Source organism: Nyctereutes procyonoides, unplaced genomic scaffold (assembly GCF_905146905.1).
Source record: "Nyctereutes procyonoides isolate TBG_1078 unplaced genomic scaffold, NYPRO_anot_genome, whole genome shotgun sequence".
NCBI classification, from domain to species: Eukaryota; Metazoa; Chordata; class Mammalia; order Carnivora; family Canidae; genus Nyctereutes; species Nyctereutes procyonoides.
In genome coordinates, this window is record NW_026575110.1 from 249,671 (window position 1) to 321,759 (window position 72,089).

General features: G+C 39.9%; 1 protein-coding gene and 1 pseudogene across 3 annotated transcripts; one reads left to right on the plus strand and one right to left on the minus strand.

Annotated features, from left to right (window-relative positions):
* Positions 1 to 5,609: 5,609 nt before the first annotated feature.
* Positions 5,610 to 54,410, minus strand: BMS1 (BMS1 ribosome biogenesis factor). 3 transcript variants are annotated; one of them, XM_055333537.1, is made up of 23 exons: positions 54,316 to 54,410; positions 52,312 to 52,521; positions 51,154 to 51,344; positions 48,953 to 49,032; positions 46,274 to 46,462; positions 45,502 to 45,644; positions 44,653 to 44,774; positions 44,151 to 44,344; positions 41,983 to 42,122; positions 39,861 to 40,627; positions 39,552 to 39,653; positions 38,674 to 38,831; positions 32,810 to 32,891; positions 16,530 to 16,600; positions 15,702 to 15,878; positions 12,860 to 13,048; positions 12,591 to 12,771; positions 12,329 to 12,387; positions 11,062 to 11,184; positions 9,972 to 10,119; positions 9,448 to 9,623; positions 6,986 to 7,147; positions 5,610 to 6,448 (listed from the first exon to the last, which is right to left on the minus strand). In XM_055333537.1, the coding sequence occupies exons 2-23, from the start codon at positions 52,485 to 52,487 to the stop codon at positions 6,218 to 6,220; spliced, it is 3,861 nt and encodes a 1,286-aa protein (XP_055189512.1). In that variant the 5' UTR covers positions 52,488 to 52,521; positions 54,316 to 54,410; the 3' UTR covers positions 5,610 to 6,217. The 3 variants fall into 3 exon arrangements, with proteins under 3 accessions (XP_055189512.1, XP_055189510.1, XP_055189511.1); XM_055333535.1 differs by having other exon boundaries at positions 16,530 to 16,603; positions 54,316 to 54,409; XM_055333536.1 differs by lacking the exon at positions 54,316 to 54,410 and adding an exon at positions 54,149 to 54,296 and having other exon boundaries at positions 16,530 to 16,603.
* Positions 54,411 to 69,066: 14,656 nt separating this feature from the next.
* On the plus strand, positions 69,067 to 70,135 carry LOC129514828 (striatin-3-like; annotated as a pseudogene).
* The last annotated feature ends 1,954 nt before the right edge of the window (positions 70,136 to 72,089 follow it).

Consider the following 72,089-nt stretch of genomic DNA (forward strand, 5'->3'; position numbering starts at 1 on the left):
TCAATAAAACATCAGTGCATCAAATATAACAAAATTCTTTCCACATATGAAAGAATACTATGCCATATCCAAGTGAGGTTTATCCCAAGAATGCAATGTTGGTTCACATTATTTGATAAATAAATCCATGTAATCCTCCACATTAACAATCTAAAGATGAAAACCACATGATTATACAAGTTGGCACAGAAAAGGCACATGGCAAAATTCAACACCTATTTGTGATTTAAAAAAAAAATTCCCAGGTAACTAGACACAGAAAGGAATTTCCTTAAACTAAGAAAGAGAGAACATCTACTAAAAAACTGGAAAGAAGGCAAAGATGTCCACACTCATCACTCCAGTTCCACATATGAAACGTCCTACCTAGTCCAATATATCAAGAAAAAAAGGCATACAGTTGGGAAGGAATAACAACTGTCCCTATTTGCAGACAACATGATAGTCTATGTATAGAATCCTACGGAATCAACTAAAAACAACAATAACAAAAGATCTAGGACTGATAAATGTTTCTAGTAAAGTTGCAGGATAGAAGTTCAACACACAAGAATCAATCATTTCTATAAAAACGAGCAGTGAACAATATGAACACAATTTTAAGTAATTGGTATTATTTGCAATGGCTCCAAATTATTAAATTATTAAAAACCTAGACATAAATCTAATAAAACATGCATAGATCTGTACGCTGAAGACTATTAAATGATGAACAAAACCAAAGAAGTTTTAAGTAAATGGAGAGATATGGCAAGCTCACAGACTGGAACACCCAACAGAGCAAAGTTGCCAACTCTCTCCAAATTGATTCACAGATTTAATGCAGTCAAAATCACAGAAGGATTTTTTTTTTTGTAAATGTAGGCAAGTTTATTAAAATTTATATCAAAAGGGAAGGGCCCTTGATGAGCTCCAACAATTTTGAAAAAGAGTAATAAATTTAAAGGAATCTCACTACCCCATTTTGAGACTTAATATAAAGCTACAGGGATCCCTGGGTGGCGCAGTGGTTTAGCGCCTGCCTTTGGCCCACGGCGTGATCCTGGAGACCCAGGATCGAGTCCCACATCGGGCTCCCTGCATGGAGCCTGCTTCTCCCTCTGCCTGTGTCTCTGCCTTCCTTTCTCTCCCTCTCTCTTTCCCTGTGTCTCATGAATAAATAAAAAAATAAAAAATCTTAAAAAAATAAAGCTACAATAATAAATTGTGTGCCAAGGAGTTAGACACCTCAATCGGTGGAACAGAAAAGAGAGCCCAGAAATACACCTTCACAAATGTGCCCAACTGATTTTTTACAAGGATACAAAGGTATTTCAATGGATACTATTTCAACAAATGGCATCAGAAAAACTGGTTATAAGTTAAAAAAAACCCATCCCAATTCAAATCTTATACCTCATACAAAAGCTAACTCAAAATGAAAATCATAAAGCTCTAAAACTTTAAGAAAGAGAACAGGAGGGATCCCTGGGTGGCGCAGTGGTTTGGCGCCTGCCTTTGGCCCAGGGCGTGATCCTGGAGACCCGGGATCGAATCCCACGTCGGGCTCCCGGTGCATGGAGCCTGCTTCTCCCTCTGCCTATGTCTCTGCCTCTCTCTGTGACTATCATAAATAAATAAAAAAAAAATTTAAAAAAAAAAAGAAAGAGAACAGGAGAAAATCTTTTTGATCTAGGACTAAAAAGAGTTCTTAATCATGACAGCAAATACACAACCCATAAAAGAAAAAAATTAACAAATTAGACTTGATAAATGTTAAAACACTTTGCAAGAGGCACTGCTAAGAGAATGAAAAGACAGCTGTGGACCAGGAGAAAATGTTTGCAAATCATGTATCTGACAAAGGACTTTGGAATAAAATGTACAAAGAACTCTTTAAATCCACATTAAGAAAACAATACAAATAAAAAGAAGGCAAAGGCTTGAACCTAAACTTCACCAAAGAGGTCACTGTATATGAAAGTCAAGTAAGCAGATGACTATTATTCACTATTATTGGTCATTAAGGAAATGTGAATTAAAACCACAAGTACCACTACGTACCCACTAGATGGCTAAAATGAAAAGTACTGGTAGTTCCAAGTGACAGGGAAGAGGGAGAGTACCGGAACTCTCTCTCACTGGTGGTGGGGAAGCAAAAATGGTACAGCCACTCTGGAAGAGTCCGACCTACTCTGACACCTAGGTATTTACCCTGTAGTAATGAAAACGTATGTTCACACAAAAACCTCCACACAAATGTGTACAGCAGCTCTATTTATAAATTGTTCCAAACTGAAAAATTCAGTGTTCTTCCATTAGTGAATGGAAACCAACCGTAGTACATACAGTTGGATACTCTTTAGTAATCAAAAGGAAAGCATCACTGATACACAGAACAATTGGGATGAATCTCAAAGGCATGATGCTTATCGAATGTAGCCAATTACAAGAGATTACATGCCTCATGATTCTACTTACATGGCATTCTCAGAACAAAGCTGTGGTGGGGAATAATATTTTAAAACATATATTCATGTAACCTCTACTGCAATCAAGATACCAAATGATCCTGTCTCTCTCAAGTACTAACTTATGCAAGGTAGCCCTCCCAACCATCCCTCACACCACCCTAACTACTGGCATGTTATTGGACACCACAGCTCTGTTTTGAGAATGTCATGTAATCTCCTTCTAAGATCTACCTCAGAGATACTCAGGAACTTGCCCAGTCACATCACACTGAGTGGCAGAGCCCAGAGTCCACTACCCAGACCCTAACTACACTCCAGCACTTGGGATGGTCAAGTCTGCCTACAGTAGTGTAAGGACTCTGGGAAAGACAGGCTGTCCTATTTGTTGATGTCACTTACACGTCTAGCTTCTGTGCACAGCCTTGCTTAACTAAACCTGCTCAGCTCTAGTCAAGTGAACTGCAGGATAATCACTGGGCTTCTTGGGCAGCACTGCTCTGCTTATATGGGTTGGACTTGCTGATTTTGAGGTGTTTAAATATTGAACTAATAGGAAGAATATTAGACTAAGATCCACCTGTGTTCAATTTTGACCCCTCGCTAGTAAGAGTCCACTTCCAGGAAGGTGTTGATGTCTCTTTGGAATGTATCTTAAACCCAGTGTGTCAACGTAAGCTTCAGACAGTATTCCTAACTACCTCCTTCCAGGATTTACCTCTGGATTCCCTCCATGCTATTCTCTACCCAGCAGTAAAGAGACATTTTCAAAAATACAAATCTGACCATGTTTTCCAAGCTAAGCATCCTCCAAAGGGCTTTCCAGTATCTTGGGATAAAAGACAGTATCTTAATGCAACCTCATCACCTGCCTCTCCATTTCCTTCTCTACCTTCCTCTGCACCTTGCTGAAACCCTCTGCCCATCCTGGCTCCAAACACACTGGCTTACAGGTATTGTGCTGCCTTGTGCCACAGAGCCTCTGTACATACATTCCTGCTAGCTGATACACTCTTCCCCTTCCCACTCCTACCTTTTGCCAAGTTAACCTGCTTCTTCAGATCATGCATCAAAGGTTACTTGCTTCCTTTAAGGGAGCCTTCCCAGACCTCTTACACTATAGAGCCATACTGTACTCAACATAGCCACTGGGCTATGCAAACTATCAAGCAAATGAAATGTGTGACTGCTGCTGAAGAAATGGACGGTTAGTTTTGTTTAATTGTAATTAATTTCAACTTAAAAATGATAGTAAGTTCAATTATATTTGAAACAACTAGGGTATGTGAATCTTAGTTTTTAAACTATAAATTTAATGAAATCTAACTATAAATCAAGTATTTTCCACAAAATTAAACATCTGAGTTGAGTTGCTGTAAGAGTAAAGGACACAAATTTTAAAGAAGGCAAAAAATAGAAGGTCAAATATCTCATTAATGATTTTTCTACTGATTGTATGTTGAGATAACATTTTAGATATATTGGCTTAAAAATAAAGGTACTAAATTTGTTTCACAAACAATCCAGTCAAGAAATGGGCAGAAGACATGAACAGACATTTCTCCAACGAAGATCTACAGATGACCAACAAGCAAATGAAAACATGTTCACATCACTTGTCATCAAATACAAGTGATGTATTTGATAATACAAATCAAAACCACAATATCACTTTACACAGTGAGAATGGCTAAAATTAACAAGATGGAAACAACAAATGTTGGCAGGGTGTGGACAAAGGGGAGTCCTTTTATACTGTTGGTGGGAACGTAAGCTGGTACAGCCACTCTGGAAAACAGTATGGATATTCCCCAAGAAGTTAAAAATAGAGCTATCTACAACCCAGCAACTGCACTGCTGGGTATTTACCCCAAAGATACAGAGGTAGTGAAACGACAGGACACCTGCACCGCAATGTTCATAGCAGCAATGTCCACAATAGTCAAGCTGTGGAAGAAGCTACGATGTCCATTGACGGATGAATGAATGGATAAAGAAGATGTGTATGTATATATACACATACATACATACACACAATGGAATATTACTTAACCATCAAAAAAAATTAAGACAATCATCATATGGTTTCACTCATATGTGGAATATAAGAAATAGTGAAAGGGATCATATGGGAAGGGGGGGAATCTGAGTAGTGAAAAATTAGAGAGGAAGACAAACCATGAGAGACTCCTAACTCTGGGAAACAAAGGGTTGCTGGAGGAGAGGTGACTGGGGAGATGGGGTAACTTGGTGAGGGGCATTAAGGAAGGCACATGATGTAATGAGCACTAGATATCATACTATACGTTGAAAAAATCAATTTAAATAAAATTTTAAAAATTAAAAATAAAGTCCGCTTCACCTGTTTCTTCTTCCTTTGCATTAATGTGGTAGTATCATATTTCTATCAGATTCAGAAGGCACTGTCCAGAGGGGAAAGCCTGCCCATGCTGGCCCCCCAGGCTGCGGTTCTTGCTGCCTACCCTCAGTGGAGAGCAGAAAGTTGTGTGGGGCGGGATCTGTCTCCTTGAGCTGAGCCAGCCCTGTGTACCAGGTCAGTCTTCAGTTCTGTCTCTTCAGTCAGGAGTCCATGCGAGGGAAAAGAAATTTTAAGATGATGGTAAAATAACTCCACTTAAATAACAACTTCCCTATGAGGATCTCATTACACAGTTAACTTTGCCAGAACTTACAGTTTGTAAAGCACACTATCACATTTAAGTCCCCCGAACCCTGAGATGGCAGGCCACCTACTGCCTGGTCTTGGGCAGGTGAAGTGTGTTTAGAAAGGTACAGGGAAGAGGCAGAAAGCTCAGCAGCAGCTCTTTTTCTGTCTTCCTATACTCTAGCTGCCAGGCCATAGCATCTTAGCAGCTAAGGAAAAAATCGAAGTACATTCAGTGATAGAGCAGGAATTTAATTAATTCATCCCTGCATTTACTGTACTCCTGTAAGGTGCCTAACTCCTAGCATTAAGTTCTGGGTACAGAGCTGGTGAGCAGCACAGGGGGCCACCTCAGGAGGGAGTAGTTCAGGGTAGCACTTTCCAGGTATTTGGATCTCAAGATCTTTATACTCTTAAAAATGAGGACTTCAAAGACTTTTTCTTCAAGTAGGTTGTATCCATCAATTTTCACTATATAAGAAATGAAAGCTAAGAAAATTTTAAAGTATTTTTTATTTGTTTTAAAAAAACAAAAATTTGCCCATTACATGGTAACATAAATTAATAGAAGCAGCTGAATTCTCTCATTTATAGTCAGCCTACTGTGCTATTGCACATCACATGGCCTCTGGAAAACTCAGCTATGCAATGGACCATATACTCTCTTCTAAAATTTTAAAGCTAAATTTTCAAGTTAATACTTTCCCCCCTCTGGAAGGGGAAATCATCATGAAGGTGGCAGAATGAGCAATTGTCCACAATCCTCAAGCATTCATCCCTAATGAAAACTATTAAGCCAAAATTAACAGGAAAGTATTTTAATGGTATTTTTGTGAGCACAAAAATTAGACAGGTAAGAGGAATGTGAAGGAATCTATAAAAGCATAAATAATATTCCTTTAAATCTTGACATAACCTAGAGGCTGAGAATGAATAGGTGTTCTATGAGTAGAGTTTCCATTTATCTTCTCCAAGGCACAGTCTAGGCAACAAATCCAACAAAGGTCTTTCTTGGGCTCTAGTGCCCTGCTGTCAGTTTACAAATAGTAATATTTGAAACCATCCTTCTCTGCAGATCCAAATGACAGTGTCTGTCTGAAGCTCATTTTGATAGCTCCTCAGACCCCTTCAGGCTGGACTTTTGATTTTTCCTTTCTTTCTGACCCTGAATTCGGAAGAGCTTCTTCCTGAGGTCCTTCTGTCGCTTCAGTTTCTCTTCTTCCTCCTTCTGCTTCACTTTGTAGTGTTCTTTATTGTGCAAATGTCGCTGCTCCTTGGCCTTCTTCATCTTCTGACTGTGCACTGTACTCAGAGCATCCAACAGTGCAAGGATCTGACAAGGACAAAACCCAGTGAGTGTCAGAATACTCAGACATCATGCATTCCTTCCAAGTTTCAGGGAACCTAAACACCTCAGCTGATGTATCAAAGCTAGAATCAATCCATGATCCAAATGAGTATTAACTCATTAACTCAACTAGAATCAATCCATGATCCAAATGAGTATTAACTCAGGGAAAATTTATACGGAACCAGGAAATCATATTGCATGGAGGCGTAAGTAGGAGTGTATTTACTGAGCAAAATACTGAAAGTCACCTTTGGACACTGTACAACTAAGACACAGTGATTTGCTAGCTGGGTACCTATTTCTCCCCATTAAAATGCATAAGACACAGCATGATTAAACAAAAGAAGGGAAATGGACTCTGGTCTTTCCTCTAACTTCTGGTTCTGGTGCCTCGAATAAGTCTGGCTCTTCTCCTTTCCTGATGAAAAATGAGAATGCAATAGAAAAACCAAGTGTGCTTCTGAAAGCATTATTTTCACATCTAAATGCAACATGCAGGAAGCCATCCATCGACAGTACCTTCCTCTCATGAGGTTCCCGTATGACAGCTGGTCTCCGCCTGTCCTTCGGTATCTTGCCTGCCTTTGCTTGCGTCTTAGGCTTGTTCTTAAATGGCAGGGCCTTCTGCAAGGCTTTTGGAATGTGCAGTGAATTAAAATGTTTCTTTTGCCTCACGATTGGCTAAAAAGAAAAAGAAACACTGCAATGTTATTTTAATTATGATCTATATGCATTTAAAACGTGCCAAAAATCTTCTCAATGGATTGACTTTTCCACATCATCAGTAATATCAGAGTCTACTAATCATCAGAAATGAGGATTCAATCATCCATCAAATGTGATTGTCTCAATGGATGTACACTGTTGTAGGCAAACAGAGAAATACACAGAATATACTTAAATTCTCCCAAAAAATCAACTGTGTCCACATTTATGGTATGAACTATGGGGAGCTCAAGAGAGCAGATAAACAGATCCAAAGTTTCTTTTAATGGAAAACCCATTAAAACCCCTTTTTTGGGGGGGGGCACTGAGGTGGTTTCTTCTAGCCTAATAACCTAGGTGTTCATCTTCACTATCCACTTCTGTGGATTTAAGGACATAGTTCCTCCTCCAATCAGCAGCAGCTCAAGTGTCCCCCTACCTGATCCTCATTGAAGTTTAACTTTATTCTGTTTCCAATGGAAGGCCAGCTGAGAACAAGGAGATTTAAATGACAGATAAAGGCCAAACATTCTCTACATTCAATTTTTAAGGTTATCTAATTCCTAAGCTTAAATTGAGAAGACCAAAATTTTTACCTGCCTCAAAAATAATAAGTGGAAAGTCTTGCCCTAGATTTTTACCAAGGTCAACGTCTACTATATTGAGAATATTTCTGCTATGTCTTTAAATTTATTATTAAAGACATCATCCACAAGAATATTCAATATTCTCTGTTTAGGAAGAACATAAAATGCTTAGAATGAAGGAACTCAGAGAAATCACATTCTGAAAAAGAGTAAGCACCACACAATAGATACCATGTCCTGTAGCATGCTTTATTAGAAATTCATGTAACATGATTCAAAATTTTATTACTGTTTTATTTAAAAAGCAATGCATGGGAAACTTCAGTTTCTAGCAGAATGGCAGACTGGTATCCTGTACCCCCTCTTATTATAGAATAATTTATATTTATCCTGCATTAAAACAAACTGTTTCAAATTCATTGTTAACCTGTGAAGAAAATAATGAAAGTACTCAACTACCAAAATCCAAATGAAATGGGATTTTGAAAGGCACTGAGAACTTAGTATTTAAAAAATACTGAATGATAACAACTACTAGCAACTACTGTTGGTGGGAGTTTAACCTGGTATACTACACCACAATACTACAGGCATACTACAGTGAAGCTGAACACATGCATACCCTGTATCTGCCAATCCCAACCTGGTTGGGGTGGGGGGGCTGGAAATCTATGCAAAGGAAATGTGTGCACATATACACCAAACAAGTCACACCTAGTGTTCAGGGTAACATTTATTTGTTTATTTATTTATTTAATTTATTTTATTTTTTAAAAATATTTTTAGTTATTTATTCATGAGAGAGAGAGAGAGAGAGAGAGAGAGAGAGAGGCAGAAACACAGGCAGAGGGAGAAGCAGGCTTCCTGCAAAGAGCCTGATGCAGGACTCAATCCCAGATCCAGAGATCACACCCCAAGCTGAAGGCAGATGCTCAATCACTGAGCCACCCAGGTGTCCCCAGGGCAACATTTATAACGGCCAAAAACTGGAAATTATGTTCATTAATGAATAAATGGACACTGTAACACAACAGAATTCTACTCGATAATAACAAATGAATACTTGCTATCTTCAAGAACATGAATGAATCTCATAAAACTGAATGAATTGAAACCAGGCAAAACAGTATATGCTATATTTATAAAACTAGAAAACAAGCAGAACTAATTTACATGTCAAGAGTCCAGAGAATGGCTATCTTTGAGGTGGAGGTGGGGTAGTGACTAGAAGAAATCATAAGGGGGGGCTTTTGTTGTGCTGGTAATTCTATTACTTGATCCAGGTGATAGCAATTTGGGTGTGTTAATAAGTTCATGAGCTTACGATCTGTGTATTTTTCTATATTTATGTTAATATTTCACTACAAGGTTTATTATAACTTTCCACAAAAAACCACTCATACTGCTTCAATAAAAATTAGCATATTGATGTTTTTAAAAGTAATACATGTATATGGTGAAGAGAAAAACAGTTCAAAAGAGTATACAATGAAAAGTTTGTCTCCTTTCCAACCTATTAAAACCACTATTACAACTTTCCTGCATTCTTTCCAAAATACTCTATGAATATATGTGTTCATTCAAATTTAATGGTAGATTTCCTACTTGAAAATTCAAAACATAGAAAACATTATGTACAGAGCATCTGGATGACCTCCATCTATGGAGCACATGTGTGAGTGACTGTACCTTATACAAAGAATCCTTGTTGGGCTTTAGTTTGACACCATGGGCGAGCCGGAGTTGACCAGTTGTCCGCATTCCTGACCAGGTGTCTTTCTCACCAACTGGTTTCAGCAAAGATGTTACTGGGTTATAGAAGGCTGGAATGGAGACAGGATACCAAGTTCTCATGAAGACAATATCTGGAAAGAAAGATAACTTACTTTAACATTTTCAAAAGAAGATTCATAACCATCTCAACAAACAAAAGAACAAAACATTCACCCCAAATCCTAATTGGCTGCACAGTTTTTGAAAAGAAACTTCACCAAGTAAACTACTCTTAAATATCACAAAACTTTTACTGGGTGTGAACCACATGGTTCCATACACAGCATGACTTGGCATACTGCATAAGATGCTTCAACTGGGGAGAGCTAGAGCTGATTCCAATTTTCTAAAACCTGAACTACCTCTAATCCACACTGGCTAGAAATCAATAATGAATGGTAACACACTGTTAAGATTACGCCACAGAAAGTTATATTTACCACTCATCAGCAACTTATCCTCAAAGCTGGCCCGGAAAGCTCCTTCTGGAGCCCGGAGTGCTTTCTTGATCTGTCCCCTTATGCCACTGACAGTTCGAATCACAGCACCTTCAAATTTGGCCACTTCCAAGGCAGAATTAAACATTCCCTATAGGTATATGAAAAAAAATCATACATACAAAATCAGATATTTTACTTCTTAGTTCACAAATAGTTGGTAAAAAACAAACAAAAACTTCTTTAATGGTGATAAAATAATCAAAATGCTTTTTCCCCACTATGAGTGGAATTACTAGGTCAAAAAGAATACAATTCTATTTCATCTTCCCAAAAATAACATTAGTCAAGATTCTACTGTAGGTTCATTAGCATGCTCATCACTGATGCCTTTGTAGAAGAAAAGATCAAAAAGATATTTATTGGACTGAACTGGCTTAGATAGCCTTTGCTGTCACCAACCAGAGCTGCGCTGCAGCTCATATCCTATGACTCAGGTGCACGTGCTCAGAAGATAAGAGAGCTGGATAAATGCTGGTGATATTATTACCTGATATTACAAGAATATTTTATGATCATCTTAACTCTGTACTTTTATGGAAACTCTACTAATAATAAAATTCTCAATAAATGTCACTCAAACTACCCTCCCACATTAAACTGCACAACAGAGTATCCATTTCTCCATACCCCTGCCAATAAGTATTTTACAAAATACCTTTGTCTATTTTTCTACTGAGCTGTTTAACAAACCTATGATTCTCTCCCTTTCTTAATACAAACCAGAAAGGCAGGAAATAAAACCCAGTGAACGAGATAATGTATTTTCAATATTAGCTCTGTCACAGTCTCACACAGAATAAGGACTAGCCCCTCGATTAGTATCACTATTAACTTCACCTTAAAATTTTGAGCATATTTAAGTAACATAGACAAGACTAATACAAATAAGTAAACCAAAAATATCAAAGACCAAGTTTATACAAGATTGTAAATACTCTTTTGAAAACATCAGACTGTATTTTAGAAATATTTCATTCCTCCTTCAATAAAATACACATTTATAAATATGTGAGTATACAGATATACGAACCTTAATAAATGATGTATTCTTGAAAATTTTATATGGAAAACCAGTTAGCTTTAATTTCTTCACAATTTTTATGGATTTATCCAGATCAAGGATAACTCCTGTGGCAGCTATCCGGAAATCAGGCTAGGAAGAACCCCCAAAACTTGAATATAGGAATAATAACAGCAAGAGAAAAACTATAATTCTATGATGCAATACATTACCAAAATGCATTTCACTTACAACCACCTAAGAAAGAAAGTAGTATTTTAACAAAAGCAATCTGAAGCTATAATATATATATAAGCCAAACTAATGGTGATATCGAGTATTCTTGGGAGGGTGATTTCACAATAACACCATTTCAAAACCAATGGCCAATTTGGAATGGAAAGGAATATGAAAATTTGGTTACAATGTTTAAGAAAATAAATTGCAGACCCTCAGGGCAGTTTTCATCTGCTCATTATTCTGTTTTCTGTCAAATAGAGTCAATAAAACCTACTGATTGATCAAATGAAGACTGTATGAACATACTTTTTGCTAAACCAGAATTACTAGGGGAGTAGTCTTATGTCTAGCTCATATCCAACGTATCCTTAAAACCTAGTACAATGCTTAGCACATGGTGAGCACTACTTAAATTTTTAGAAAAATAAGGGTGCCTGGGTAGCTAAGCAAATTAAGCATCTGACTCTTGATTTCAGCTGGCGTCATGATCTCAGGGTTATGGGATTTGAGGCCCACATTCAGCTCCAAGCTCAGCAGGGAGTCTGCTTGAAGATTTTTCTCTCTCTCTGGCTCTACTCTTTGCTCATGCGTGCACACTCTCCCTCTCTAAAATAAATAAATCTTTTAAAAAATTTTTAAAAGTCCAAAAAATGCGTAAGAATATAAAATGTCATCAGTATCCTAATAATTCTACCTCTCCCTTCTTCACTCACACATCCTACTTAAAAAGATGTAGGAAGGGATCCCTGGGTGGCTCAGCGGTTAAGCGCCTGCCTTTGTCCCAGGATCGAGTCCCGCACCAGACTCCCTGCGTGGAGCCTGCTTCTCCCTCTGCCTGTGTCTCTGCTTCTCTCTCTCTGTGTGTGTGTCTCTCATGAATGAATAAATAAAAATCTTAAAAAAAAAAAAAGATGTAGGAAAATTAAAAGCAAAGAGAAGTTTTGCTATAAATATTAAAATGAGTCATTTTCAACTTAAAGAGTTTCATGTACATATTCCATATCCAAGACATACTTCTCAGGCACAATGTGGAAAATAAAACATTCAAGATATTTACCATTATGCCACTGACAGACTGTACTGCCAAGAACCCAGTTCCTTGTGGAGTGATCGGACCTTACAGAAAATAGAAAAAAATAAGAAAGAAATACAGTGAATCACAAACTTTGGATTCTGTTTTACATATATATGTACTTCAATCCAAAAAAAAAGAGAAAATTCTTATGAATTGGGATTTAATGGAGAAAAGCAAAACTATAATGATGAAGCCTAAAAGGCTTAAATTAACCTACAAGCAAGTTATTCTAATCACATATTACCCCAAAAGGTTGCTCCACAATGCATATGCTGTGGGGTATATTTTAGAAGTCTTTGTCTTCCATTGTGGTCTTCAATATAATAGAGTGGAATAGTCTGAAACCTCCTCCACCCTACAGAAAAAATGATTGGATCTCGGGACTTAAGGATTTTCTTATACCAGCGATGTTTTTTCAGACGCATCTGAGGGGAGAAGAGATTTCAGTTAGATTACTGGTGGAAGCATGGCCGAAGAACCCGAATTGTCAAGCATGCAGCAAAGGATACCTACCTGTACATATCCAACATTGCCTTCACTATTGCCCAAACCACCCAAAATAATTGGGTAATGGGGGTCAAAGTTAAGCACAAATTCACAGGGGACATTTTCTATCTCAATTCGAACATACATCCCAGGTCGAAAACCCTCATATTGAACTCTGGCTTCATCATCTTGATCTTCAAATTCTGCTCGGTTAAGCTATATATGAGAGCGGAAAAAAACAATAAAAAACCCATAATGCTGTGATCTTCAATAAATATACAATTTACATTTAAAAAAATGAGCACTTTCTCATAAAGGAACATGGACATATCACTTATGCTTTATCCTAATTAAAAATAACATACATTCTTATCTTTACAGTTTGTTCAGTATATGTCCCAACTGTTTTCTTCTTTCTTGCTCCAAGGTACAGCAAATGCACTCTGAAAGCAACACTTAATGCTGGTCAGCCAATACTCTCAACCTCCCAGTCCGCACTTTCTATTCTTACTCTCCAAAAAGTTATTTCATATTTCTCCTTTCTTCAAATATCCAGTATCTCCTCCCTCATCCTCACTCTCAGCTGTTGACTGTTTCTTAATTCACTGAAAAACTAAACTAAGCAGTCTTTTTTTTTTTTAATTTTATTTATTCATTTGAGAAAGAGGGATAGAGAGAGATAGAGAGTGAGCAAGCAGGGAGAGAGGAAGAGGGAGAAGCAGACTCCCCACTGAGCTGGGAGCCTGACATGGGGCTTGATCACAAGACCCTCAAGCCCCAGAAATCACAACCTGAGCTGAAGGCAGACACTTAACTAGCTGAGCCACCATGGTGCCCCCAAAGCTAAGCAGTCTAAGAAAATTTCCACAGCCACCCGTACCAGGGTTTACACCCACATCCAGACTTTTATTATATCTTGTTATTGTTATAATATTTATTACTTATATTAATGAAAATAATTAAAATTAAGTAAAAATTTTAAATTCAGTTCCCTGGTCACAGCAGTCACATTTCAAGTGATTAGTATCAACACATGGCTAGTGGCTATCATATAAGCCAGCACAGATGGACATTTCCATTATTATAGAAAGTTCTACTAGGCAGTTGCTACAGATTATTTTATGCCAAACTTCATTTATGTACTAGATAATATCCACTCTTACTGAACTTCATTCCAACAGGTCTTGCCTATTATTTCTCTTCTTAACATCTTCTTTTGACTCTACTTCCTCCAACTATTGCCCAATTTCTCTGCTTCTCTCTGAAGTAAAATGGCTCATAAGTTTTCTGTGCTCATAGTCTCCAGTTCCTCTGCTCCCATTCTCTTAAATTCCCCCAACTTGGACTTTAACCCACATTCCATAAAAATGCTTGCCAAAATCACATAGGGCTTCTAATCCAGTTGTCAATTTTATCTTCATTGTAGTTAACACATCAGCAGGATTTAAATACTTCATCCCTCTTTCTCCAGGGGCTTCCAGCATACTCTGTGTTCTCTTAGCTTTCTCTCTCTTGAACACTGCTCAGTCTCCACTGCTGCTTTATCCTCTCCACCCAGCCTCTGACAATGGAGTACCCACTATCAGTCCTCTCCTGACTCCACGCTCACTTCCCAGGGCATTCCATCTATTCCATGGCTTTAAGCAGCATCAAGATGCTGAGAACTGTCCATCTAAGTCCATGGCCCCAACCTCTCTCAAGGGCTCCTCCTTGACTAGTTGATGCTCCACTTGTCTGAGAGAGACCTCCGACCTGACAGCTCTACACTTCATCTTCCTAGACAAACCTACGCTAACTAGAGTCTTTCCTACCTTACTGACAACTCAATCCTTCCAGCAAGTCATCCTTGTTTCCTCTCACATGCCCCACAGTCAAACTACCTTTGATATACCTTTCAAAAGTATATCCAGAATTTGACTCTTTCTCTTTCACTTCCACATACCTCCTTACCCCCCAGGGTGAATCACCTTAATCTTACTGAACTCTTGCCACAGCAATCCTTTCAAAGGTATGCAGGTCATACATGTCTTTCCTCTGCTCAAAACCCCCCATGGGGGATCCCTGGGTGGCTCAGCGGTTTAGCACCTGCCTTTGGCCCAGGGTGCAATCTTGGAGTCCCGGGATCGAATCCCACGTCAGGCTCCTGGCATGGAGCCTCCCTCCTCCTGTGTCTCTGCCTCTCTCTCTCTCTCTGTCTATCATAAATAAATAAATAAATAAATAAATAAATAAATAAATAAATAAATAAGTAAGTAAGTAAGTAAGTAAGTAAGTAAGTAAATAAATCAATCTTTAAAAAAGAAAAACTCCCATGGGTCGCCATTTCACTCAGAATAAAAAATTCAAAGCCATCTTCTTTTCAGTATTCCACATGTTCCCTTTATCTCCTCATCTAACCTGGCACTTGAAATATCCTCTGAACTCTGACCAGGGTAAGTTTTTAGAAAAGCTTCCCTGGAGAGCACAGGTGTGTGCACAGCACTGGTAGGTGCAAGAATCACCCAGCCATTCAAATTAATTATGGTTCCAGGGAGCAGTAATGAGAATGCTTCGGCAATGCCTGCACTAATGAAACACACTGTCTCAAGTCACTAACAGCATGAAATCCTCAACACTTGCTGCCTGTCTCAGTCATTTTTGCTTCCTCAATGCTTGGTACAAAATAGACACCGATATCTTTGCCAGTGATCATAATCAGATGACTGCATGAATAAACAGACTCATCTGCATCTTGACCTAAGAGTCCAAACCAGAGGCACAGAAGCAGGTCAGAAAGCAGAGACCTAAACAAAATTATGTATTCACAACACAATTATAGCCTTGAAATAAAGGCTTGAAATAAAACTTGATAGGAACCAAGTTTTCTTACCTGTGCTTGTTTATGCATTTCTCCTTTAAGATCATCAAAATATGTGCTTTCTCCTTCATCATATTCTGCATCAAACATCTCCTTCAATTTTCTCTTCTTATCCAAATGCTTTTTCCTGGCACTTTCCTCTGTACTGGGGTCAATTTCTTCCTTATTAACTTCTTCTACATCTTCAATCTTAAATTTAGAGAAGAGAAAATTTTGTAAAAGTCTGTGGAAATCTTTTCTTTAAACATTAAGGCATATTTTTAAAGTTCTATCTGAGCTGCAAAAATCTTGGTTATGATCATCATGAAAACAAAACAAAAAACAAAACAAACCAAAACACAGCCTTTGGTTCTAAATAACATGTACTACTGTAAGAGACATTTAAACATCTACATTACAATAAACTGTGTGGCTTCTTAATCTTGCTGGGAATGCCAAATATGAATAAAAATAACAGCATGTGTCCCCACTCAGATACTCCCCAGACACGGTTTTAAAGAAATATTAGGGAGAATAGGTACTTAATTCTTTTAAATGGTACTTAAATTTAAGAAGAGGAGAATGATGGCAAAAGGAATGGTAGAAAGAAAGATGGTGACTCAGGAGCTAAACTTTCAATGACTGAAGAATCATAATGACAACAAGAAGTAAGTAGGTGTCACCCAAAAGTTCACAAACAACAAACCAACAACTTTGATTTGTTCCCAATCTCCATATTTTTAGGAAGGAATCTATCCACTCTATAATCTACACAGATAAGTAAGATCTGCATTTCTTAATATGGGCCTCTCTCAGAACATAGTGACCAGTGACTGACTGCCAGCCATGGCAAAATCATACCTGAGTATCTGGGTCTGATTTTCCCTTGTGCACGTCCCCTGTTTCCAGGTCTTCAAAGTCACCATAGAGCTCTTCTGGGAAAAGAACACCCAAATGTCTTCTATGAATAGGGCTTGCATATGATACTGCAGCACCACCAGGTTCACTGTGTACTCTGAAGCCCAAATTTCGTTTTTATCCCTCTTATTACTACACACCCTAGGAGAATCCTGTACTTACACTGGCTTCTTTTTCTTGTTAAACTGTCAGTATTTCATCACCTTTTTGGATGAAGCACATGGACTCAACCCATATTTCCTTACTTTTCTTTGATATCCCACTTAGCCAAGAGCTATTTTTCTAATACAGGTAGTAAACACTTCATAGCAGAGATGCAGAGATACATGCATGGCCCTAGAGGGGAGTCCCCGAGATCAACAGTAACATGAAAAAAACAAAAACAAAAACAAAACCACACACACACACACACACACAAAACAAAACATGAAAAAACCATGGCTTGATTGACAGCACATAGGGCAAAGAGTCTCAGTAGTAGGAGCAACACTAAACGATGTATGGCATACCTAGGAAAAATCTTAGATTAAATAAATTACAGTAATTAGAGTAAGAATCATACCCAAAACAATGCTGAACCACATGAATAACTCATTAATTCCATGTTTTTAAAGCTCTAAGTTTAGCTATGGGTTCTATCCTTAAAAGAAAAAGACACTAAAACTCCTTTGGGAAGCAATGTTTAGATAAAACATTTTCATATAAGAAAGAGCCAAAGAACCAAAGAAGATAAAATAGATGGGAAGATTCTGGTTGTAAAAAAAAAAAAAAAAAAAAAAAAAAAAAAAAAAAGGATAAAATACTTAGGAATAAACCTAACAAGAAATGTGCTGGAGCTTTATTTTAAAAACTTAAAAAATTTTAATAAGCTACCAAACACATGGAATAGACATGAGCTCACACTGTCAAGTGCTTTACAGACAAGGCACTGCTCTAAATATTTTAATTGCCATTAACTACATTCTTCAACATGACCCAATGAAATAGGTATTGTTAACATTATCTACTGAACAAATAAAGATTTGCATATATTGGAAAAAGAAGACTCAATATCAGAAAGATGTCAGTTCTCCCTTTGTCACAGTTCTAATAAAAAATACCATCAAGAAAAGACAACCTACTGAATGGGAGAAGATATTTGCAAATGACATATTCAATAAAGGGTAAGAATCATATATATACACATATGATTCTATATAGCTATATATATATATACATATACATATATATATATATATAACTCAACACCAAAAAAAAAAAAAAACAAGTAATTCAATTAAAAATGGGCAGAAGACATAGACATTTCTCCACTGGCCAAGAGACACATGAAAAGATGTTCAACATCACTCATCATCAGGGAAATGCAAATCAAACCCACAGTGAGCTCTAACTCACACCTGTCAGAATGGCTAAAATAAAAAACACAGAAAACAAGTGTTGGCAAGGACATGGAAAAAAAGGAACTCTGTGCACTGTTGGTAGGAATGCAAACTGGTGCAGGGAGACAGTATAGAGGTTCCTCAAAAAGTTAAAAATAGAACTACCATATGATCCAGTAACTGCACTACTGGGTATTTATCCAAAAAATATGCAAATACTAATTTGAAAGGATATATGCATCCCTATGTTTATTGTAGCATTATTTACAATAGTCAATTTATGGAAGTAGGCCAAGCATCCATCGATAGATGAATGTATAAAGAAGATGTGGTGTATACACACACACACACACACACACAATAATGGATTTTATTCAGCCATCCAAAAGAATGAAATCTTGCCATTTGCAACAACAATATGAATGGATCTAGAGAGTACAATGCTAAGCAAAATTCGTTAGAGAAAGACAAACACCATATGATTTCATTCATATGTAGAATATAAGTAACAAACAAGCAAGGGGGAAAAAAGAGACAAACCAAAAATCTCTTAACTATAGAGAACAAATCAATGGTTACCAGAGGAGAGGTGGTCGGGAGATGAATGAAATAGGGGGATTAAGAGTACACTTGTCATGATGAGCACTGAGTAATATACATAACTGTTGAATCATTATATTGTACACCTGAAACTAATATAACAATGTATGTTAACCACACTAAAACTAAAATTAAAAAAAAAAATACCACCACGGATTTCTGTCTGGAAAAGATAGTATAGACTTATTTCCTCCGTTCCTCCCATCTAAGTATAACAACTCCAAAAATAACCCAAGAGTCCAAGGAAAACCAAAGAACTCTGAAAGGTGTAAAGAAAAAAGGGTCGGTGAGGGGCCCCAGGACAGGAGGAATGACATAATGGCCAGTGGCTCACTATACCACAACCCACAGAAAGGCAATTCAGAGCCACTATTTCCCATCTCCAAGCTAGCAACAGAAGGTAGACCAGGTAGACTCAATCTTCTCCCAAATCAAACTCCAATCTTAGCAGCAACACCAGGTAAACCAGGCAACACTGGCAAGGGGGATTCTTTCAAAGCCCCACTGACAATAAGTGATGAGGGGAAGTTTGCCTTCAAAGATCCTGAATCTCCTTTCCTCCACCAAGATATACCAGGTGGTGAAAGGTTATTGGCAAAGGGTGATTGTGCCAGGCATGAGGCTCTCCTCCTCATGTGTGCCCAGGCAGGACCAGCAAAGATCCCCCCACAACAAGCAAACTAGCCCCACAGGCCAAGACAACCTTCTCCTACCTAGCCACAACAGGGGGCCCAGATTACGGAAGCTCCTCTGTCTCCTCAGGTGGCATCTGCAGACTAGTGGCATCAGATAAACTAAGCAGATCAAAAGAGTACCATAAAGGCTCTAAAATTAAATTATCATTGGAACCATAGCCCATAAAGTAGACTAGGACCTGTACACTAAACCTAAACAAGATGACGGCATGCTAAAATAAAAAGATTACATAGGATCCACTGTCTCCTAACTTATTCAAAATGTGTAGGATACAATAGAAAACCACCTGTCATACCCCAAATTGATAAAATTTTAACTGAAATGTGAAAAGACAACTGACACCAACAATAAAATGAATCAAATTTTGAAACTAACTGACTTATATCTTACGGCAGCTATTACAAAAATGCTTCATCAAGTAACTACAAATCCTTTGGCAATAACCAAAAAAACTGAAAATCGCAGCAAAGAAACTGAAGAACCAAAATAAAAATTACAGAACTTAAAAATAACAATAGATTTTAAAAGCTTGCTAGATGGGCTCAATAGTAAGAGTGGAGATGACAGAGGACAGAATCAGAGAATTTGAGGCCACATCAAGAAAATTCGTCCAGTATGAACAACACAGAGAAAAATAGCCAAAAATCAAATGAGCAGAGCCTCGTGCACCTGGGGCACGAGAAACAAGAGATCCACAATTTACATGATTTTACACGGGATACCTGAATTGAAAGAAATAATGACTGAAGCTTCCCAAATTTGGTAAATGACATATACTTAACAGATTCAAGAAGCTGAGCAAATTTCAAAAAGAATAAATCCAATGAAATCTACACCAAACTTCTGAAAACTGAAAACAAAGATAAAAATCTTGAGAGCAGCCAGAAAGAAAGAACAGATTCACACCAATTCAAAATGACAGTGTATTTCTCTTCTGAAATCAGAGGTCAGAAGAAGTGGTACAAGATTTTTCACATGCTGAAGAAAAGAACTGTCAGCTATGAATTCTATATCCAGTGAAACTATCCTTCAGAAAGGAAGAGTTGGAAATAAAGACATTCTCAGATGGAGAACAACTACAGGAATCTGTCACTAGCATACCTACCCTTAAAAAATGGCTGAAGTGGGGTACCTGGGTGGCTCAGTCAGTTAAGTGTCTGATTTTGGCTTAGGTCATGATCTCAGAGTGCTGGGATCGAGCTCTGCATTGGGCTCCTTGCTCAGTGAGGAGCCTGCTTCTCCCTTTCCCTCTGTCCCCCACTTCTGCTCACTCTCGCTCCCTTTCTCTCTCAAATAAATAAAATATTTTTTTAACAATGGCTAAATAGGGATCCCTGGGTGGCGCAGCGGTTTGGCGCCTGCCTTTGGCCCAGGGCGCGATCCTGGAGACCCGGGATCGAGTCCCACGTCGGGCTCCCGGTGCATGGAGCCTGCTTCTCCCTCTGCCTGTGTCTCTGCCTCTCTCTCTCTCTCTCTCTCTCTGTGACTATCATAAAGAAAGAAAGAAAGAAAGAAAGAAAGAAAGAAAGAAAGAAAGAAAGAAAGAAAGAAAGAAAGAAAGAAAAAACAAGCTACATACTAGGAGAAAATATCTACAAACTACATCTCCAATAATGGAATAAAATATATACAGAATTCCCAGTATTCAACATTTAAAAAAAGAATCCAATAAGAAAAAGGGCAAAAGACACCCACAAACATTTTATAAAAGAATACACAGCAAATAATAAAATGTGGCAAATAAATGATAAAACGTTCACCGTCATTAGCTATCAGGGAAATATAAAATGAAACCGCAGTGAAATACCACTATTAGATTGTCTAAATAAATAATAGTAAGGATGCCAATATTGGCAAGGATGTGAAAAAGCTAGATCATTAATATATTGCTGGTGGAAATATAAAATGGCCAATTATTTGGGCAGTTTCCTATGAAGCTAAATATGCAATTACCATACAACCCAGCAATTGTATTCTTAGGCATTTACCCGAGAAAAATAGGAAATTCATATTTATATAAAAACCTGTACGGAGGGAGGAGGGGTAAGATGGTGGAAGAGTAGGGTCTCCAAATCACCTGTCCCCACTAAATTACCTAGATAACCTTCAAATTATCCTGAAAATCTACGAATTCGGCCTGAGATTTAAAGAGAGAACAGCTGGAATGCTACAGTGAGAAGAGTTTGCGCTTCTATCAAGGTAGAAAGACGGGGGGGGGGGGGGGGGGGGGGGGGGGGAATAAAGAAACAAAAGGCCTCCAAGGAGAAGGGGCCCCGCGAGGAGCTGGGCTAAGGCCGGGGCGAGTGTCCCCAGGACAGGAGAGCCCCGTCCCGGAGAAGCAGGAGCTGCACCAACCTTCCCGGGCGGAAAGGGGCTCGCAGGGAGTTAGAGCAGGACCCCAGGAAGGCGGGAATGCCCTCAGGCTCCCTGGGACAGTAACAGAGGAACTGCGTCCCGGGGAAGAGTGCACCAAGCTCCCTGAAGGGCTGCAGCGCCGCAAGGCTGGACCCGGGAGCAGCTCGGAGAGGCTCGGGAGGCGGCTCCGCGGAGGGGGCGGGTTGCGCGGCCGGGGAACAGCTCGGAGGGGCTCGGGCAGAGGAAGAGGCTCCGTGCGGAGGAGGCTGCGCGGGCTCCGGGAGCAGCTCGGAGGGGCTCGGGCGGTGGCTCCGCGGAGAGGCGGCCGCGCGGCCGGGAGCGCGAATCCAACAGCACAGGCCCGGAGCACTGGGCTCCAGGACACAGCCCAGGATCCGCCCCCCCCCTCCCCCCCGACAGGCAGAGGCCAGGAGGGCCCAGGAACGCAAGGACGCTCCTGCCCTGAGCTGAGCAGATCAGCGGCCCCGCCCCGGAGCCTCCAGCCCCTGCAGACCGAGAGCTCTGTAGTTACTGCGGGGGCTGAATCCAGGGCTCCAGAGCTGGCCGCCGCCACTGGGGTTGTTCCTCCTGGGGCCTCACGGGGTAAATAACCCCCACTGAGCCCTGCACCAGGCAGGGGGCAGAGCAGCTCCCCCAAGTACTAACACCTAAAAATCAGCACAATAGGCCCCTCCCCCAGAAGACCAATTCGACGGACAAGTTCCAGGGGAAGTCAAGGGACTTAAAGTATACTGAATCAGAAGATACTCCCCCGTTTTTGTTTTTTTGCTTTTTGATTTGTTTGCTTCCCCCACTCCCTTTTTTCCCTTTCTTTCTTTTTCTTCTCTTTTTCTCTTCCTTTTTTCTTTTTTCTTTTTCTCTTTTCTTTCCTTCTTTCTCTCCTCTCTTTTTCTCCTTTTCCCAATACAACTTGTTTTTGGCCACTCTGCACTGAGCAAAATGACTAGAAGGAAAACCTCACCTCAAAAGAAAGAATCCGAAACAGTCCTCTCTCCCACAGAGTTACAAAATCTGGATTACAATTCAATGGCAGAAAGCCAATTCAGAAGCACTATTATACAGCTACTGGTGGTTCTAGAAAAAAGCAAAAAGGACTCAAGAGACTTCATGACTGCAGAATTTAGATCCAATCAGGCAGAAATTAAAAATCAATTGAATGAGATGCAATCCAAACTAGAAGTCCTAACGACGAGGGTTAACGAGGTGTAAGAACGAGTGAGTGACACAGAAGACAAGTTGATGGCAAAGAGGGAAACTGAGGAAAATTTAATGGGGGTTCCCGAGGGCGCAAAAAGGGACAGAGAGCCAGAATATGTATTTGAACAAATCATAGCTGAAAACTTTCCTAATCTGGGAAGGGAAACAGGCATTCAGATCCAGGAAATAGAGAGATTCCCCCCCCTAAAATCAATAAAACCCGTTCAACACCTTGACATTTAATAGTTAAGCTTGCAAATTCCAAAAATAAAGAGATCATTAAAGCAGCAAGAGACAAGAAATCCCTGACTTTTATGGGGAGGAGTATTAGGGTAAGAGCAGACCTCTGTACAGAGACCTGGCAGGCCAGAAAGGGCTGGCAGGATATATTCAGGGTCCTAAATGAGAAGAACATGCAACCAAGAATACTTTATCCAGCAAGGCTCTCATTCAAAATGGAAGGAGAAAATTGGTCATCCACATGCAGAAGAATGAAACTAGACCACTCTCTTGCACCATACACAAAGATAAACTCAAAATGGATGAAAGATTTAAATGTGAGACAAGACTCCATCAAAATCCTAGAGGAGAACACAGGCAACACCCTTTTTGAACTTGGCCACAGTAACTTCTTGCAAGATACATCCACGAAAACAAAAGAAACAAAAGCAAAAATGAACTATTGGGACTTCATCAAGATAAGAAGCTTTTGCACAGCAAAGGATACAGTCAACAAAACTCAAAGACAACCTACAGAATGGGAGAAGATATTTGCAAATAACATATCAGATAAAGGGCTAGTTTCCAAAATCTATAAAGAACTTCTTAAACTCAACACCAAAGAAACAAACAATCCAATCATGAAATGGGCAAAAGACATGAAGAGAAATCTCACAGAGGAAGACATAGACATGGCCAACATGCACATGAGAAAATGCTCTGCATCACTTGCCATCAGGGAAATACAAATCAAAACCACAATGAGATACCACCTCACACCAGTGAGAATGGGGAAAATTAATAAGGCAGGAAACAACAAATGTTGGAGAGGATGCGGAGAAAAGGGAACACTCTTACACTGTTGGTGGGAATGTGAACTGGTGCAGCCACTCTGGAAAACTGTGTGGAGGTTCCTCAAAGAATTAAAAATAGACCTGCCCTACGACCCAGCAATTGCACTGTTAGGGATTTACCCCGAAGATTCAGATGCAATGAAACGCCGGGACACCTGCACCCCGATGTTTCTAGCAGCCATGTCCACAATAGCCAAACTGTGGAAGGAGCCTCGGTGCCCATCGAAAGATGAATGGATAAAGAAGATGTGGTTTATGTATACAATGGAATATTACTCAGCCATTAGAAACGACAAATACCCACCATTTGCTTCAACGTGGATGGAACTGGAGGGTATTATGCTGAGTGAAGTAAGTCAATCGGAGAAGGACAAACAGTGTATGTTCTCACTCATTTGGGGAATATGAATAATAGTGAAGGGGAATATAAGGGAAGGGAGAAGAAATGTGTGGGAAATATCAGAAAGGGAGACACAACATAAAGACTTCTAACTCTGGGAAATGAACTAGGGGTGGTGGAAGGGGAGGAGTGCGGGGGGTGGGGGTGAATGGGTGACGGGCACCGAGGAGGACACTTGACGGGATGAGCACTGGGTGTTATTCTGTATGTTGGTAAATTGAACACCAATAAAAATTAATTTATATAAAAAAAAAATGGAAGGAGAGATAAAGAGCTTCCAAGACAGGCAGGAACTGAAAGAATATGTGACCTCCAAACCAGTACTGCAAGAAATTTTAAGGGGGACTCTTAAAATTCCCCTTTAAGAAGTTCAGTGGAACAATCCACAAAAACAAGGACTGAATAGATATCATGGTGACACTAAACTCCTATCTCTCAATAGTAACTCTGAACGTGAATGGGCTTAATGACCCCATCAAAAGGCGCAGGGTTTCAGATTGGATAAAAAAGCAGGACCCATCTATTTGCTGTCTATACAAGAGACTCATTTTAGACATAACGACACCTATAGCCTGAAAATAAAAGGTTGGAGAACCATTTACCATTCGAATGGTCCACAAAAGAAAGCGGGGGTAGCCATCCTTATATCAGATAACTAAAATTTACCCCAAACACTGTAGTGAGAGATGAACAGGGATACTATATCATACAAAGAAAGATCTATCCAACAAGAGGACTTAACAATCCTCAATATATATGCCCCAAATGTGGGAGCTGCCAAATATATCAATCAATTAATAACCAAAGTGAAGAAATACTTAGATAATAATACACTTATACTCGGTGACTTCAATCTAGCTCTTTCTATACTTGATAGGTCTTCTAAGCACAACATCTCCAAAGAAACGAGAGCTTTAAATGATACACTTGACCAGATGGATTTCACAGATATCTACAGAACTTTACATCCAAACTCAACTGAACACACATTCTTCTCAAGTGCACATGGAACTTTCTCCAGAATAGACCACATACTGGGTCACAAATCAGGTCTGAACCGATACCAAAAGACTGGGATCATCCCCTGCATATTCTCAGACCATAATGCCTTGAAATTAGAACTAAATCACAACAAGAAGTTTGGAAGGACCTCAAACACGTGGAGGTTAAGGACCATCCTGCTAAAAGAGGAAAGGATCAACCAGGAAATTAAGGAAGAATTAAAAAGATTCATGGAAACTAATGAGAATGAAGATACAACCGTTCAAAATCTTTGGGATGCAGCAAAAGCAGTCCTGAGGGGGAAATACATCGCAATACAAGCATCCATTCAAAAACTGGAAAGAACTCAAATACAAAAGCTAACCTTACACATAAAGGAACTAGAGAAAAAAAGCAAATAGATCCTACACCCAGCAGAAGAAGAGAGTTAATAAAGATTTTAGCAGAACTCAGCGAAATCGAGACCAGAAGAACTGTGGAACAGATCAACAGAACCAGGAGTTGGTTCTTTGAAAGAATTAATAAGATAGATAAACCATTAGCCAGCCTTATTAAACACAAATGAGAAAAGACTCAATAAAATCATGAATGAGAAAGGAGAGATCACCACCAACACCAAGGAAATACAAACGATCTTAAAAACATATTATGAACAGCTATACGCCAAAATTAGGCAATCTAGAAGAAATGGACGCATTCCTGGAAAGCCACAAACTACCAAAACTGGAACAGAAAGAAATAGAAAACCTGAACAGGCCAATAACCAGGGAGGAAATTGAAGCAGTCATCCAAAACCTCCCAAGACACAAAAGTCCAGGGCCAGATGGCTTCCCAGGCGAATTCTATCAAACGTTTAAAGAAGAAACCATACCTATTCTACTAAAGCTGTTTGGAAAGATAGAAAGAGATGGAGTACTTCCAAATTCGTTCTATGAGGCCAGCATCACCTTAATTCCAAAATCAGACAAAGACCCCACCAAAAAGGAGAATTACAGACCAATATCCCTGATGAACATGGATGCAAAAATTCTCAACAAGATACTAGCCAATAGGATCCAACAATACATTAAGAAATTATTCACCATGACCAAGTAGGATTTATCCCTGGGACACAAGGCTGGTTCAACACTCGTAAAACAATCAATGTGATTCATCATATCAGCAAGAGAAAAACCAAGAACCATATTATCCTCTCATTGATGCAGAGAAAGCATTTGACAAAATACAACATCCATTCCTGATCAAAACTCTTCAGAGTGTAGGGATAGAGGGAACTCTCCTCGACATCTTAAGAGCCATCTACGAAAAGCCCACAGCAAATATCATTCTCAATGGGGAAGCACTGGGAGCCTTTCCCCTAAGATCAGGAACAAGAAAGGGATATCCACTCTCACCACTGCTATTCAACATAGTACTGGAAGTCCTAGCCTCAGCAATCAGACAACAAAAAGACATTAAAGGCATTCAAACTGGCAAAGAAGAAGTCAAACTCTCCCTCTTCGCCGATGACATGATACTCTACATAGAAAACCCAAAAGCCTCCACCCAAGATTGCTAGAACTCATACAGCAATTTGGCAGCGTGGCAGGATACAAAATCAATGCCCAGAAATCAGTGGCATTTCTATACACTAACAATGAGACTGAAGAAAGAGAATTTAAGGAGTCAATCCCATTGACAATTGCACCCAAAAGCATAAGATACCTAGGAATAAACCTAGCCAGAGGTAAAGGATCTATACCCTAAAAACTATAGAACACTTCTGAAAGAAATTGAGGAAGACACAAAGAGATGGAAAAATATTCCATGCTCATTGATTGGCAGAATTAATATTGTGAAAATGTCAATGCTACCCAGGGCAATTTACACGTTTAATGCAATCCCTATCAAAATACCATGGACTTTCTTCAGAGTTAGAACAAATTATTTTAAGATTTGTGTGGAATCAGAAAAGACCCCGAATAGCCAGGGGAATTTTAAAAAAGAAAACCATATCTGGGGGCATCACAATGTCAGATTTCAGGTTGTACTACAAAGCTGTGGTCATCAAGACAGTGTGGTACTGGCACAAAAACAGACACATAGATCAATGGAACAGAATAGAGAACCCAGAAGTGGACCCTGAACTTTAGGGTCAACTAATATTCAATAAAGGAGGAAAGACTATCCATTGGAAGAAAGACAGTCTCTTCAAGAAATGGTGCTGAGAAAATTGGACATCCACATGCAGAAGAATGAAACGAGACCACTCTCTTTCACCATACTCAAAGATAAACTCAAAATGGATGAAAGATCTAAATGTGAGACAAGATTCCATCAAAATCCTAGAGGAGAACACAGGCAACACCCTTTTTGAACTCAGCCACAGTAACTTCTTGCAAGATACATCCACGAAGGCAAAAGAAACAAAAGCAAAAATGAACTATTGGGACTTCATCAAGATAAGAAGCTTCTGCCCAGCAAAGGATACAGTCAACAAAACTCAAAGACAACCTACAGAATGGGAGAAGATATTTGCAAATAACATATCAGATAAAGGGCTAGTTTCCAAAATCTATAAAGAACTTCTTAAACTCAACAGCAAAGAAAACAATCCAATCATGAAATGGGCAAAAGACATGAAGAGAAATCTCACAGAGGAAGACATAGACATGGCCAACATGCACATGAGAAAATGCTCCGCATCACTTGCCATCAGGGAAATACAAATCAAAACCACAATGAGATACCACCTCACACCAGTGAGAATGGGGAAAATTAACAAAGCAGGAGACCACAAATGTTGGAGAGGATGCAGAGAAAGGAGAACCCTCTTACACTGTTGGTGGGAATGTGAACTGGTGCAGTCACTCTGGAAAACTGTGTGGAGGTTCCTCAAAGAGTTAAAAATAGACCTGCCCTATGACCCCGCAATTGCACTGTTGGGGATTTACCCCAAAGATACAGATGCAATGAAACGCCGGGACACCTGCACCCCAATGTTTATAGCAGCAATGGCCAAATAGCCAAACTGTGGAAGGAGCCTCGGTGTCCATCGAAAGATGAATGGATAAAGAAGATATGGTTTATGTATACAATGGAATATTACTCAGCCATTAGAAACAACAAATACCCACCATTAGCTTCAACGTGGATGGAACTGGAGGGTATTATGCTGAGTGAAGTCCATCGGAGAAGGACAAACATTATATGTTCTCATTCATTTGGGGAATATAAACAATAGTGAAAGGGAATAGAAGGGAAGGGAGAAGAAATGTGTGGGAAATATCAGAAAGGGAGACACAACATAAAGACTCCTAAATCTGGGAAACGAACAAGGGGTGATGGAAGGGGAGGAGGGCGGGGGGTGGGGCTGAATGGGTGACAGGCACTGAGGGGGGCACTTGACGGGATGAGCACTGGGTGTTATTCTGTATGTTGGTAAATTGAACACCAATAAAAAATAAATTTATTTAAAAAAAAAAAAAAACCTGTACATAGGGGATCCCTGGGTGGCTCAGCAGTTGGGTGCCTGCTTTCAGCCCAGGGCGTGATCCTGGAGTCCCGGGATTGAGTCCCACATCGGGCTCCCTGCATAGAGCCTGCTTCTCCCTCTGCCTGTGTCTCTGCCTGTCTGTCTGTGTTTCTCATGAATAAATAAATAAAATCTTAAAAAAAAAAAACACAAACCTGTACATAAATGTTCATAGTAGTTCAATTCTCAACAGCTAAGAACTGGAAACAATCCAGATATACTTTAGTGGGTGAATGGTTAAACTGCTCTATCCATACCAGGGAATGCTACTCTGCAATAAAAAGGAATCAACTACAGTCATATGCAACAACTTGGATGAACCTCTCTAGGGAATTAAGGTGAATAGAAAAAAACATCAATCATAAAAAGTTACATACAATATGATGTTTATTTAACACTCTTAAAAATTATAAAATTAGAGAAATGAAAAACAGGGAAGTGGTTGACAGGTGGGAACCTGGAGATGGGTGATAGCAAGGAGCTAATAAATGTGTTTATAAAAGAGCAATACAAGGTATCCTACTATGGTGATGAAAATGTTCTTTATCATAATTGTTTATAGACACATAAACCTATACGTGTGATAAAACAGCACAGAACTAAACACATATAGACAAAACACATGAGCACAAGTAAAACTGGGAAAATTATAGAGTAGTGGATGGTATCAACATTAACATTTAGGTTGTGGTCTTGTACTATATATGACATAGTACAAGATATAAGAGATCTCTCCATGTTAGTTCTTAGACATGCATGCCAATTTAATTCAGTCTACAATTATCTCAAAACAAGAAGTTTATTAGATAAAAAAACACCACCAATTTTTCTTATAGAAATAGAAAAGATTCTGAAGTTCAGAGGGAAAAATAAGCAAAATCAGGACAAAGCAAGGATGTCTATTTTGACTTCTAATCAATGTTGCATTGGAAGTTTAAGCCTGTATCAAGACAAGAAAAATAATAAGTCATCCAGATAGGAAAGAAAAAAGTGAAACTGTCTTTATTTATTTATTTTTTAGTAAAACGGTCTTTATTTTTTATTTTTTTTTTGTAAAATGGTCTTTAATCACAGATTATATGTTTTTGTAGAAAAATTTTGTGAAATATACAAAAAAAGAAGCTATATATAACTAATGAGTGATCTGGCAAGGCTGCAGGATAGAAGATCAATATACAAAAATCATGCTTCTATGTATTAATAACAAATGCCAACTGAAATTAAAATATCACTTAAGTATTAATTACAATAATATGGCATACTTAGGGATACATTTGTCAAGAGATAAGAACTCTATCCTGAAAACATTGCTGAGAGAAATTAAAAACCAAAATAAATGGAGAGACTTACTATGTTCACAAGTCAGAAAATTCAATATTGCTAAAATGTCAATTTCCCCAAAATTTTTTTTACAAATTCCATGAAATCCTAATTAAAACTGCAGGGAGCTTCTGTTGGTAGCAATTGGCAAGCTGATTTTAAAACGTATCTGAAAGTGCAAGGGACCCAAAACAGTCAAAACAATTTTGGAAAAAGAATAAAGTTTGAAGACATAAACTACCCTATTTTAAGATTAATTATAAAGCGATAATTAATCAAGACAGTCAAATATTGATATATAAAAATAAACAAATACAGGGGCGCCTAGGTGGCTCAGTTGGTTAAGCATCCGACCTCTTGATTTCTGCTCAGGTCATGATCTTCCACTCATGATCCTGGCATCTAGCCCTGTGTCAGGCTCCATGCTCAGTGTGGAGTCCGCTTGGGATTCTCCCCCCGCCAACCCTCTGCCCACTTGCACGTGCACTCTCTCTCTCTCTAAAATAAATGAAATCTTTAAAATAAATAAATATATTAATGAAACAGAATGGAGTCCAGAAATACTCGCCCATATATAGTTAACAAATGAAAGGCAATTTAGTGTGGGTAAAGAATAGTCTTTTAACAAATAATACTGGGAAAAGTGGATATCCAGAAGCAAGAAAAAGGAAAAGAAACCTTGATCCATATCTAATACCACATAAAAAATTAACTCAAGATGGATCACATACTTAAACATAGACCTAAAACCTAAGAATCACAGAAGAAAATATCTGAGAAAATCTTCATGACCTTAAGTGGGGCAAAGATTTTTCAGATACATTATCAAAAGCACAATCCATTAAAAAAAAAGTTGGCCTTCATCAAAATTAAAAACCTTTGCTCTGCAAAAGACACTGCTAAAAATATGAAAAGACAAACCACATACTGAGCAAAAATAATTAAAAGTACAAGTGATAAAGGACTTAAATAAATTAAATAGATTAAAATATTGGACAAGAGATTTGAACGCTTCACCAAAGAGATGGAAAATAAGCACACAAAAATGCTCAGCATCATTAATCATTAGGAAAATACACATTAAAACCATGAGACATTATTTAACACCCAAAGACCAAAACTAAAAAGAATGACTGACCATATCGAGTATTAGCAAGGATGTGGAATAACTGGAAATCTCAAAAAGTGCTAATGGCAATACTAAATGGTACAACCACTTAGGAAAACAATTTGGGGGGGCACCTAGGTGGCTCAGTCAGTTAAGCATCTGCTTTCAGCTCAGGTCATGATCCCAGGGTCCTTGGATGGAGCCCCACATCAGGCTCCCTGCTCAGCAGGGGTCTACTTCTCCCTCTCCCTCTATGCTCTCTCTCTCAAGTAAATAAATATCTTTAAAGAAAAAGGAAAACATTTTGGCTATTTCTTTAAAAATTATACATCTACCATATGATCCATTTAGCCCACTCTGAGGTATGGACTCAAGAGAAATGGAGGCAGTTATCACACAAAAACTCATATAAGAATGTACACAGGAGACTTATTTGCAATAGCCAAATTCCAGAAATAACCTACATGTCACCAACAGGTGAAGAGATAAACTGCAGTGCAACATACAATGGAATACTACTAATAAAAGAAATCAACTATTCAGCAATAAAAAGGAACAAAAATGCAACAAGATGGAGTATTTCAAAATAATTATGCTGATAGAAGTTAAAGAATATCCCATTAGAAAAATGAGCAAAGAACACAAAGAATTCAGCAAAGAAATGCCAGAGCCAATATACCATAAATAAGTATTCTCTTACTAGTAATCAAAACAATGTCAGTCATAAATACAAGAAGAAACAATTTTCACTTATCAAATTGCCAAAAAAATTTTTTATGGGTAGTATTCAATATTGAATGAAAGCGGTAAAATGTGAGTACAATGCTTATGGGCACATAAATAAGCACAATTTTCCGAAAAACCTTTTGGCAGTTGTGGTCCATAAAAATGACTCAACAATTCTTTTATGAATCTAACTTAGAAAATAAAAAAATGTGATCTAAGAGTTTTTTAAAGGTGGTCCAATGCAGAGTTATTTATAATATGGACAAAGTTATTTATAACATGGATATTGTTTAAATGAGAAACTGAATTAACTTAGGATATGATAGAGTTAAATCATAAACATTAAACCTCTGAAAAAATTTAATGATGCAATTTATATAAGGCAGGATTATAACTAAAAATTTTAAAAATTTGTAAATGACTGGAAGGAAATAACCTCAAAAAATTAACAAAGGTTTTTTAACAGATGGTGAAGGTTATGGTATGACATGAACTTTTTATTCTAGATGTTCTACAATGTGTGACACCTTCATTATTAAAAGAAAAATGTTATTTGAGTATATTTTTCATGCACACAAAAATCCATTTTTAACACATGATAAAATTTATGGAAAGCCTCCCATTTTTCTTTAAGGTCTCTATCTAATAAGTCAGTTAACTAAGGGAAGAAAATAAGATCATCATAAAAAGAAGAACCAGAATATTACCCATAAACTCTTCCATCAGCGTTCCCCAAAGCACTTCGCATTTGTGTATTATTTCTAACTTTTAAAGATACGGAATAAAATATAGAGAAGACAGTCTTTTCTGAAGAACATGGCCCTTTACTTACCATCTTCTGCTAAAATCTTGGCTGCATCTTTATCTTCTTCCCACTTCCCAGTCACGAAGCAATCTCTGATACTGTTCATAACCTTACACAGAAAAGTCAGCACTTAGTTGACATACTCCAATCACTCAATAAAACAATTGCTATTAAAACAGTAGTAGGTGGGGTGCCTGGGTGGCTCAGTGGTTGAGCATCTGTCTTCAGCTCAGGTTGTGATCCCAGGGTCCTGGGATGGAGCCCTGCATCAGGCTCCCCACAGGGAGCCTGCTTCTCCCTCTGCCCATGTCTCTGTCTCTCTGTCTCATGAATAAATAAATAAATAAAATCTTAAAAAAAAAGTAGTCGGTGACAACTTGCCTTTAAATACTTTTCAAGAGGGCAGCCTGGGTGGCTCAGAGGTTTAGCACCTCCTTCGGCCCAGGGCGTGATCCTGAAGACCCTGGATCAAATCCTACGTCAGGCTCCCTGTATGGAGCCTGCTTCTCCCTCTGCCTGTGTCTCTGCCCACTTCTCTCTATTTCTGTCTCTCATGAATAAATAGATAGATAGATAGATAGATCAATCAATCTTTAAAAAAAAAAAAAACTTTTTAAGACACATTTTTTTGGAAATTCTCATTCCAAGTAGACAAGTGAAATAACTTTATCTTTGATATATATGGTATAACCATAGAGGTAAAGACTTAAATGTCCTAACATTAAGCAGTGGATGAAGAGGTACTATTAGCTCATTGACCTCTCATAAGTAAACAAACAGATACTCACTAATACAACTGATTTTCAAAGTTTATTAGTGTTCCTGAGGCAATGCAGACAGTATTTAGAAAGTTGGTCTTACCAATTGTTAATCCAGACTTATTGTGGCTATTTGAAAATTTCATTATTTGACCAATGATAATATTCTGACAAAGACTAAATGTCCTGGATAATAACAGGGCAGAAAGTACTGATGAGGTTCCCAGTCTCAGACCTGCTAGATCATCTAGTATATACATGTAGTGGATGTTGGGTGCCCTGCTTAAATATAAAGTAAAACTTTATATACAACTCTGTTTCAGAATCTCTTTCCTTGGGGAAACTGACCTAAGACAGCACATGTCATTCAATGCCAAGACTTCAAAAGTACACTTATAGAAATCTTCAGATAGGTCATCTCAATCACATTTTGGTCATGAATCATATTTTTCTCACTCTCAAAGAACAGCTTTGAGACTAGCATTACCATGGATGCAAAAGCAAATATGTTCATTTACTCATTCCTATCATCACTCACTAAATATTTACTGAACATCTGCTCTATACCAAGAAGGTCTGTAGGCACTGAAGGATGGCAAACTGTTAAAAAAAAAAAAAAAAAAAGAAATCCTTACTTTCATGAAGATTCACAATTGATTTCAGGAAACCAAAGACCAAAAAAACTAAAAAATAGACCCTCTGTAATAAAAACAATAAACAAACCAAGAACAGAAGGGAACTTCCTCAATCTGATAAAGAGCACCCATAAAAAACCCGCAGCTAGCATTATACTAAGTGGTTAAAACTGAGAACTTTCCCCCTAAGATCAGGAGTAAGATAAGGCTGTCTCTTCTCACTACTTCTATTCAACACCATATTAGACATTCTAGCTAAGACAATTAGGCAAGAAATAGAAATAAAGGTATCTATTTTTTTTAAGTTTTTATTCATTCATTCATGAGAGACAGAGGGAGAGGCAGAGACAAAGGCAAGAAGTATGCTTCCCACAGGGAGCCTGATGTGGGACTTGATCCCAGGATCCCAACCTAAGCCAAAGGCAGACAGACGCCCAACCACTGAACCACCCAGGTGCCCAAGGCATCTACTTTAGAAAGGAAAACTACTTCTATTCATAGATGATACGATCTTATATATAAAAAATCCTAGGAATGCTCTGAAAAACCTTCGGAATAAATGAGTTTAGTGGGGTTGCAAAATACTAGATTAATATGTAACAACAATTTTATTTCTATATACACTAACAATGAACAATCCAAACATGAAATTGAGAAAACAGTTACAATGGCACTAAAAACAATAAAATACTAGGAATAAATTCAAAAAAAGAAATGCAAAGCATATACTCTGATAACTACAAAACGTTCTTGAAAGAAATCAAAGATCTAAATAAATGGAAAGGCATCCCACAGTAATGGAACAGAAGACTTAATATTGTTAAGATATCAATACTATCCAAAGTGATCTAAAGATTCAACACAATCCCTATTAAAATCCCAACTTGCTTCTTTGGAGAAATAGGAAAGCTGATCCTACAACATAGAAAACCCAAGGGATCTAGAATAGGCAAGACAATCTTAAAAAAGAACAAAGCTGGAGGACTCGCATTTTCCAATTTCAAAACATACTACAAAGCAGTAGTAATCAGTCAGGTACGAGCATAAAGAAAGATGTAATTCAGTGAAATATAATTAGGAGTCCATAAATAAACCCTCGTACCTACGGTCAAGTGATTTTCATTCAGAGCGTCAAGACAAGGGAATGGGGAGAATAGACTTTTCAACAAATGGTGCTAGGACATTGGATAAAAGAATGAAGTTGACCTTACTTCACACCAAATACTAAAATCAACTTGAAATGGATCAATGACCTAAATGTAAGAACTAAACTAAATGAAAACATAGGAGTGAAGCTTCAGGATCTCGGACTCAGCGATGGTTTCTTAGATTTGATACCAAACATAAAAACAGCAGAAATATAAGTTAAACCTCATCAAAATTTAAAACTTTGTTGGGGAACCTGGGTGGCTCAGTCATTTAAGTGTCTGCCTTTGGCCCAGGTCATGATCTCAGGGTTCTGGGATCCAGCCTTGCATGGGGCTCCCTGCTCAGCAGGCAGCCTACTCCTCCTTCCCCCTCTGCACTTTCCCTCCCACCCCGCACAAACTCATGCTCTCTTTCACGCACTCACTCTAATTAATAATAAAATCTTTAAAAAAATTTTTATTTTATGTGCTGCCGAAGCGAGCACTTTAAAAAAACTTTTAAATTTTGCACTTCAAAGGGCACAGAAAAGACAACCTACAGAATTTGTAAATCATATATCTGACAAATTGAATATATAAAAACTCTTACAACTCAATGACAAAAAACACAATTTTTAAAATGAGCAACCCAATTGAACAGACATTTCTTCAAATGGCCAGTAAGCACATGAAAAGATGCCCAATATCATTAGCTATCAGAAAAAGGCAAATCAAAACTGTAGTGAGGTACTACTTCATACCAACAGAATGGCCATAATAATAATAATTAAAAGAACAGGTAATAACAAGTGTTGGTGAGGATGCAGAGAAATCAGAAGCCACATACACTGCTGGTGGAAATGTAGCCACTTCTGAAAAGAAAAATGGGGGAAAAGAAGAAGGAAAAATTTGTTTTCAGTTAATCATATTAACAGTAACATGTGTAAAAAAGAAACAGTAACATGTGTAATGTTATTCTGACACTATTTTGTGCATAAGTGGGATAAAGCAAATTACACACTTTTCTAATTTCATCATCTTCAGAGTCAAATGGAATTAATTCCCCAGTGGAAAAACAGACAAATGTAAGCTAAAAGAGTTTAAATAAGAACCTTACAATTCTGAATCTGAATTGGAAATAACTATATGAATTCTCCTAGCTCTCTGGTCACTGAAAGGCCTAGAAACAATGACCAATTCATAGCAGTGTGTATTCCTTTGTCTAGATTATGACACCAGAATATCACTTTGCACTAAAAGAAATCAGGACTTCTTATGGCTGCTTCCAAGTTGGGCATCAGAAATGTAGATGATGATCCTGGAACACCTCATCATATCAGATGGCAAAGAAGCAATCAAACAATACTAGGAGAATGTCAAAAGAATTCAGAAACCAACTTAAAGAAGTTAAGTGGCCAGAAATGGGATACATATGAGTATCCATAAGGATAACAAGTTCAGTGGAAGGAAATAATTATATTAAATTCTATGAGTTCAAAATGATACTTATAAAGAAAGAAAAAAGAGTCACCTTTGGAGAATCATTCTGAAAACTGATAAAAAGAATCAAGTATTTATCCTGCTCTTACGGAACTAAGTAACCAAATAGTAGATGAGGGGAAGTTTCTCTTTATAGAAATATTCCAGACAATAAACAGTAATTTGAACAGAATATCAGCATTTTACATCCTTAATAAATTAATGGATCCAGGCATTGAAGATCAACAGATTTTAACATCATAAGATGATTTTATGTGCCTCCTAATGCACAAACACCATCATCTAGGAAGCAATCTTCCCCAAAATAAAAACCAAACCTAAATCTAATCAAATCTCTAGATGTCCATAGGGTAGCTACAACCACATGGTTATTTAAATTCTAATGAATTAAGATTATATAAAACTAAAATAAAATTAAAATTTAGTTCTTCTGTCTTACTAGCTATACTTCAAGTATTCAACAGACGCAAGTAGCCACAATGGATATTCAATGATCTATAGATCATTTCCATTTCCATCATCACAGACAGTTCTATTAGTATTGCTTTGCATCATTTTACAGGAAATACAGAAGAGAACAGCCTGATAAACTGCAAATAAGGATGTAATGCAATCCACAAAAACCAGAATATAAGAAACTCTACACATCAAACACTTAGTTTCTTAAACAAATAAAATATAAGGGAAAAAAAAAGATGGATGGAGGGGACTGTAAATTAAGAAAAAGGAAAGGCATAGTGAAAAATAAACCCCCCAAAATATGATAAAACGGACGATGGTACAAACTTGGAGGATGAAATTATGAAGTAAGAAATGATTACCATAAGAATCATGGTTCCTTCTGCAGAGAGGATAGGACTATCACTGGGACAGACACACGGTGGTTATAGGGGTCCTCACTTAGAAATCCATTAACTTAAACAGCTATTTTTATGTAGTTTTCTATATTTGTATGAAGCTATACTGCAAAAAAGTTACATGAAATCTCATAAAGTGCTTAAGGGCTACTCATGAATTAAACCAAGTAATATGGGCAGCCTGGGTGGCTCAGCGGTTTAGCACCACCTTCAGCCCAGGGCGTGATCCTGGAGACCCAGGATCGAGTTCCACGTTGGGCTCCCTGCATGGAGCCTGCTTCTCCCTCTGCCTGTGTCTCTGCCTCTCTCTCTGTGTCTTTCATGAATAAATAAATAAAATATTAATAAATAAATAAATAAATAAATAAATAAATAAATAAATAAACAAACCAAGTAATATGATAGTAATCAGGACTCTCTTGAGGAGTAAAATTTAAGCAAAACCAAATGCTCAAAAGAAGCCAGCCTTAAGAACGTCAGAACATTCTAGAAGAGAGAGAGAGAAAAAAAAAAAAAAGAACATTCTAAAAGAGAAAACAGAGGGGCACGAGGTCTAAGAAGGGATTAAGCCTTACAAGTTTGAGAACTCAATAAATTCCAGTGTCACTAAAGAATTGTGAGCAGGGGAAGAAAATTTACCAGTGTCATGAATTTTTTTGTTTACAAATAGTAGAAATTATAAATGTTAACTCAGGGACATGAAGTATATCCTAGTTATAAAACAAAATATTTCAAATAAATGAAAATTTATGTGCAATGCTTCAAAATAAAGATTAACACTACTATCCACATTTCCTTTCTCCATAACATATGCATACAGTCTGCCTAAACTCAAAACACATTATTCCTTGGGATGCATGAAATATCCAGTCCAATATCTGGGGGAATGTCCTATTATCTTATAAAAATGAAAAGCTAATAATAGGTAGGCATTACTGAAATCACATAATCTTCTTTTAGAGCAATTCTCGGATAGTCTCATAAGTCAAACATATGATTCACATTCAACCTTACCTCCTCTAAATCCCAATCATGGGGCGCCTCCACATGAAATCTGGAGCAGTCCAAAGAGTCAAGTTTGTGCTTACATTCTCTTGAAGGCTGACTGACACGAAACAACCCTCCAAGTTCTTCCCTGGTATCACCATCTGCTTCTTCATTATCCTCTGTCACTAAAGAGACCACCATGATGAAAACATGAGAACAAATATTCACCCTAAAGGACCTGGGACTAAGGGTCCCTGTTTGTAGTAGGTAATGTGATGCCCCTGAGTGCATCAGCTACAAAGAAAAGGCCAAGGAACTACTGCTCAATGTGCCTGTAGGACTTAGGCCCTCCTACAAGAAAGCAACAGAGTCCAGTAAGGAAACAGAATTTTGGGGGCTGGGAAAAGGAAGGGGCACTTAAAGGCAGAGCTTTTAATTAGCATAGTTTCTTTTGAAGATGGCAAAGTCTCTAGTCACTAAGAGTACTTAGGCAAAACCTGAATAGAATGGAAATCAGTACACAACAATCAGTCAATTCAATGCTCCTAGCTCCCATATACTCTTTTGGCCTTGTTCTAATCAAACAGTAATTGGGAACCACAACATAAAATGCACCACTTTGTTCTTTTCTGGCACTAAATTCTACCCCCCCAAAAAATCTCATGAAGGATTTTGTATGGCAGATATAAAATGACATAATGGAGAGTATTCTCATCAAAAGTTTTATAGCAAGCCCATGAGCTGATGATTAAAAATATCTGCCACATATGGAACTATGACAACCAAGGATATCATATGGATTTCAAAAGTACCACTGAAATCCTCCAACCAATTTCCTCATCTCCTTTCCAGAAAACGGTCTAAGAAACAAAAACGTTTCTAGATCTGAACCAGAGCTCCCTCACCTGTGCCATAAATAAGTTTTCGAAGGTTTGGAGTTGCTTGTTGCTGCCTCAGAAAGGCCTCAGCTGCCTTCCTGGAAAGGTCTTCCTTCCACTTGAGGGCACCTGAAAGGACCAATGCCAACATCGGTTAAGTGTGTTTATCTGTCCTTTCTGCTTCAAGCTGACTACTCATTCATCCTCAAATCCTTCTGCGTGCAATATTTGAAAAGTTAACAAAATCTCCAAAACAGCAGACTTCCAAATGTAGACATTCTATTTGTACAACATTTTCAGTGCCAAGTTCACAAGTTACATTAAATTTAAGCATACCTGAAGTTTCTGTGGAATAGTCGTTTTCTTCCTTGTAATCTTCTTCCTCTTTGAGTAAGTCTTCGACATCACTGGTCTCACCAATTAAGTTCTCTGACCCCAGTCTCTGATCACCAGCCACTTGAGAAGACTTTGGGAACTTTTTCCTAATAACCTCTTCATTTTCTGAATCCTCTTCCTCTGTATTGAGAGAGGAGCTTTCCTCAGTTTCATCTTCAGATGCAAATGCCTCTTCAGCTGTGCAATGGCCTGAATCTGAAATGGCGAGGGTGGCTTTGTTGACTGTCAAAGAACTCTCCAGATTCAAACTTTTACTCAGGCCATTAGTTTGTAAAAGTCCTGCTTTACTATAGTCTCCAACAACTTTAGATTCTGAAATATCCCTCTCTTCTGCAGGGGAATCCTCTTCTTCACTGCTTTCATCAGCTTCCTCTGCTTCTCCTTCATCCTCTGAGCTCCTCTCAAGGTCATCATCACTGTCAGCAAATGCTGGCAAATCCGCCTCGAGGTCTTCTTCCATCTCCTGGAGTCTCTGGCGTTTGACACCTTTTTCCCTTGTGTACATCATATCCATCATTTCGGTATCTGCTTCATCTTCTGTTTCATCATCACTACAGCTATCATCCAACTTGTCCCCTTCAGACATTTCTTCATCATCTTCATCATTACTATCTCCAGACTCATCTTCTTCATCTCCAAAAATGGCTTTCCGACGCACGCGACCAGTTTTCAGATCCACCTGCTTTTCCTCTTTTGGCATCCACTGCCTATATTACCATGTAAGTAAAAAATAATTCAATTTGTACAGTAACTGGCTACGCTAGACATGGCAAGTCAATAATTATGCAAATAGAAGATAATATCAAGGAATGCTAAGGTTTTAAATAACATAGCACAGAAAAGAAGGATTTGATAAACACTGGAATAGATAATAAGCAAACTCATGAAACAGTTCCCTCATCTACAAAATAACTTAAAGAGAATAAAGAGGTAACCTTTAAATAACAAAAGTCTGGGACACCTGGGTGGCTCAGTGGTGGAGCATCGGCCTTCAGCTCAGGGTGTGATCTTAGGATCCAGGATCAAGTCCCACATCAGGCTCCCACAGGGAGCCTGCTTCTCCCTTTGCCTATGTCTCTGCCTCTCTCTCTGTCTCTCTCATGAATAAATGAACAAAATCTTTTAAATAAATAAATAAATAAATGTATGTCTAACATTAGGGAAAAACTGCTCTAAAGGACAGTGAATGTTTGATCAATCTTTTTAGAAGACTGATCATTTCCAAATTGAAACAGATGATCCTTAAATGACTGACTCCAGATCTAAGGCAAGGAAGGTACAAAGTTAAGCCTGGAATATGCTATTGTTTCAGAAAGCTAGAAAATGCTCAAAGGCTAACAAGGAAGTGCCAAAAGGACACACAAGACAGACTGAAGGAACAATCTAGGCATCAGAAAGAATAATGGGGTAACAAATGGAATTTTTTAAAAAGTCAATTAGCCAACAGTGATCTTAAAATAAAGAGGTAGAAGTGAGAACTTCTTGTTAAAGAATGTCAATTAACAAACGTAGAAAGAATAACACATTAAGAATACTGTACTTATCATCTATATCATTTGCTAGTTACAGGGCAGCAGATAAATTTTTCCAAAAATGTTCCTTTGTTTGTATATATTTATGATAAATTATAAACTAGAAACTGAAAATAATAAGTTCAATCATTTTTAGGCTGATTTTTATTAGGAGTCACACATAAACCACTAAATAAAACCAAAACACCACCTGAATAAGCTTCCTTACTCTGCTGGGACTAGTATTTGGCCACTAAAAGAAAGCCAAGTAAGAAACCAAATGCAACTTACAGAAAATATTTTGTGATATGTGAGGAATATTCTGGTCTGCCAAAAACTGAATCCTATATAATATTTCAAGAATATTTCCATGTAAGGTCACATAACTTAAAAGCTCTCAGAAACATGTGTATGTATAAAACAAAGCAAAACAACAAACAAAAAAACCTGGAATGAATCCCACTAAAATGTTATTTATGGCAGAATGATAGGTGATATAACTTCTATAATATAATATTTTTTATGAAAAACCAAAAAAATGGCAAACTTACCCTTGATTATCTATATCTTCTGAGCCCAGTGGTTTGGAATCTGAAAAAAGCGTCACTCTACTTGAAGCCATCTTGGCATCAATAGTGGAATGGGTGGAAATGAGACTCTGTACCAGTTCATGGGTGGGCCTCACCTCGTCCTGTCAAGGCCACCAAGAAAGGGAAAGTGAGGAACATACAAGAATTCTGAAGAGGGACATACTGGTTTCAATCAGTTTCTCAAAATTATCCTAAACATGATTCCTGAAAACATTTTCTATTGCCTCAAAAAAAAAAAAAATCTTAAAGTCTAAATTTGACCTCTGTCTTCATTAAACTTTTCCAAAGTTCATGGAGTATACAACCTGGTAACCTATACACTTAGCTAGAAAAACTTTAAGCGCCAATGCTAATAAACATTTAGTTTGTCCAATATTCCACTGCCAAATAAAGAAATGAAAATTCATTTTTTTTAAAATCCAAAATTTTCACTTCAAGGAATTTACTGCATAGAAAATCCCTCCCAGGGATCCCTGGGTGGCACAGCGGTTTGGCACCTGCCTTTGGCCCAGGGCGCGATCCTGGAGACCCACGTCGGGCTCCCGGTGCATGGAGCTTCTCCCTCTGCCTATGTCTCTGCCTCTCTCTCATAAACTCTTCATAAAAATTTAAAAAAAAAGAAAATCCCTCCCAATGACCAAAACCTCATGTTTGAGGGTGCCAACTGCAGCAATGTTGAAAACAAGGGCAAGTAGGGGTAAACTCCCCCCGTCCAGATTTCCAAGGGTTGGGTTGGTTCAATAAATAAGATTTATCCAGACAATGAAATACCACACAGCTATAACAAAGACCAAAGCAGCTCTATCAATACTAATAGGGAGCAATGGGATCACATATTCCTGGTGCCCCTCAAAAGTTGCAAGAGCATTTAAAGTTGGAGCCCATATAAAAAATATTATGGGGTACTTGGGTGGCTCAGTCAGTTAAGCACCCAACTCTTGATCTCAGCTCAGGTCTTGACCTCAGAGTTGTGAGTTCAAACTCTGTTTTGGGCTCAGGTGGGAAGCCTACTTAAAAAAATTTAAAAATAAAATAAAGAAATATTACTTCTCTCTCTCACACAGACACACAAAGACCATATATATGGATACAAATACATGGTATTTATATGTAATATTTCAATAATCTAAATATGTAATAAATAAATATGTAAATATTTACAGAAAAAAAAAAGAAATAGCCCAAAGAAAGCTAGAAAACACACTGATATTATCTAGGCATACCTTAGAGATATTGTGAGTTTGGTTCTAAACCACCATAATAAAGCAAGTCAAATGAATTTTTTAGTTTCCCAGTACATATAAAAATTATGTTTATACTATACTGTAATCTATTAAGTGTACAATAGCATTATGTCTAAAAATGTACATACCAGAGAAAATGAGTGAAAATATCAGTGAGGGTGACAAAACATGAGAGACACCTAACTCTGGAAATGAACAAGAGGTAGTGGAAGAGGAGGTGGGCGGGGGGTTGGGGGTGACTGGGTGATGGGCATTGAGGGGGGCACTTGGCGGGATGAGCACTGGGTGTTATGCTATATGCTGGCAAATTGAACTCCAATAAAAAAATAAAAATAAAAAAAATGTACATACCTTAATTAAAAAATATTTTATTGTTAAAAAACGCCAATCATTATTTGAGGTTGCAGTGAGAGCTCATCACTTAGGACAGATACTATAACAAATATAATAATAATGAAAACATTTGAAATATTGTTAGAATTAACATTATGTGATAGAGAAACACAAAGTGAGCAAATGCCTTTGAAAAAAAGGCACCAGCAGACTTATTCGATACAAGGCTGCCACAAACCTTCAATGTGTAAAAAAGGCAATATTGGCGAAATGCAATAAAGCGAAGCACAATAAAATGAGGTATTCTTGTATAAAGGGAGACGGAAAGTACAAGCACCAAACTGCCTGCAATGCTCCCACTAAAAGACCTAGGATTCCGTGTGTCTTGGCAACAGAATGGAGAACATGACTTTTACTTTCTGCCTGGTGCAATTAAGTATTTTGTACATTTACAATGTACATTGTAGCTTTTACCAAATACAAATAAAAAGTTTCAGTATATAAAAGCTGAAGTACATTACAGTACATTACTTCCTATGACTTTCCTCTCACCAATTCCTGGAAGCCATGGCTGCCACCAAGATCAACATAGACAGCATCTTTGTCATAGAGCACACCACCAACTCCAGACAGAGGTGCGTAAACCAACTTCTCCTTCTCATTTAAACAGCGCTTCTTTTGTTGTTCAGGAAGTGCACAGGGGTCCGGGAGGAAACTGACATCACTCACAGCAAAATCTCCTACACCTGGAAGACAGAGGAAGATAGCTTCAGATACAAGTTTATTAACCATCAACAAAAGTAGCCCCCAGTTGGAAGGCTTCAACCACAAGTGTATTTGTTGGTTACTGGCACTGTGCCTCTCTAACTAACCAACATCATCAGAACAGAGGAGATTTGGTCAACTCAACTTTGCTAGCTGAGTCAGAGCTGAGTCTTAAAACTTCTAGCAATGATGCTCTATCTTGTTTGGCCATTTTTCAGTTTTCCTGAGAAATGAAGTAAGTCATCCCACAAGTTCTACAAATTTGGTACATTTTACAACAAAAGGATACCTGGCATGTGAATTTGGCTTTTATTTTTCAAGTGTGCTCCTCTTAAATAACCATAAAGAGACACCTTTCGGTCACATTTGATATTTGTTCGAATATCTTCTGGGTTTGTCAAATCTTCCATCCTAGAAAAATAAAACCCAATCATATGGCAGAAATAAATGTCAAAATTTTTGCATCTCCCTTCACGTGTCAAAGACTGGTCAAATTCACTAGTTCACTAAACACAGTGTTCAGAAACTTCTAGGAAATACAGAAGGAAGGAAGCACAGTTCACCATATACCAAAAGAAAAGCAAACACAGGATTGCACTGCTCTTAGGCTCTATATAATATACATGCTGTAAGACACCAAAAAGGGAAAATAACATGCACCTGGAATTAAGGAAGAGATGAAAACACACCCATAAAAACCCTTTAGGGGAGAGGATTAAGCTTTGATCTGGGTTTTTGGTGTGCCTTGGATTCTGGCAAGTAGAGAAAGGGATTACAGGATGAGAAAACAGTATGAAAAAAAATATAAAGGAAAGAAAGCCCAGAGTATGTCTGGGTGACTGGAGCACCATGGTCTAAAGACATGATCACTGAAGATTAAGATGAAAAAGCAGGATAAGACCATATTAAGTAGCCTTGAATGCTTTAAAAACCTGACATTTTTCTAAACATTTCATACTTTACTCCTGAAGCCAGTGCATCTTTAGGTAATGATACAAAAAAGTAGGTATTTCCAACTACATTTCTCCCTCAGTATTCAAAAAGAAGTACAAAATAAGCTCTCTTACTGTTCTTTTTCTAACCTTTGCAGCTTTGAAATACATGGGCCAGGAAGAAAAACTTTACATGCACTTTTTACCTGTCTGCTAGGATATAAGGATGAGAGGTTTGCCACGTAAGAGGCCTAAATTTCATTACTGTAATAAAACGGCCCAGATTGTGAATTTCTTGGTTTTGATATTCTCCATGTACCATTCCAGAAAGGTAGAACAGCTTGGCACCCTAAACATTAAGAAAACAAAAAATTAAATTTCAATTAAATTCTTGTCATACTACATCAAATAAAGACCTCTAAATAAGAAGCAATCCTAAGGCAGACTTCTAGCAAGCCACTTATTATTAATGCTTCCCAAACTTCTCTGCCTTCTTTCAGGATACTCATGTTGTTAGGACTTAAGAGAGGCAGAACTGCCAAAACACTTAGCTTCAAGAACTGGTCTCCAGTCAAGTGATGGCATCTATCTGGAGTATTACACAGAGAGAGCAGTGAGGCTTCTGGGCACAGAAAAAATTCTATGACCAATGGGCCAACAGCAGCATGCAGGGGAGGGTGGAGTGGCAGTATGTGTGCACTATAGTTCCTAGTCCTGCAACTAGGAGAAACTTTGGATAAACTATTAAACAATCACAAATCTAAAACACTTAGAGCCAGGTGCTAGGGAGCTACAAAGACAAATGAGACACACCAAGAGTTCTGAAATACAGACTATTTTGAGGAAATATTGCAGGGACTATGAACATATATATGCCATAGGTGAATCCTGAAGCGATGTTTATAAATCTATCCTAGTTATCTTATTTTTTTTTGAAAGATTACAGTGTTAGTATTCAAAAATTAATTCTCTTCCTACCGGGTAGACTTCTGTCCAGAACCTGTGTTTTAATCGCTTCTTTGTCTTCTTCAGTTGCTTATTATACTTGAAGGAATCTAAGTGAGTGAGAATGCCCATAATTTTGGGAAAGCCATGTACTTGACAGATGTTTAGAAACTCAAATGTTTCCATTTCAAACCCAAAGCTGGCATCTATAAGCATCAGAACCTAAAACAGAAAACAGAATTACTCAAGGAAGCTACTCAAAACAGACCATAAGCAAACTATGGACTATGGGCCAAATCTGACCCATAACCTGTTCTATAACTAAAATTTCACTGGAACACAGCCATATTATTTATGTGGTTTTTTTTTAGATTTTATTTATTTATTCATGACAGACACACACACAGAGAGAGAGAGAGAGAGAGAGAGAGAGAGAGAGAGAGAGGTAGAGACACAGGCAGAGGAAGAAGCAGGCTCCATGCAGGGAGCCTGACGTGGGACTCGATCCTGGTCTCCAGGATCACACCCCGGGCCAACGGCAGCACTAAACCGCTGAGCCACCGGGGCTGCCCATATTATTTATGTATTGTCTACAATTGTGTTTGCACTATAACTACAAAGTTAAGCATTTGCAAGAGAAACCATGACCCCAAAGCTAAAGATATTTACCATCTGGCCCTTTACAGAAAGTTTCCCAACTCCTACTCTGGACTAAATGAAATGATTAGGGATCATTTTGATAAGAGAAAATACCACCCTCTGACTTTCTCTAAAAGGCAAGCATGAGACAATATCCACCACAATATAAATTTCCACTTCAGGGATCCCTGGATGGCTCAGTGGTTTGGTGCCTGCCTTCGGCCCAGGGTGTGATTCTGGAGTCCCAGGATCGAGTCCCACATAGGGCTCGCTGCATGGAGCCTGTTCCATTTGACACCATAAAGTGCCAAGGGGCAAGCAATTCGTTATAGAAACAGTACAGGTGGCAAAAGGCCCTTAGATGACAACCTTGTCAATTAAAGACAAATGAAGCCTATATATTATTCCTTCTATGCACATACATACACACACAAATCCATGTACTGTACATACCTTTGCTCTGACTCAGGAGGCTTTATGACAACTCAGAGCAATCAACATAAAACAGGTTAAATAAATTATGGTACATGCAACAGAATACTTAAGAAAGTATGAGGTTGAACTATACTACTTATATACATTTAAGACATTGAGTGAAAAAAAGCAAAGTACAGAATAGCATATATAATAAACAGTATGTGCTTTATGAGGGTTGAATGTGTATTCATATACATATCTAGGATATTGCTTTGACGGAAACTAAGAGATTAGGGGTCAGAGTAGGGAAGAGAAAAAAAGCACTGTACTCTGTAATATAGTTTGAAAATTTTACCAAATGGACGGTTTCCTTTTTAAGTCTTAAAAAGATGTATATGAAAGACATCTTTCTTAACATGTCTATGCTTTTAAAATTAGGGACTCCGTAAACTATTTTAATCATTTCAAAAACACAAGATTTAATAAGTTTATACTATTTTATGTTGACAATTGACACTTATTTCTATTAATAGTAGCATTATATGTTCAAAATTTGAATGTCATTGAGTTTTCTGATATTAGAATGGCACAGCTATAACATCTACATTAAATTACTTTTTATTTTGTATCTTAGGAGACTTCCTGGGCCAAAGGACAAAATCTGTAGCTCTTTGTCACCAAACAGTTTTTTAGAAATTGTTGAACCAAAAAACAAACCAACCACCTCTGTTACCCCACTCTTCCTAATCAATATGGCTTTTTTCTTAGATTTATTTTTGCTAATTTAAAATGTAATTAATGAACACTACTATTCAATGCAATCAAAGTTGCACAATTTCCATATGCTATGTGCTGTCTAGATTTTCTATTATAAACACTGACAACTTCTCAAAGGCAACTCATGTACTTACTTTGTCACAATCATTAAGAACTGGAGGTTCTGGCACCACCAAGAGCAAAGTTCCCTTCCTTAGACAAACTACTTAACTTCTAGGGCCTCAATTTCATCCTATGTAAACTGGAGATAATAATACCTACTTACCTCCAAAGCATATTGGGGGATTTAATGAGCGAAATTTCGAGAAAGGTGTTAGCGCAGTACCTTGTAAGGGTCCAAGAAATGGTCCTACTATTATGTTTTTATGTACATATGTCTATCTGTATTAATTAACTACGTTTGTTAAAGGATTTTTCTCTACTTTGAGTTGAGACTACATTCCATTGTGCACATTCCATTTTTTTTAAATAAGTTTTAACATTCTACTTTTTTTTTTTAATTTTTATTTATTTATGATAGTCACACACAGAGAGAGAGAGAGAGAGAGAGAGAGAGAGAGAGAGAGAGAGACAGAGACACAGGCAGAGGGAGAAGCAGGCTCCATGCACCGGGAGCCCGACGTGGGATTCGATCCCGGGTCTCCAGGATCGCGCCCTGGGCCAAAGGCAGGCGCCAAACCACTGCGCCACCCAGGGATCCCCCATTTTTATTATAACAATATCACCATCAACCTCATCATCAGTTCAAACACATCTATAGTATCCCTGATTATATTCATCATCCCTTTAATAATCATAAGTCTGTCTTTCCTTCAAATGGGATAATCTACCACACTGCTAAATCCTCATTAGAAATTCACACTGCTCCCACTGACTTACCAAATCTGCCACTTTAGCCAGATCAATCATCATGTTAATGTCACACCCACATTCAATAATGGTGAGTCTGCGCTTTTTACCTGTAAGTAAAGAGATAAGATTTTAGTTTTTTTCTTTAAATATTTTATTTATTTATTTGAAAGAGAAAGCACGCACACTAGCAAGGGGAAGAGCGGAGGGAGAGGGAAAGACAGAATCTCAGGCAGACTGCATTGAATGTGGAACCTCGAACAGGGCCCAGTCTCATAACTCTGAGATCATGACCTGAGCCTAAATCAAGAGTCAGACGCTTAACTGACTGAGCCGCCCAAGGACCCCCCGAAATAAGACTTTTGAAAAATCTTGAAAAAATAGGGCAGCCCGGGTGGCTCAGAGGTTTAGCGCCGCCTTCAGCCCAGGGCCTGATCCTGGAGACCCGGGATCAAGTCCCACATTGGGCTCCCTGCATGGAGCCTGCTTCTCCCTCTGTCTGTGTCTCTGGCTCTCTCTCCCTGTCTCTCTCATGAATAAATAAAATCTTTTAAAAATAAATAAACAAAAATAAAAACCTTGAAAAAATATATCCATTTACTCTAATTACCATTTTAAGTTGTATCCAGTAAAGCACAATATACACTTACAGGAATATGCCAGGAGTTCATTTTTATAGGAGCAAACTGATAAATACCATCTTGGTTTTCTTGCTATGTTCCCTAATTTTAAAATAGTATCAAAAGTCTATCCACATGAATAAAGTGCTCAAGCAGGTACAATTCTGGCTGGAATGGGCAGACAAGCAAGCTCCGTGGTGACTGTGATCCTGCTGGTAAGCGCAGCAGGCCAACACTTCTATCTCTATCAAAGTTTTGCATGTTCTTACTAGAGCTAAAAACATCCTCAAACCTAACGTAAGAGAAATCTCTATGGAATAATTGTTATTTCAAAATTACCTTAAAAGTAATCAGTCTACGACTCTTGATCACAGAGTTGTGAGTTCAAGCCCCACGTTGGGAATAGAGTTTACTTTAAATAAATAAAAGTGGGGCACCTGCCTATCTCAGTCAGTGGAGCATGTGACTCTTTGATCCCCAAGTCAGGAGTTCAAGCCCCACCCTTGGGATAGAGTTCACTTAAAAAAAAAAATTAAAAAGTCAGTAAAAATAACAGTAATGCCTTTAAGATCAAGAAAAGCTTTGGGGTGCCTGGGTAGCTCAGTTGGTTAAGTGTTCAGCTCTTGGTTTTGGCTCAGGTCATGATCTTGGAGTCCTGGGATTGAGTCCTGTATCATGCTCTGCGCTCAGCAGGAAACCTGCTTGAAAGATTCTCTCCCTCTGCCCCTGCTCCACTTGCTCTTGAATGCTGCTCTCTCTCTCTCTAAGATAAATAATCTTAAAAAAAAAAAAAAAAAGAAGAAGAAGAAGAAAGAAGAAAGGAAGAAGAAAGAAGAAAGGAAGAAGAAAGGAAGAAGAGGAGGAGGAGGAGGAGAAGAAGGAGAAGAAGGAGAAGAAGGAGAAGAAGGAGAAGAAGGAGAAGAAGGAGAAGGAGAAGAAGAAGAAGAAGAAGAAGAAGAAGAAGAAGAAGAAGAAGAAAAGAAAAGCCTCAATCCAACTATAGCATTGCTATAATAAATTCCAGGGCTCAGACGGTAGAGCATGTGACTCTTGATCTTGGGGTTGTGAGTTCAAACTCCACGTTGGGTAGAGAAATTACTTAATAATAAAACCTTAAAAAAAAGGGGGGGGGGGAACTTCAGATTCTTCCATTACCATTTTGGGATTTTTTTTTCATCTTCCCTCAAACAGAAAGGTCACCATCTCCCAGAACAGGCAAATTCTAACAGAAAAAGAGGAAAACCCCCTCATTTCCCTAACGATATGGCCTTATGAGGGCAAGTAGGTATGCCTGACACACAGCAGATACTCGCTACCTATTAAAGAAAGGTGATCACTATGACCAACTCAGGTTGCCCAGGCCTGCCAAACCTTTCAGAGGAACACACCTGGCAAATCCATATAGCAGTCCAAATAAGGTGTACATCTACATCATTGTTATATCTGGAATCTATCCTTTTCTTAAACTATAGCCAACTTAGTACAAGTACAGGAAAGGTAATAAAGTGAGAACATTACTTCAATATTTACCAGTCAAGAAAATGTTCGACAAAGATATGCCTGTCCCTCAGACGACACGTGCCCTATCAGCCTGAGGTAGTAGACTCCTACCTGACACGATTGTTACAGGGCCTCTGATCTCTGTCAGTTTCTGCCTGGTGAAGTTCCGAATGAGGCACTGGATCAAAGTGCTCTTTCCAACTTTTGGAGGTCCCATCACCACCACCACTATTGGTGGGGGCTCTAATGGAGTTCGATCAACCACTGGAATGTGATGCTTTTTTGTCTTCAAATCCTGAGTCCTATTTGTAAAAAGAAAGAAAAAGTATATCAATTTTTAAAATACAAAAGGCATCATCCTTGTAAGTAAAGTGGTCTTTAACTCGTTAACTTCTAGACCTAATCCAAATAACCCCTTCAGTAAACATATAACAGATTTACTTCAACAGTACAGAGAATTTTAAAACTACACACACCTTAAATCTGATTGCTTCATTAACTATTATAATAGTTAACTAAATTATTTGTTTAAACTATTAGTTGACTAAACTATTATAATAGTTTAAAAAAGAAAAGATAAACATGCAGGCAGTGGATCATAATGAATAAAAGCAGAATCTTTGGAATTAAATTTGGCTATTAGAGTTTAATTCAATAATGTTTAAAGTACATATAACAAAAACTTATTAAATAAAGCTATTTATTTTTTTAAAGATTTTTTTTTAATTTTTATTTATTTATGATAGTCACACAGAGAGAGAGGCAGAGACATAGGCAGAGGGAGAAGCAGGCTCCATGCACCGAGAGCCCGATGTGGGATTCGATCCCGGGTCTCCAGGATCGTGCCCTGGGCCAAAGGCAGGCGCTAAACCGCTGTGCCACCCAGGGATCCCAATAAAGCTATTTATTACATTATTATATAAAACATATCCAGAAAAAAACACAAGCACACCTATTACCATTGAAACTGTTTAAAGTTTACAATCTTTCTTTCTGTCTCTCTCTAGTAGACCTCACACACAGTGTGGGGCCCAATGTGGGGCCTGAACTCACAGCCCTGAGATCAAGACCTGAGCAGAGATCAAGAGTTGAACGCTTAACAAAACTGAGCCACCCAGGTGCCCCGCTCACATGTTAGTAAAAGGAGTATGGCATGCATCTTCAAGTCCTTCAAAGCTGTTAGACTCATGAATCCAAACATCATCTAGGCAGGCTCCTACTGCTTAAAAAAAGTAAATGGAGGAACAACTAGACTCCTGATAAACATACCTGTGAAAGGATCGTGCCATCCGCACAGCAGACTGGACTGCAAAAGCTTTGGGGTTTCTCTTCCGGGCATCTTCCTCATCTCCAAGTTGGAGATCCTGCAGATGCCGTTTCTTTTTCTTCTCAGCTTTGGGCCCACTGTGTTTCTTTCTGTGTTTCTTCTGGTCCTTAGTCTCCATAGCGACTTTTTACCAATTTACAAGTAACTCTAACCTACATTAATGAGGCAAGGGTGGGGGAGGGGGGAGTGAAGTGGGGAGAGAGGGGGAAGCATTTTACAATCTAGAAAACACCCAAGAAAAAACAGTACTTTTCTTATTTCTCTATTAAGAGATATGTATTCCTGCAACAAGGATATAAACTGCTTCATACTATCTCCCCAGTTTCATTTCTCTGTTATGCTCTACAGCAGATTTGTTAGTTACTTCTGCTTAAGTTACTTTTTATTCATTTTAAGTGTCTATATCAGCACTATTTCTGCAATGATAGAAATACTCTTTACATAAACTTTTCAACACAGTGGCCACTAACCACATGTGGCTTCTGAGAACTTAAAATGTACCCAGTGAAACTGAGAAACTGACACTGAAATTGTACTTAATCTTAACTCCATTCTAAATTTAAATAGTCATATGTGACTAGGAGTTTCCATGCTGGGACAGCTCAGCCCAAAATTTCAACTGGACTAAAGAAGTGGTTTCCAAACTTAAACTATCTTTAAGATACTTAAGTTTAAAAAAAACTAAAGCATTTTAATAATCCTCCAACGTGGGATCCCTGGGTGGCGCAGCGGTTTGGCGCCTGCCTTTGGCCCAGGGCACGATCCTGGAGACCCGGGATCGAATCCCACGTCGGGCTCCCGGTGCATGGAGCCTGCTTCTCCCTCTGCCTGTGTCTCTGCCTCTCTCTCTCTCTCTCTCTCTGTGACTATCATAAATAAATAAAATTAAAAAAAAATAATCCTCCAACGTGACGGCATGCGTTGCTTTTAGTACCTGTTTATTCTGTAAAACTTTTAAATTTTAACAATCATTTATATACATCTTAAAAATCAGTTAACATCTAGCTGTGTGACATACGGTTGGTTATGGGTGTTGCCTGGGGGCCACATGGATTTGCAGAAACCCTTACAAACATTTTTCTGAGGGTCCCAGAAATTCATGGCCCATAAACTGAGAACCACTGGATTAGTGACTTCTCTTAGGAAACTAGACTGCATACAATCTGAGCGCTTGGCCAATCAAAAAAGAAAGAAAAGAAGAGAAAAGAAATAGGAAGAGAAAAGAAACTAAGAAAAAAGTCGCTTCTTTCACTTAAGGTACCGAATCAATTTCCGTGAGTATTTGTGCCTGCCTGTGATGTACTAGGCGTGGTGTGAGCAAAGGACAACCGTGATCCGACTAGCGAGGAAACGCAAATCAGCATTTCCGGGCCGTGCAGTCAAGGGCCCAGGAGCGAGCGGCTGCGCTTGGGTCAGTCGGAGACGAGCCAGCAGCGCAGACACGAAGTCCACATATACCAGCATAATGTCAGAAAGCCCACCCAAGAGTTAGGAGAGCCGAGTTCTAGGAACACTTTCGAACTAAACAGCTTTGTGGTTTCGGGGCATTATTTTTCTTCTCCACCACATTTTAGTCCCAATTTTGTACCGACGCTTTTCTCCCTTTCTTGGGGGGCGAGGAGAGAGACGGGAAAAACACAGCTTGGAGTCAACAGACGTGGCTCAGCTCTGAGTCCCCTGCTCGGACCATCCCGCCAAGCCACGACCCCGCTCCCCTCCCTGCCACCTCCCGACCCCGTCCGGACTCTAGGCACGAATTCACGGAGCTACTCCGCCGACCTCGGCGCAAGTCTCCGGCAGGTCCTAGGTGAGGCTGCCCAGGGCCTGAACGCTCTTCGGGGCGCAAAGACTGTCCCGGCAGCCCGTGCCGAGCACGACTCGCAAACTCTCGGGGCCCAGGCCCCGGGACCCTCCCGCCCCCGCCTCCTCTAGCCCGTGGCCGTTACCGAGCTCACAACCGCTGCTCCTCAGGCCCGCATGGACAGCGCCGGAAGCGGAAATGCACCCTACGCGCGGACTCTTCACGCCGGCAGGAAACAAGAAGGCTGAAGACAGAGACCGACGGAAGGACGACTCGCGGGAGGGCCGGAAGGAAGGCTTCGGATTGGCTGAGGGCGGGCGCAGGCGAGGACGGCGCGAGCCCCGCCCCGGCCCCGCCCCCGCCAATCCCCGCCAATCCCCGCCAATCCCCGCCAATCCCCGCGGGGCGAGGGCGCCGCGGCGCTGCAGGCTCGGTCCGGGCTCCGAGCGGCGTTCGCCGTGCGCCCCCGGGTGCCCCCGGAGCCGGTTCCTCGTTGGAGGGCGGAAGACGAAGTAACCTATTTAGTCTCGGTCAGCCGGCGTCTTGACGGCCCCTCCGAATGCTCGCGGCGTCGCGCCCCTCCGAGGCCTGGTGTTGGGAGTCTCTCTGGCTCATCTGCGGGCTCATCCTTGAAGGTGACGGAGCTGGGCACTTGCCGGACTTCTTCAGTGCTGGGATTCCCTCCTGTGCCAGCACCAGGACGGAGGCCCGGGACACGCTCCGGCTCGGCAGGTTCTCTGTGCCTGGAAGAGGGGCTTTCCCCGGAGGGTCCTGCGCGTTCCCCCCTGAGGGACTGCCTGAAAGGTCCCTTAACCGCCATCTCGGGTGAGCCGGTCGTCCTCGCGACTAACAGAACTGTGCACGTTTTCAGGATGTGTGTCTCCTTCTTGTCTTGGAGGTTTTCTTTTCTTTTCTTCTTTTTTTTTTTTTTTGAGGTTTTCTTTTCAATATGAACCCACCAGTGTTCCTGAGACTCAGCCCCCCCCACCCCCCGCCCACGAAACTAGGCTCATTCTGGTAGTTGAGACCTCGGTGCTTCGTGCCTTTCACAGTGAGCTTGTTCTCTCCGTGAGCATCCCGCAGGTGCTCACGGCAGTGCTAGGGAGGGCTGCCCTACAGGACGCACACCTCCCGCATCCGTGAAGAGTGTGTAATTTTGTAATTCCCTCGGACAGTATCTTCTTGGAGCTTTCAGTATAAGTCGATCTTCCCAACATTCTCTTGGCTCCATGAGTGGTTCCCACGCTTGTCCTCTGTCTTGTCAGCCCCTCACCCCCGTGATATACCCTAGACCTTGTCAGGTCCGAGGATTGCAACCCCCAAAGCATCCCACCCTGACTGCCACTTCCTGTCTTGGAAGGTTAGTCCCTCTAATGCCCTGGAACCAACTAATCCAGTCGGTACCTCTGACCCAGATCTTACTACCTTCCTCCCTTGGTGACTTACCCTTCTTCTCCTCTAGTAAGCTAGTTTAAACTCCAAGGGCACTCATTACCATCAGCCTCTTGTATACTGCCTCACCTCCATCACTTCATCATATCTGCTTGGTAAAATAAGAGCCCAGGGTAAGCCCAATTCTCCATCGACTCCTTGCTACAACATATGAAACTAAACATGGCTGGAGGAAAACCCAGAGCCATGCTGACCACCCTCAGCTCAATAATGCTAACTTTGCCTGGTCTATGTCTTCTTCCAAATGAGTTTTTCTCATCTCCTCTTCTCTCTTCAGTCTTTCCCACCACCTCTCCCTTCCTTGCTCTGACTTCACTAAAAAAAAATGGAAGTGAGACTCCCACTGTCACAGACTTCCACCACCACATCCACGCATGCCCCCCTCTGCTGCCTGCCTGTTACTGTAGGTGAACTACCACTATGTCCACCTAAAGAAATCCTGCACTTGGGTGCAAGATCCCGTCATCTCCAGGGTGTCGCTCCACCCAGTCTGTCCTCTCCCCAGCATCATCAGCTTTTACGGAGCTATTCCCGTCATCCTACAATGCGTAGTTATTTCTCTCATCTTCAAAACAAAAATTGAACAAAACCTCTAGACCCATTTCCTATAGCAGATAATACACCTTTTCTCCATGCCCTTTTGTAGCAAAATTTCACAAAAGAATTGTCAATATGTTCTCCAGTTCCTCTCCTCCTATTCTTAGATTCTCGTTGTTCCCAGCACACCTCCCACAATCATGGCTGCTCCTTCTCAGTAGCCTTTGCTAAAGGTTCTTCCACTCCCACCTGACGTGTTTAAATGTCAGCCCACAGGACTCAACCTTTGCTTTTCTCTTCTATGTCCATACTTATTCCCTGGATGATTTCATTGTGTCTTGCAGTTTTTTGTCATCTGTATCAGTTAACAATTTATTGTCTCTTGCTACAAATTCATTCTTAATTGCCTACTCTAAAAACATTTCCTTTGACACTGGCATATATATCAACTTTGGTCAATAGGGAGGGATGGAGAGACTTTGCAGGGGCAGTCTTTCTGCCTGGTTCTCCTTTGCTCCTTGGCCAGACTCCTGCAGATGGGTCATTCTTCCAAGGCCAGCTCCTCCAGTATGTGGTGGCCAGAAGCATCCATTGGCCAGCAGCACCTCACTCTCTCCCCCACCCCCACCTCCTGGCACTTTTGTCATGGAGTGACTCTCCTGAGACACCTGTCTTTCCCCAGCACCCAGAGAGAGAACACCAACAAGTTCCAGCGGTGTAGCATCACAGGGACCATCCTGACAGCAGTGGGCCATGGCCATACCCCTTCAATGAGGTCTAGATCTCAGCTGATGGGGGGTGGAGTTGAGAAGAGGGACTCTTCCTGGGCCTTCTATACCTGACCTAGGGTAGTGGCTGCTCCTCAGATCTGCTATTCTTAATATTCTTTAGAATTCTCTTCTTATTAGCCGCCATACCCTCCCATTGCTCCAGTTACCTGTTGTAGTTAATAATGCTTAATGTAGGAGATCCCTGGGTGACTCAGCGGTTTAGTGCTTGCCTTTGGCCCAGGGCGTGATCCTGGAGACCCCAGGGTCAAGTCCCACATCAGGCTGCCTGCATGGAGCCTGCTTCTCCCTCTGCCTGTGTCTCTGCCTCTCTTTCTCTCTCTGTGTGTGTCTCTCATGAATAAATAAATAAATGTTAAAAAATCTTTTTAAAAAATAATGCTTGACGTAAACTTTTCCTGTTCAAATCACAGTGAGTTTCTCTTTTTCTTGGACCCTTACCAATCACCATCATTTACCAACAACTCCCAAATTTATATAAATGACTTAGACCTCTTTCTTGAACTCCAACTGCCTCCCTGACATATCCATTTGTTTTGTTTTGTTTGAGATAGAAACTCCAAGGGCAGCCCCGGTGGCAGTGGTTTAGCGCTGCCTGCAGCCCAGGGCGTGATCCTGGAGACCCTGGATCGAGTCCCACGTCAGGCTCTCTGTATGATGCCTGCTTCTCCCTCTGCCTGTGTCTCTGCCTCTCTCTCTCTCTCTCTATGAATAAATAAATAAAATCTAAAAAAAAAAAAGAGAGAGAGAGAGAGATAGAAACTCCAATTGTTAATGCCAAAAAAGAAAAATTTTACAAATCACTTAAAAATACACAATAAATCAGTTAATGTCCTGGTAATGGAACCAAATAGCATGGTGACAAAAGTATGGGGACTCTTCATGCATTTACAAATCTTTTGAATTTTGAATGATGTGAATATATTTATCTACTTTAAATGAGAATAAAAGAAACATTTTTAAAACTTTCCAAAATCTTTTCTGCCAATTATTTTATTCTCCCCCTGCTAGAAAGTTAACGTATACTGTGATGCGTGGCGGGGCCTTTAAATTTGAGTTGACATATCCATTTGGATGCATAATGGACATCTCAAATGTGCATGCCCAAATAGAACTCATGATCTCTCTCAAACTGCCAAGTTTTTATCTCAGTTGATGACTGTCCCAGCCATAAAGTTGATTAGGCCAGATACTTAAGAACATCCGTGTCTCCTCTCTTTGTATCCTCCATATCCAACATGTCAGGAAATTCCTGTTGACTCTACCTTTAAAATACAACCAGAATGCAACCACTTTTCATACACCACTCTGAACTGAGCCCCATCTTATCACATAAATTAATACAAAACCTCTTGATGATCTTCCTGCTTCCACCCTACCCTTGCAAATTCACAATGCAGCAGCCAGAGGTGATTCTGTGAACATAAGAGTGCCATTGGGAATTTGAATTGGTATAAACACTGGAAAATGGTTCAGCATATTATTACTGAGCATAGACTTACCCTATAAGCCAGTGACATATATACAGAAAGACATGTACAAGAGTGTTCATAGCATCATCCAAACCAGGAAAACTCCAAAAGTCCATCAACAAAAACATGAATAAACTAGTATGTTGGTACAATGGAATAATACATAACAATGAAAACAAAACTACAATGAGGGACAACATAGATGATGTTTAGTAAAACAAGACAAGACACAAAGGAGAACATGTTTGTTTCTGTTTAAAGTTTGAAACTAGTGGGATGCCTGGGTGGCTCAGCGCTTGCGCTCCTGCCTTCCACCCAGGGAATGATCCTGGAGTCCCAAGATCGAGTCCCACATCAGGCTCCCTGCATGGAGCCTGCTTCTCCCTCTGCCTGTGTCTCTGCCTCTCTCTCTCTCTCTCTCTCTCTCTCTCTCTCTGTCTGTCTCTCATGGATAAATAAATAAAAAATCTTTAAAAAATAAAAAAAGTTTGAAACTAGAGAAAATTGACATATGGCAGCGGAAGGCAAGGTAATTGTTACTTTTGTAGAGGAGGGGAATATATGACTGGGAGGGGTCTGTGGACAGCTTCTGGAGTACCTAGTAATGTTCTCTTTACTCACAGGGTGTTAGTTAATGGGTTGTTGACTTTGTAAGTAATTATTGAGTGATACATTTGAGCTTTGTGTATTTTCTGAATGTATATTCTATTCATGTTTATAAGACATTTTGTAGTCAATAAATTGCCATCTTCCTACATTCTTTGCCATTTTTCTTTCCCTTTAATTCTTAATTATGGATTAAGATTCCCTATTTACATCTAGGAATCTTTCAGAGATTGCTAAGGGGCTCCTTAAAGAAAGTTATTGTTAGCCTATTTGGGGTAATAGATCCCTTGGAGAATCTGATGCCTGTCCAGAAAATTCACCCTCACATATAGTTGTTAAAATTTCACACATTTTTGGACCCATGAAAGCCTACAACAGCCCAGGTTAAAGTTTTCCAGAGTCTACTGAAATCCCCAGGAGTTCAACTGCAGGAAGAGGAGCTGGTGTCCAACCCCAGATGGGCCTACAGGGAAGAAGGGGCAGTCTCCTCCACATTTGTTGCTTTCTGGGCAGTGGGCCAAGCATGAGGCAAGGCGTCCCTAGCCCAGAGGGGCAGGCCTGGGAGAGTGGACAGTCAGTGAGACCCTTATTCAGGTCAGCTGGAGGTGAGGCTGTTCAACTGTCACAAAAGCTGCTAGGGTGTCCATGGCATCACTGGATGACTGCTGGACCACTTTACCTCAGTAGGAACACTCTATCAAAGGTTTATCATGAGCATGCTATGGTCAGACAGGGGGACCCAGACAGGTTATGTCAGATTGTGCAACCACCAGCTCAGTCCCATGGTAGCATAAAGATGCTCCACATGAAGTACAGAGCCATCTACCTCCTGGGTCTTCCACTTGCAAGAAAGGGACTTGTGTCCCTGGAGTGCTCAGAAATACCCGGGCTCCTCACCTGTAAACTCAAGCCCCATTAGAGCAATTTCAGAAACAGACTGGAGGACTTGGGAAGGTGGGATTGGAAGGGCTGATGGCTACAAGTGAGTAAGAGGTTGGTGTAGGGCCATGGTATTCAAACTCTAGCACACATCAGAATCTCTTTTAGGGCTCATTAAAACATAGATTGACAGTCCCGCCTCAATTTCTGATCCAGTAGTACTTGGGTGGGGGCTGAGGATTTGCATTTCAAGAAGTTCCCCAGGAGAAGCTGCTGCTGCTGGTCCTAGGACCAGCATTGAGAACCACCGGTCTTCAGGATTTCAAGTTTGCAGGAGGCCCTACCTCTATAGATGTGTTATCCATCCAGTTGATCTGGAGACTCAGGTCCTGCCCGTAATTGTGGCTTGCCAAATCCCTCTGTATGGCACAAAGTACAACCAGGAGCTAGTAAGAGCTGCTTCCTGGATGTAGCAGAAGCCAGCCAAATGCTACTGTCTCCATAGCATCCCTCAGTATCATCAGCCTCCTCTCTTTCTCTTGCACCTGCTGGGGAATGAGGTGTGGATCTGGCCTCCAAATTCAGCCCTGGCATTCACCATGGGTAGCAGGTCACTCAGCCTCATTGGCTTGACGTCCTGAAGTCTCAGGTAGGTGAAGGCAGGCAGATCCTCACAAGAGCTGTGAAGACTCAGACACGGGGCCAGACACCCAGACATGCACCAGAGGCCATGGGGCAGGTCCAGTAGCCCAAGGGGTACAATTCTCTGTGATCCTCAGTTAAGCAGCATATCCAGTGTGTTGATAGGAGAGTGAGACTAAGAGTGTCTGAATCCTGCTTTGTTCTTTAGTGCTCTATAACTCAGCTCTCTTGCTCAACCCAGACCCTTGCTTTCTCCATTGAGCTGCACACCAGGGCACACTGTGAAAAGTGCCAGGGTGGGAGGACACAAGGCAAGGTCACTTGCCTGAATGTGTGTGAGGTGGCAGCAGGCCTGCTGCTGCTAGGAACCTGGATGGATCTAAAAGAGAGAGAAAAGAGCCATGACCAGTCAGGTGGAGCTGTGCATTTTAGCCATGACCCCATCCAGGCCCCTGCTCCCCTTTCCCATCCCTCTCTCCCTACCAGCATCCATGAATGCCCACTTGGTATGAGGCCCTGGCAATCTAGAAGCCATAGGGACAACCCTGCTTTCAGTGACCTCACAACCTAATTGAAAAAAGCAGACACATCATGGATATCTAGAAAATGAAGTAGAAATAAATCAGAGAAAACCACCACTTATTTTGGGAGCACCCAGGAGTGACATCCAAGTATCCCTTCCAGCTGTTCATTCAAGGCTAGCCTAGTAGCAACCTTTTGTAGGCCCCAAGGAATAGAAAAGGCTAGTGTGGCTGGGACAGAGATGGAGAACCATTTCCAAGCCAGTGAGTCCAACTAGGTTCTGGGGTCAGAGCAAAAACAACATGGATTAGTGATGCAGTAATAATGATAATGACAATCAAAATAATAGCTACCAGCACTGTATTTTCCATCTGCCAGGAAATCTGCTAAGAACTTTACATTATCCCAAGCAATTCTCACTAACGGCCTATGACTAAGGCATCTGTCTTTTGTAGATGAGAAAGTGGAAAATCAGAGAAACTTGTGCCAGTAACATGATTTGCGAGCATCTGAGCCCAAACCCAATGCTCTTCGCCATTCAGTTGACAGGTTAGTCTCGCAAACTAGATGTTTCAGGAGCAGGCAACCATTGTGGGTACATAGGTATGCAGAATCATAGGCATGTAGCACCTAAGTCTGTCCATCCGGATACAATGGCTGCTTCCCAAATTCCCTTTTTACTTTGTTACTGCTATCATCTTTTAACATTGGTTTTACAATTATATAAGCCAAAAAGAGAAATATGGCATTCCTCTTGTTATTTTCTGTATTTAAAAGAAGACCTAGTATTCTGTGGGAACAGTCTGAGTCTTGCTGGCCCTAGAGGTTTGTACATAATGATGGAGGAGGTTCTCTTGAAGAGCAACAAGATGATGGAGAGGTGGACAGGACCATCTGGAAACTTAGAATCGTACCACCTGGCACAGGGGCAGCTTCTGAGCATATTCTATCTTAGATACACCATCCATTTTATATAGCATATTACATATGCAGTAATTATAACTCACTTTGGAAATCGAATTCTTTCTCTTTTCAAGACATCTGTCTCCTGAAACCTTTAGATGTAATGTCAACAAAGGAGAAGAGCCCTGCCTTGTGCAAAAGGCACATTTGTGGTTGACCTAGAAAGTTCTAGAAGGGGCATCCCCTCACTGATCAGATCTTCTCACCTCTCAAACCACTGGGGCTCATTCTCTGATCTTATCCCTCATCTCATCCTGTGTGTCTGTCCAAAGCTTCCCACTTCATCAAGGAGGCCTTTCTTCCGTCCCCAGCATGATCTCTGTACCAGGGCTGGAGGAGTGCACAGAGCCTGATTCACAGGGTCTGGACACATCTCTTTCCCTTCGTAGGTCTTGTTTTTCTTTTTTGGAACACAAGAGGATAAGATGGCTATGCCTGAGGGCCATTCAACTCTGATGTCTTTTAACTTGTAGAGCCATTTCCCTCAGAGTCCTGGGTCTTTGTCAGTGTGACTCTTCATCCCCTCTGGATGGGGGCCCCAGGGGCAGGTGAGGCCACCACTGTTGGCAACAGCCGACTTCAGAGAAGGCCAGGCAGAGCTGTGAACACAGCACCATTCTTGTCCAACAGCATCCAGTGACTGCCCAGACCTGTGTGGGAGGTTCTGCCCAGAGATCCCTGCTTAACTCCTGAAGAGAAGAGCACTTGGCCCCCAGGAAGGGTCCATCACCACTCTGGCCTTGAAATGTGCTGGAGAACTCAGCCCTTTGACTTACCTGCAGGCCACTTAGGCAGAGCCTGTGCTGTTCTCAGGCGAACTAGCCATATATACTTTCTGGTCTAGAGGGGGCAGAGGACAGCACCCACTCCTCACCACATATGCACCCATCACCACCAGTGGCTTTCAGATGTGACTAGTACCCAGACTTTGTGGATGTTCTTGATTTTACTTTTAAATATTCTCTATACCAGCCGTTTCCAGACCTCCCTAACCCAGGCATACAATCTGAAGGTTATATATAGAATTTTAACGTGGTCAAGCCCGTCTGCCTTTCATTTGGAGATGTTTACTTCTCTTCGCCTTTGTACTCAGATCCTTAGAAACCATTAATAGGTTTGTTCCAAAGCTGGGGCCTCCTCACTTCAGCCCTGATATAGGCTGAATTGTGTTTCTCTTTGAAGAGGCAATTTAATTGAAATGAGGTCACCTGGATGGGCCTAATCCACTATGAGTGTTGTCATCACAAGAAGAGATTAGGACACAGACATAGAGGGAAGACCATGTGAAAACAGATTGAGAAGACAGCCATCTGAAAGGCAAGGGGACAGAATTTTCAGGGAAAACCTACCAACACCTTGATCTCCAACTTCCAGACTGAGAGCTGTGAAAAAGTAAATTTCTGTTATTTAAACTACCCACTCTGGCATCTGTTACAGCACCCTGAGGAAACTTATATAAGCCCCAAGCCCTGGGATAGCCAGGCCAGGCCTACACTGAGCTGTTGCCACCCAACCCCACACTGGGGGATACTCTCAAGTCCAGGCTGGTGTGCTTTCATTTCCACAGCTGATAGAAATTTGAGCCAACCTTATGTTGATCTCATTGGGCTAATGGCTATAATGAGGACTAAAAAAAAAAAAAATCTAATTAAAAACTATCTTTCTGTGATAAAAGGACCAAGTTGGAGGAAAAACTTAACACATCTTTAGCCTCGATTTAATACTTTATTTCTATTTGCACTTAGGCCAGTGAGGCACAGGCAGTGCTGAGCTACTGGGCCGAGTCAATGAGGGAGCTGAGGTGAGAGGCAGAGGCGCTGTCTGTGCCGAGGAGGCAAGACCATGGTGGAGTCACCTTGCTGGAGGTGAAGCTTTTGGTCCTGAGAACAGCAGGGAAGGTTGGACAGATTAGCAGTGAGAGGGGGGCAGTCAGGTTTCAGCCTATTGCCTTGTTGGCAGAAGAACTTGGGTCAAGTTTGCCTTTGCACCCCAGAATCTGGTGACTGATTTTCTCAGCCTGGCTCTGTGTGCTGCTCTGTCCTCTGGTCATCTGGATCTGCATGTCCTGTGGGAAGGGCTATCATGTGGCACCCCAGAAGGACCCCGCAGATCGGATCTCACTCCCTATGGTTTAACCCAAAGGGGTGAAATAGAATCCAATCCCTGACCTGAGACAAATACAGTAGAAAGTGATAGTCAAAAGTCCAAACTAAAGAAAAAAAACGTTTCACGTGTAAACATTCCACATACTTAGCACAGGTTGGGCACGTCTTTCAGCATCTGTAGTCACTAAGTCAGCAGCTGTGGGGGACAGGTGCTGACCTCCCAGGGCCACAGAGCTAATAGTTGTAGAGCAGGATTTTGTTACAGATAACTCCGCTTTTAGATAAATAGGCTCATGTGCTTTTGCTTTTAGGCTCTCATCTCAGTTCAGGGGGGATGGAGCACTGGTAGAGATCATAGACATATGCAGGGGATGCCCCCTAGGCAGCTGGAGCACATTCCAGCAGCCTGGGCAGGGCCATAGCACAGAATGGATGTTTGTAGGAAGGATCCCACAGATGTGCTCCATAGGACAGGTCTGTCCTCAAATACTACCGAGAAGACCATGAGCGCTCTCTCTCACTAGCTGCAGCCTTTCCCAGTTGTGAGCCAGCACACTGGGGAGAGCACAAAAGCCTGCACTGCTCTGTTAGAATGCCATATTCTCCAGTCAGGGTTTACCGTGCTGTGTTGCCTACCACTTCCCATACTCAGCCCCTCCCCTCCAAAAGCCCAGCATTGTCCTACCTGTGTAAGGGGTCTTGGGCCAACCTCAGATTATTGAATCTAGAGTGTACAAGGTATAGAGTTCCAGAATCATCTTACCCCCACCCCTACATCTCCTATATGCCAAAGAACAATGCATATGTAGGTTCTCCTCTTTCACTGTTATAAGAGGCAGGGTGCATGATCATTTCAAAGCAGCCTTCAAATCCATATGAGATTTTTTTGTTGATTCGCTTTGGTATCATGAAGCATAGTGTTTCTTTCATGCACACATTTGGAGCTTGAGGGACTCAGATGGACTATTGTGTGCAGGGTACCCCAAAACCGCCAGAGAATACCTATCCAGAGCATTGCTGGGCAGCAGCTCCCATTCTGTATGTCTACTAATATGAAACAAGAGGGCTGATTATTTTTGTTCTTCTGTTGAGGACATGAACACAGTAGTTGAGATCCCAGGCTTTAGGTGCCCTGGTTTGAATTCAGCTTGATCATCTACTTCTGCCATGTGGTGGACCACATAGCCACTTAGCCAAGTGGGCCCTTTCCCCAGATTGATACAACCAGGACTACAGGTATAATGGGGCACTTGTATTAGCCTGTTTCCAAGGCCCCTCACAGCCTGAATCATCTAGAAATCCAGGAATGTGAAATGTGTCCTATTTCTGCATGTGAGACAGCATGGAGTCACCTGGAGAAGACTTTGAGGAACTGTTGGAACTTCAATGATAATGAAGTTCCCACTGATCAACTGTAGAGGTTTACAAGGCAGGGCATTTCAAGTGGAACCTAAGTAAAGATGACATGTAAACCACTTGTATAGCAATCTAATACTGTGTATGGAGTCTGAACACACTCATGGCCTCCAATTCAGAATCTCCCCTCAAGGAAATCATCAGGGAAACACAGACATCGAGGTGTCCCCTCGGTGTACTAGAATAATCCCAGTGACCTACAACAGCTGCCACTGTGTGCAACTAACTCCAAGTCAGGACTCTGAGTAGCCTATTTCTCAAATATTATCTCACTTAATCTTCACAAGAATGACTAGGATGTAGCACTATTATCTCCATTTTACAGATGTGAAGACTGAGGCTCAGAAAAGTTATGTCATTGAAGGTCACAGACTGTGGGGCCAGTGCAGACAATGGCTGTCCACCTTTACCAGCCCAGGTAGTGCTTACTGTGCCACCTGACTGCAGGTCTGATCATGAGTTCTTGAGTGCCCACTGGACCAAGGGCTGTTTGCATTTACTTAAGTTGCCCACCATTAAACTGAACCAAATGAGCAATAAAATGAGTGTGCATGGGAGGGGGAAGTAGGGAGAGGAAGAAGTGGAGCCCAATCCCAGGCCCCTGAGGTCATGACCTAAGCTGAAGGCAGACTCCCAAACATCTGAGGCACCCAAGCACCCCCACACTTTTATAGTTCTCAATGAGATGGTAAATTGGCTCCCAGATTCTTTGGAGTCCATAGAGGAACACCTGTCAGGCTTTGGCACTATTTAGCTTCTTTTGTCCACTCTTCATGTCTGAGAGTTCCCCCACACTTCATGTTGTCCATTCCTGAGATGAAGCTGGAGCCAGCCTTCCCAGATGCCCTTGCAGCTGGTGTGGCTAGACTGCGGGCTGGGGCTGCAGCCCTGATTCTGGGATGTCCTCACCTGGGACTGATGTTGGTGGTGGGGGAGAACCATAGGCTGCAAAGGACCTTCTTCTGGCAGTGGTGGCAAGAGAAGTATTGACCAGACCTTAATCTCTACTTCCCCTAATGACAAATATTTACATCTGATTTCAAAAACCTTATAAATATGGATATGGTGGCAACTTTAGTGAAATTGAAGATTTAAGGCTTTTTCTCTGTAGCGAAGAGAAAATGCACAAAGCCAATTCAGTAGATTCCTACATAGACCACATAGGTTTATAAACTCAAGCAAGGCACCTACCTTCTTAGCCTTAAATACATGAGTTAAATAAAACTTAATCACCCGGAAAACGTTGTCCTTCCCTTACCTTGGGGTGTTAAAGGGAGAGTTAGGGTTCGGCGTTGAACGACTCAAGAGTGATAGTCTGGCTCCTTCAACTGAGGGTGATTTTTTTCTCTTCTCCATTTAGTTCACAACTACATTCTCCTGCTACAGTTTAAGCTAAAACATAGGGTAAGGTGGGTAAGGATAGTGTTCTTTCCATCTCTCTATCCATACCTGCTCTTAGAACATTCATTATACATTAATTTCATATACAAAATCTTCACCTTCAGAAAAATGTTTTCCCATAATTATTGATCACACGCTAATACAGCTAAGGTGTGATAACCTTTGTAGTGCCAATCCTCTCCAGAGCTGGAAGTCTAGAATCCCAGGACTCTAGCACAAAACCTTACTTTCCCCCTTAAAATGACCATGTAACATTGTGCTTAAGAAAATTATACTTCCATTAGGAAATAAACATCTAAGTAAAAACATCAAAGAGGAGATCTCTAAGGACATAAAATTACATGCCATCTGCAGTGGAAGTTAAGGCCAAGATTGCATCTACCCTGAGTAACTTGCTTCCCAACACACATTCTCTTCTTCACCAGACACCACTGTTTAGACTTTTCTCCTCAGTACTCCTCTGCTTAGGCAACAGAGTTTCATAAGGCCTGAGCATATGTTGGGGAGAAATATATACAGATATAATAAATGATGAGAGGATTTTCAAATATCAGGGAAGGGAGACAAAGAGATGGTGATGTGTTAATACCCAACCCCTAAGCTGGAAACTTTCCCACCATCTTAGGATCATGCTTCCCTCAAGCAAGACCATCTTAGGAGACTGCATTAGCAGAGTTCTCCAGAGAAAAAGAGTCAAGAGTACATAAATACAGATATATATATATATATATATATATAATTTATTTTAAAGAATTTGCTCATGTAATTGAGGAAGCTTGGCAAGCCCAAAATCTGATGAAGGAGGCTAGCAGACTGGAGACTAAGGAAACAGTTGCAGTTTGAGTCTGAGGACTATCTGCTCAAAATCCAAGAAGAGCCAATATTGCAGATGAAGTCTGAAGGTAGTCTTCTGGAGAATTCCTTCTTGCTTGGGGGAAGTCAGTCTTTTTAAAATTCAAGCCTTCAACTGATTGGATGAGACCCATCTCAGAAAGCAATCTACTTTACTCAAAGTCCACCAGTCTAAATGTAAATCTCATCCAGAACACTCTCACAGAAACATCCATAATAATATTTGACCAAATATCTGGTTCTGTGGCCCAGCCAGATTGACATAAAATTAACCATCACAAGGACCTGCTTATCTTGGGCATGGAAACGAGTACTCTCATTCTGGGGCTTCTGCCTGGCTTCCCCTCTGGCAGACACTTGCCTCCCTTAGTTCCACTACATGGCCTTCTCCCTGTGCTCATGTAACTTGGTCTAGGGGACATCGAAAGGGTTTAAGATATAATATGCAAAGCAGTCTATTCATTTGCTCTATCAATGAGTACATCTGTTTTCACTCAATAAGCTGTCAATATTTACAATGAGTAAATCTGTTTTCACTCAATAAGCTGTCAATATTTACAATGAGTAAATCTGTTTTCACTCAATAAGCTGTCCCAGTATCTTTCAGATAACTTAATGATGAGATAAATATTGTATTTAGAGCTGCGCTTGATGGAGACAATTATATGGCAGACCTACAGTAGTCACGTAGGTCTAAATGATGACTGGTGTTGGCTTGTCCTGAAGCAGCCCTTGAGATTTCTAAATTCAGTGTTCTCTTTATCTATAGCCACTAGCAAACAACCCCAAAACATTGAACAATCACAAGATTTTGGGTTCTTTGTCCAACTCAAGATCACAAAGATTTTTTTCCTTGGTTTTATTCTATAAGTTTTATACATTTAGGTATAACACTTAGGTCTATATCCACTTTTACTTATTGTTATATATTGTAGAAGGTATAGATCAAGGTTTTTTTGTGTAAGAATATGTAAATGTTCCAATGCCATTTGTGGAATATACTACCCTTTCTCCACTGAATTGCCTTTGCATTTTGCTCATACACAGTTCTCAATATATATATTCTGGTCTATTTCTGGACTCTATTTTCTGTCCAAATAATATATTTGTCAATATTTACGCCAATACCACCCTGTCTTGATTGATGTAGTTTTATAAAACTCAAACCCAGGAAATCTTAATCCTCCAATTTTTTTCTTGTTTTTCCATGTTGTTTTCATTATTCTAGGTCCTTTACATTTCCATATGAGTTTTAGAAAGAATGTGTTTTGTGACTGCTGAATATGGTGAAGGAGCTGAAGAATCATGAGGTGCAGGGAAGAATGTTACAGAATTGGCTGAACCAATACTGTTTCCATCTGGAGGAGGCTATTTTTTTATTGGTTCTGATGATGTTTTGTCTAGTGTAATGGGCCTCGGAGACCTTGGAGACTTGACAGTAATAAACCAAACAGACTATAGTTATGGCTTGTTTGCTGTCAATAACGATGTCTTCCAAAAGATATGGAAACCCCAAGTATACACTACATAGGCATTTTGATGGAATATAGGCATTGGCTTTTCATCCTGTAGAACTTGTGCTGGTTACTGCGTCTGAGGACTGCTCTGAAACTTTGAAAACAGCTTCTGTTCAAAAGAGTGTCTCTTTACATGTAAAGCCTACCTACACATTTGGAGCCCACACTGGCCATGTCCTGTCATTCGCTATTAGCTCTAATGTAGTGGTAGTACTGATGCAACCATCCAGTTGTAGAATATGCCTAGCCCTGTTTATACATATGAACCAAATGTTCTACCTGGCACTTTAGCTGCGTATATAGTTGCTGTTTGGGGTCTTGCTTGTAGTGGAATAAAAAAATATCAGTTACTGTCTTGTTCAGCAGATGGCACTGTTAGGTTATAGAATCCAGGAAGAACTGCCATGTATTTGCACTTAGAGACAAGGAGTGTGTAATACCTACATCAGTTCATTCTATAGCTGGGATTCAGTTTATGGTGACCTCTTTTAACACTGGAAGTACAGTTAATTTAGGATTTAGAAGTATCAGTCATTTGGTGATGATTTCATCACACATAGATTCTGGTTTACAATCCAATAAACACATTCAAGGAGTAGTAAATCATCCCACACTTTCTGTTACAAAAAAATGCTAATAGACACATCAAATTTTGACGATAAAAATGGGTAAAATGACCCATTCTATGGTAGTTCATTTTGATGGTGTTACAAGTATAGCAGTAGACCCTAATGGAATCAATCTGATGTCTGGAGCCATGGCTGTTTCATGAGATTGTGGAATTTAGACAGTACATATGAAGAAATTAGATAAATCAACATATTATTTTGTTTGCCATCCATCAAAACATTTATTACCAGTGTAGAAGCTGATACGTTTGCCAAAGTACTTGTGTGAATCAACAAAAACTTGCATCATAACAACAGATTTGCTTGGACAGAAAAAGGGTCTGCAACACTGCCATCAAGAGGTTACTGCTGCATATGATCCGCCTGATGAAGATTATTTGGGGGTAGACATAAATCAGTGGAAGTCACTTCTTAATTTCTGGCTCATTCATTTAACTGTAACTGTATTTTGTGGGACAAGGAAAAGACTCCAGTATTTGTGCCCTGTACTGCATATGTCTGATTTTTAGGTGTCTTAAGCCAATGTGGAGTCTAATCTTACAAAAAGACTTTTATTTTGGACTCTGTATGCTTCCTTAGGGTTAGGAATGTGGTGCTCTTGTTAAGGGGAGGTGAGCTCCAAGAGTAGGTTTTTTTCATCTCTTAGTGATCTGTTTATCAGAGGACTGCCACAAATTCTTTTTAAACTTATTTTGCTTAAAAATTTAACAAGATATTTTAGCATTGGTTGCAGAAAATGTTTGAATAAAACTCTAGTTTTTTTAAGTCTTTTTATATATTTAACCTATCACAACAGTGGTCAGGATTGAAGTTCTTATGCATTACACAACCTACACAGAGATCTCACTGACCTGCTGCTGTCTGACCTGCTGCTGTGTAACCACCTCTTTTCTTCTTTTCCCTAATACAGATAGCTTAGCTAAGTCATCTGTTAAAGATGTTAAATCACCATCATCACATAATTGTCTTCATAAACCAAGGACTATTAACTGTGTTAAAATGAAACAACGGAGTTTAGTACTCCAAATGAACTCCTTAAAAAAAGCCCCAAATGAAACAAAACCTAATCTTGGCATCTTATGTGTACTTTGTACACTTTACTGTATTTACAAGTTTATTTATCAAGGATTACCCATCTTGCTAACAGCCTATTTTTTCATTTCACTTTTTGTTAATCTTTATATCCTTTTGTTAATGTGATAAAGGAACTAGTTTATTTTGGAACTCTTTGAATCTTCTAAAATAGACCAAAAATGGAATATTTTGTAGTTTAAGTTACAAACCAAGATGATTCCCCAAGATATGTGTCTTGGTTTACCATGATTCTAAACAAAACTATCTTGTTTAAAACCATTTGTACTAAAATTTTATTTGCTATTTACTAACGAAATATAAAAATAGTTGAATAAAAATGCTGAAATCTGTTAAACTAGTTATCCCTGTTTCTTTTTTTTTCAGATAAGTTTAATTTTATGGTGTAACTAAAGATTTTGTTTGTGTAATGCTTAAGAAAGTATTTTTCCTAGAAATGGAGATAAACCATAACTGACTCTTAATCATAGGAAACTGAGGTTTGCTGGAGGGGAGTGGGGGAGGGAGATGGGGTAACTGGGTGATGAACATTAAGGAGGGCATGTGATGTAATGAGCACTGGGTGTTATAAGATGGATGAATCACTGGCCTCTACCTCTGAAACTAATAATACATTATATATTAACAATTTAAATAAAAATTTTTTAAAAAATTGTACCACATAGCAAACATACAGCTACTGAAAAATAGTGTATATATAAAAATACATATAATAAATATTAAGTTATGTGCCTGTAAAAAAAAAAAAGCCTGCTGGGATATTAACTCAGATTGCATTTGACCTACATATCAGTTTGGGTAGAATTGACATCTTAACAATAATGACTCCTAGAGTCTATCAATAGTGTTTACCATACCTACATTTCTTTAAGTCTTTTGGTTTTCTTTCATCAATAATTTCCACTTTACAAAATGTACAGGTCTTGGGGATCCCTGGGTGGCGCAGTGGTTTGGCGCCTGCCTTTGGCTCAGGGCGCGATCCTGGAGACCCGGGATCAAATCCCACATCGGGCTCCTGGTGCATGGAGCCTGCTTCTCCCTCTGCC

Excerpts from the sequence above, each read along its gene's own strand:
- BMS1 (XM_055333535.1), bottom strand. The coding sequence starts at position 52,487 with ATGGAGACTAAGGACCAGAAGAAACACAGAAAGAAACACAGTGGGCCC. Across the intron at positions 46,463-48,952 it reads TGGCTAAAGTGGCAGATTTG|GTTCTGATGCTTATAGATGC; the intron begins GTAAGTCAGTGG and ends TTTCTGTTTTAG. Across the intron at positions 9,624-9,971 it reads GGATAAGTTGCTGATGAGTG|ATATTGTCTTCATGAGAACT; the intron begins GTAAATATAACT and ends CTTTCTTTCCAG.